A 69,642-nucleotide genomic window follows, 5' to 3' on the forward strand; every position below is an offset into this window, starting at 1 on the left:
GGCCAGATGCCAGAGAAAAAGCTTCAAGGCAAATACCGGAATCATCCCTGAGGACCATGGTGAGTACAGATAGCTCTGGCCAATGGGAATCCGACACGTAATAGATGATGAATGACAATGACGTATTTACAACTCATTAATGGAATGGGTTGGCCGTTAATCCCTACCGTTGAGATTCATTGCAGAACACTCCATTTCATGATCACCGTTGGTCGGCTGGAAAGGAATGTAGCATTAAAGGATCTCAACAACCCCAAAGCTCATGCGTCCCCAATACAATCACTGCCGTCGTTACTATCAAATTTTGAGATAAATTTATTAAAGAGTAAATTACATTTACACTCCCTATAAAAATTATATTTACACCCTCTGAAATTTATTTTATATCTAACACCATTAATTTTAAATGTACAAGACATATTTGCCTTTAATAAATTTTAATGTAAGTTTTAAAAATAATAATAATATATATAAAAAATAGTCAAATTTTAGGGTGTATCCATTTTCTTTTTCAAGGTAACTTTTTAGGAAACTGTTAGAAAAACAAAATTTTGTTTTATTTTTCTTATTTTTTTAAGGCTTGAAATAAAGAAGGTTAATATTGAGAGGTTCAAAAATATAGCACACATTGGCTCATCACTTAACCAAGACATAGAGATGTTATACAATTCAAAATATATCAGAAAAAAATCAGATTTTCATTTTTGTAATTTCAATTTAAATGCACAGGATACTCTTTTGGGGAAATTTCAATACAATTCCAAAATATATTGTAAAATTCACACACACTTCAAAAATATTTCAAATTGGCAAAGACCCCCCAAAATGTCTCTTAAAATAACAATCGCCCCCTTTTCCATTAAAACAACATACTAAAATAGAGGAAAAGACAAATATATCCTTAGTATTATTTGTACTATAAATTAAAATTACAATTTTATCCTATTCAATATATTATAACTTATAAATACACATATACCCTTTGTTTTCTCTTCTTTGCCGAACATCATTTGCATCGACGCCAGTCTTGTAATATTTTTCAATAACCTTTGTCCGACAATTTGGCAAAATATACATTGTTCCCAAGTTTCGACCTCTTTCAGTTCCTCGTTCTCTTTGCCCCTACATATCATTATGTTGGGTAAGCTAAAGTGGCAGCCAAAGTGTTTTGCTCTTCTTCGATAAAATTGGTAATGTTGTCGACAGCTCATTCATATAGTTTTTTTTTTTTTTTTTAAACCAATAAAACTCAGTCTCAATAATATCCTATTTGAGATGACCAATATGTTTTTTTGTTTTGGCCAAAAAAAAAAGAGATGAACGATAGGAACTGAAAACCTAGATGGAACATATGGAAAATCATTCTATACCTCTTCCTCTGTTGAGTGTAAGTCGGCATTTGTAATGAAACACGTTGAAGCAATCCAACTCAGCTTGGTGAAAGAAGCTGGAATGATTCAACCATTGGCTTGTGAGTTGTGACCTGTGAGACACAATGGCGAATTTGAGGACAAGACAAGGGTGAAGAAGACTGGCAAATAAACTTTGTGGTGGAAGATGAAGATGGTGAATTAGAAAAGAAAACCGACCTCATGGATGCTTCAAGTACCCATGCTTGAAGGTCCAATTATGTTATTCTTTCCAATTCATAGACTTGCAAAAGGAATTTGGCAATAAAGTTGTAGAATAATTTACCAAAATTAGATTATGAGATCCCAATGTAGGAGTGATAGACAATAGGGTCTAATAGTCATGGAGGCAAAGACTGAGACTCCAGTGATGTTGGTGCAGTTCGGTTGGTTTTATTCTGTTTTATCTAGTAAGATTTTCTAGCTTCTCAACTCTTATTTATTATTCTCTTTGTGCTTATGAGTCTCGGATTTGGGGCCATTCTATGAATAATTCGTTTAAAATGAAAAAAGATGCCCTTAATTGAGATTTATTGAATTAACGTTGATTGGTCAATTAAAATACAACTCTACTTTATCACATTACATGCATTAAAATGATGTCTATTGTATTTAGTATGAACATTGCTTCAATTTGACCATTAAAATATATGTGGGATCCATTACAGCATGGATCTACTCATCCCCATTGATGTTTTGCCACTCGACATCTTAAAAACTCCATGAACCCTACACCTTAAAATGAAATATCTTAAATTATATGTGAGTTTATTAACTTGATTATGGAGGGACCACACACTCTATATTATAACAATATAACATAAACAAAGATTTTTATTGAAATTTTGAGCATTTGATTAATATAAAATGAAACATACATTATTCTTTATTTTTCATTCCAAAATAATGCTTAATGCACATGCAATCCCTATCTTAATCAAGATAAATTAAAATATGATAACTTACCAATTACATGTGATTTTCTTTCTTTTGTTTTTTGCAAAAATTACATATGAACATAGTAATTTATACAAATGGACAACAATGTAATCTTTTTGTGATATCACTTATTGGATTGATATATGGAAATAATCACTTTGCTAGATAATAATACAAAAAATGAGTCACATTGTCCACTAAAGGATCACATTTTCCAGCGATCAAATGACTCTACAATTTTATGATTTTTCATGCTTTCAACCATGAGAAGTGAGTGGAGATTCATAGTAAAGATAAATAATATATAATTATTTTATAGAAAAATGTTGAAATGAAACTATGCATTTGAGAAGAGACGTTTATTGGGAAAAGCGATTCATTTATTGCATTAAATAGTCATGTGGGTGGTTGTTTTTGTTTCATTTGTCAAATGAGCTGTACTGCTCTTACACATTACGATCATGCATTAAATTTTACGATTTTTTTTTTTATCTTCAAATTTTTCCACCATCACTCTTTATTTACCTTGTATTTATCAAATTCACACAGTGGCTTCATATCTAATTTATTATAAAAAGTAGTTGTCTTACAATAATGATTATAACAATTATTTTTTTAATATCTTAAATAATTTGCAATAACCATTAAATCATCCGGAGAGTTTACATCTTCTCCCTACACTTTTAAGATTAATTAATTTTAAAGCTTTTTCAAATAATTCAATAAACAAGCATGAGTCGTTTGAGTTTGAAGCTGGAGGCCACCAATGACATGCCTCGTTATAACACCTATTCCATGATTGCTCAATCAATATAAAAGAATTTGTTATAAATATATAATGTACTTTCACGTTTGAAGCTTATTCATTTATCGTTTTAAGTATTTGGTATGCATGTAAGATCAAATATTATTGTTTGTTTTAATTTATGTTAAAAAAATTTAAATTATCACTAATTATAAATTGTTAATTTGAATTTTTTAATTTTATTTTATTTATATAGATAATAACAGAAGCTTCATCCATTAAAGATTGAAAAGATATCTCGTAAACAATACTTGTGTTTTTTTAAGTTGATGATTTTGTGATCAATAATTAAGGCCATAGAGAGGTATTATTTATAATAAAATAATTGTTTATATAAACCAAAGTTTATCACTAAAACAGTTTCACTACTAAAATTTTCAAGTGATATATCCACAAAAACATTGTAGCAATAATACTTTTAACTCTGATACCACTTATAAATCTTTACATTTAATTATCACATTTATTGTAAGTTTATTACTACATATTGTGCATGAAACTCGATGTTTCTTATTTATTTATTTATTTATTATTATTATTTTATTTTTTTGTAAAATGCTTCTTAGTTGAAGTAGAAGTTAATGTGTTAAGGCTTTGTAACAAATTATAATCAAATAATTTAATGTAGTAGAAGGGAGTGTTTTAACAATATATACGAGCATATTAATTTCCTATATATGTTTCATATTAATTAAGCATATTAAGTAGTCACATGGTGATAGAATAATTGTTTTAAAATGAAGAATTTTAGTAATATATTTTAAAAAATTAAGTTAACAACAATCATATTTTTAAGGTAAAATAAAAAATAAAAAAATCACAAATAGTAGTTTACTATAAACTTGAAATAATATAATTTAATTATAAAGCAAGCACCTACAAATGAATTACCATATAAAAAAATATTGCATTATCAATGTAAACATCTATTTATCTGTTGACATAATCCATCAAATTGTTCATTTGTAAATTGAATAGAAATGACATTGTTTTCCTTGTATAACAATAATTCAATGTGTTTATATAGGGGAAAGAAAAGTTCCAAATGTTGATTGATAAAACCATTAGGAGTGTAAGTGATGGCCACGAGATAGATTGGCTCCACACCTAAACTATATGTGGAAAACAAGTTTTTTTTTTCTTCTTTGCCAACGATAGATAAAACATACAAACAAATCGTTTTTTCAGTTGTCCATAATTATTTATTGCACAGGTGCCAAAGATACAGATAAGTATTGTTTCAGTTCAACAAAATGAGTAATTACCTATCAGTTATATAGGTAATAGATAGATGGATATTTCCTTAGTCATGTAGTAATAGAGTTAGCTATTTCATAGGAAGTCATCAAAAGATACGTTATCAACAGATCCAAAGCTTGTTATTGGTTCAAGCCTGGGGTAGTCTAGCATTGATTCACTAGAAAAAGCTAGTGGGAATTCATCGAACAAGGTATTGTCGCCAAGGAGTGACATGCCTAGATCATCCATTGCGGCAACATTTACCGGGAGGAAACTAGATTTGTTTACCTCGATGTCAACAACAGAGCGATCATTACAGGTGTTGATACTGATGAAGCCATTCCTTGTGTGGTCACAAAAAATATCTTGATCCATATATTTACGAGCTCGAATGACCTAAAAAAATCAATAAATTAGTAATCCAAATGAAACTTATAAAGATTATTGAACATAGAGGAATGAGGGAAGCAAAATCATGTAGCATATATTACGTATTTTAGGTTTTGTTCATCTTTGTATAGCATAATGAAGTCTCCAGACTGCAAGCCATGAGCCCTCACAAATTCTCCTAAAAAAAAAAAAAGAAGACCATTTTAAAGGAGAGAGAAGCCAACTATCATGTTCATAATAATAATAAAAAAATGATATGATGTGCTCACCAGTGTTTTCAAGTACGTACATTCGGCTATTATTGTTGGGCCAAAACCTATAAATATTAAATAAAAGATATAACACTTAAGCTTAAACTCGTCTTATAAAGAGTGAAAATTTTGTAGACATCGCCACATTAGTCATTGGTCATTGACATAAAATAATCCCAAGACCACAATATTGCTACCCATAAGTCATACCCTCAAGTCAATGATTTACTTGGTAGTTCTCATATATGTATGTTGTGTACATATTGAGACTCTAGAAATATCTAATATTATTTAATGGAAAAAAAACTTCCAATTTAAAAATTCAAACCTGTATTTGAAGCTCCACACTCGTTGACCATCGATATCATCCATGTCAATGTAAAACCCTTCCTTGGCATCAAGGGTGGGGAGATAAGCTTCAGCTGCTCTCTATAGTTCAATGCCACCATGTAACACCAAGTGAGTTCTAGTAACAAATGAGGAACAAGTCACGGAACACATTTGACCTTGACTTAATTGCCTGAAGTGCATCAAGCGACTCATGATTGGTAGGCCTCAAATAAATAATCGAGGATTCAGGGACATGGTATTGGATTTGTTTTATTAATCTACCATCATCACATACTTGATGTTTGCTTGTACATTTTGATTCGAAGAATATCATTGGTAAATTAAAAGAATTCGAGTTACATACCTTTGGGAGTACCATTCTCCCAAGGGAGCTCACGTCACTGTGTTTCAAGTTCCTTCGGAGGAGGAACCTCAACCTCGTTGTATCAATTTCCTATAATAAAAGTTCCACCACAAAACAATCAAAGTAAGAACATCATGATGCTAAATTGTAACCAAGGAATCTTAAAACTCATTAATATAATCACTAATATGCTAAAATAGCAAAAATTGATTGACCATCACCCCCTCAACAAAAGAACAATAAAAAAAAAAACAAACAAACATCCATCAGGAAGACAAAAAAAGAACCAGTTAATTGGGACAATGCTGCTTTTTGTATAGCTCGAGCCTTACATCTAGCATAGCATCAAATAGAATTGATTGGAAAGCTAGGATCCATGTAACCGATCCCATTTAGTCGGAAAAAAGGCTCATTGTTATTGTTGTTGGATAGATTAAATTGTATATCTAGTATGGCCTCGAAATAGAGTTGATATAAAAACAATGATCCATGTAGCTAACCCCATTTAGTTCCTTTGGACATTACCTGATTTAGTTATACATAGGTCCCATCATGATCCTACCTAAATTGGGAACTTCCTAAAGTGGATATACACTCTTTTCTTATTATAAAATATCACCAACCATGTAAGAAATGTTTAATAGAAACTGAAAAGATCAATGTATTAAGTATTCTGATTTGTTTAAGAACATATGAAATCTAGAACTATAAACAAGTGCAAAAAATTCATAAGAAACAAGAGAAGCTGCATCAGATCATTGCTTCACCAAACAGATAGGGTAGCTGAGGTTTTTTCGTGTCACAGGTTTCGAATGTTATCCGAAGCACAATTTACCATGTCAGATCCAAAGCACAATTTACCTAAAAATAGAAAGAAAAAAACAAAGTATTTGAGAAAGAAAGAAACCCTACTATTGAAATCAACACATTCGCCTAAATAAAGAAAGCAAGAAACCATCTTGTGATTTCAGATCCAATAAAAGAAAACCAAGAAAACCGATCAAGATTTAGGGATTGGCCTTTGAAGATTGGAATCGAGAAAAAAACAGATTGAAGAAAATAAGAGAAAATTGCAGAGTATTTACACGTGCAGGAAGGGCGAAACAGTCCTGAGACTGAGAGGGAGCAGGCAGCGTTAGCACGTGCGAGTTCGAGGTTGGCAGAGAAGCAAAAGGCAAGGGATGGAGAAGGTTAACTCGTCTCTGCCTCGCCATCCTTTTCTTGCGATTGGCTCCGAAGCTGGTGAAAGCAACGAGGTCGACTTCGAGCTCATGACTCGCTTCGATCCGATCCGACTCATCGTCGTTTCTGTCTCCTCGCATTGTGACAACCGTTGGTTTTCCGGGAACGACTGACATTAACGCACGTACACTAGCTCGCCTCAGTTTCCTGAAAACGCTTTGTTCCGTCACAGGCCACTGAGAGAGATGTTAGGGCTAGAGTTTTAGTATCGTTTTTATAAATGCAATTTTTGATATATAATTTGATTCTTTTTTTTCTTTCTGGCGATCCATCGATGGATGAAAGCCACTCGGCATTATGGAAATGGCGGTGCTAAAGAGAAAGAGTTTCGGATTCAGTGGAAGTTTTCTATTTTTAGAACGGATTTGGCTATTGCAGGTGTTAAGTCGAGTGACATTTGTGCATTTTGCATTCTGCATTCATTTTTTTTTTCTTTTTCAACTGCTAGTTTTGAAAAATTTATCGCTATATAGTTTTTTTTTTTTGTGGTTAATTTTGTTTATTTTGACGGGTTTTTTTTTTTTTTTGTTATAGTGGAAGGGAAGAGAGTATCGCCAAAGGATGGGCGACGGATGGAACGAGACGTTTCTGAAATGTTCTGGGTGTGGTGCTCCAAGTGTCCAAAAAGCTCTGTTTTCTGCAACGTCAATTAATGGTGTTTTACGGTTTCGGAGCCCGTCTTTCTCGTGAGTGCTCCCCATACACTTTCTCTTTCTCTCTTGGGAAAATGTATGACTTTGGAGGAGAGTGAGAAAGAGATAAGGTAGAACTTTGGAGGAGATTCAGACTCGTATCAGAGCTCTGGTTTTATATTTTGAAACTCCTAACAGAACGCGTCGTTGGTCCGGCATAAAAAAGGTTCTAATTAAGATTAAGCAAAAGAGATGGATTATGGACAACAGAATAATGATTAAACAGGTTCATATGATCATATGATCCCATTAAATCCAACGGTCGATCATCTCTTCGGGGAACCTGAACTTGAATTGGCTACCAGGAATTTCTGGAAACAGTGGATCCATCACCTGCCAGTGATTAAAATTTTCGATTTCCAGGGTATCCGCCTTTCTATTTTCTGGGTCTGGTTTCTGCAGTTTTCTTCTGATTAAACAGTTGTTCTATTTTGCTTATTCGTGTATTCTTATCTTCCCAGGGCCAAATGCTGTTTAGCGGGAAAAGAAGCAAAACATCAATTTTGAATTTGTCCAGGGAAGACGCTAGCATGGACGGATGGAAAAGGTACATTTTACTCTGTTTCATCTATGATTTGAGGCTTTAAGCTTCTCTTACTCAATGGAACAAGTATGGAAGTAGCTCTTCCTATAGCATTTGCGTTTGAAAAATAAGCCAGCAACGGGGTTGGGGATTGCCTTACACGCACAGTCACATACCCTGAAACTATTAAGTACTAAACCTGGAAGTAAACAGCAAAATTGGCAATTCATCACCTCAACATACATTCTCTGCAGAGGATGAGTTCACATATTAACAAATGGAAGACATAATGGAAGGTTCTTCGCTTCAAGAATAAAACCATTCAGTTTCCTGGGAGGTGTTTTTATAAAAATCTCTGATGCTAGACTTTTGCACTAAAGTATTATCTTAATTAAAAAGAATGACGTATTCGGATACGCTCTTAATTGGTTTGTTGTTACTTAAGATGTATTCCTCTGCTGACCTGGATACTGAAGAACTCAGATTTTCCATTCACATTCCAAGAGATTTTGTGGTGTTGTCGTCTACTTTCTTGCTTCCAGTGGTACTGGCACTTTATATATATATTTATATTGTTGTTTGTTGTTGTTGACAAATATCAATTCTTGAACACCACATGGATACTGGGGTTTGTATTCATATATTCCTTATGGAGTTGAGTTCTTACTCTGACATCTCTCTTCTTTCTTCCAAACTGGAACAATTATTCAGTTGAAAAGAGATGGAAATATCTTACATATCCATGGAATGCTACATATGCTGCACACAGGGTCCACTAGTTTCAGAGAAAAGGACGCTAACTTGATGCAAATTCTGCTTCACAGCCATTCCTGCAGGGCTGGTGATGCAGAGGGCGAAGTAGATGAGAAAGGACTTGCATCCTCTATTACCTTTTTTCAATAGGATTCTTTGGCAGTCCAATGATGGGGCTATGAACTTTAGTTTTATGTATTTCTTTTCTTATTCTAAAGTCTAATTTTGAGTCCTTCAACTACAGAGTAATTGTGTCTATCAAAATTATTTATTTATTATTATTATTATTATATATTTTTTTAAATTTGCTGGTCATTGTTCCTCACTTGTTTCTGCTAATTAGTCATCAGTGATTGAGAACTGTGTAGACTCATATAAGTCATAGCTTAGTTGAGTGGACTCCCTAGTACTCCTTGGTGGATTTGAGGTTTCAGTGAGGTGGATAGTGGATTCCTTACTTTCCCTCATTCTATATACTATTTCTTAGATTTCCTTTTGGGTTCTTAAAAATCGTACTTTTATTTTCCAGTCTTGTACTTAGAAATACCCTGTTATTTTTGCAGATTCTTTTCTATCATGTTTGCTTTATAACACTTTCTGTAATTGCTCTCATTGATTGAAATTTGCTGTTGATGTTTCCAGCATATTCTACTGATTTCTGATTTAAAATTTCAGTTTGATTCGCCATCTTAATAGTTCCTTTACTCTTTTCCTGCTTTCTCTGTGTTTTAGGCCATAGTCTATTGCACTTCGTCATCTGTCTCAGATTTCTGAAAAATTTTGATAGCTGACAAATCTGGTCCTCAGCGTCACTAAACCTGAATTTGAGATCAATTAGATCAGCTCAATTTATTCATCCAAATTTGTTTTACCCCCACTCTCTCCGACCTGTTGTTTTCAGCTTCTTATTTCTAACCTCTGAATTTTACTTTCCTTGTTTGTTTCTTACTAAAATGTAAATTCGCTTATCTGTTCCCCTTTACTATTTATTTGCCCATATTGGGGATCCTCTTTCTTGATCTTTTTTCTTCAGTCCTATACTAAAAGCTAGAGAGTTCTCAACCATTTTCTCCTTACCCAATCCTTCCTCATCAGCTGCCATATCCCTGCCAACCCTAGCTTTACCCTTTGTTGGAGTGGTTCAGAGGACATTGACCACCTTTTCTTCTTTTGTCCCTTCTCCCGTTCCTTTTGGGATAGAGCCCTTGCATCCATTTGGCCCCGCTCAAGACGCTCACACAGGTTTGTTCGTGATGGTCTTGGTCTTGGATCTCAAGGAACTTTTTGCCGGTCACTCCATATGTGATTGCCTTGGCAAGCTAATCTTCAGTGCCGCCATCCATCACATTTGGTGGGAGCGCAACCTTAGAAGATGGACTCCCAAATATTGTTCCTTAGACTTGATTTGGAAAGCCATCTACATTTATGCATCTTCTAGATTGCTATTCCTCCCCCATTCCCCTATGGTTGACACCCCCAAAAATAGGTTAATTTTTAGTTTATGGGGCCTCAGCTGCTGTCTCATCTCCCCCTCTTGAGCTCCTTGCTCCTCCCCCCTCCCTTTTTTTAGTCCCTTTGTAATCTTCTCCTGTTGTGTTGCTTGTTGCTTTTAATATATTATTTATTAATCCAAAAAAAAGAAGCTAGAGAGTTCAGTTTTGCACCATGTGAAGTAGTGTCAGTGCCTATCTTCGGCATTTTCCTAACAAAGTGGTTGCTGCAGACTGAAAGCTGCATCTTCATGCTGGCTTTGTAAGTTTTATCCTTCCACCAAATAAATTCCAATTAAATGAGGAAATAATTACAATCTAGAGGGGATTGCCTGGCCACTGGTTTCCAAAGTTTGATCTTTGCCATTGTTGAGGACTTTATTCAGTGTTTATTGAGTCTTCATTTCCCTGCTGAAGTTTAGTCATTTTTTATCTTATGCCTTACTAAGATTTGTTATTCATTGAGAAGGGAGCAAAAGATAAAAAGGAAAAAGAATTGCAATTTAGTGCACTGATAATGCACATGGATTCCTATCTTTGGGGGGGGGGGGGCGTTTGAGTGTTTGCCGATGAATCTGACCATAGTTTTATTTTGAGAGTGCATTTCAAGGGGATTATTGTTTAATTTGGTAGTTGGTATGTTATGGTGACCCATTTAGTTGGGATAAGGCTTCTTGTTGTTGTTAGTTGGTTTGTTATGCCACTATTTAATATTGGATAAAACCTAAACTGATTGTTGATATGTGAAGTGTGTCCTTGCAGCTAGAATCTTGTGATGCTTGATGGTTCACTTCTCATGATTGCCAGTCAAATCTCTAAGGGGACTGTTGAAGCAAACAGAAAGTCTTTAGTTATCCTTCTTAAATTGTTCAAGGTAAACCTTTAGATTCTCTCTCTTTTCACTGTTTTGGATGCCCAAATATATTTTTATTCATATCTGCATCTTCTGTTCCCCCATTTCCCCTTTTCTTGTAGCGATGGCATCTCTTATTATGTTGGGACTAAATTTGATGTTCCCAACTTTTTTATTTGCTTTCTAATCTCACAGAGATTCTGGTTTCAGTTCCTGTGATCGGTGTTTAGTTAGTGCCGTGCCATTCACAATTTCTATCAAGAGACCAGTTGTATTTATTTGCTGAAGATACTTCGGCTCCAGGTGGAATACTAAGGTCAACTAGGAAAACACCTGTTATAAAGACATTCGGTTATTTTGATAATAAGCTTAGGTTAACAGGACAATTTTGCTTGCAAAATCTCGTTTTTGGGGTCATTGGACCAATTATGTTGGGGGTGGGATTTAACTGACCTTGTTTCCTAGGTTTGGATCGTTGAAACATTTAAGTCATTGTTCTCGCTGATCTTTGCTATAGACATGAGATCCAGTTAGTGCCACTGGTGGGTGCTGATCCTTGAACATGTGAGAAATTGAGTTCTTGGTGGCCTTAGAGGCTTAACCCATCTGTACAAACTAGAATTTCATTATTAATGCTATCCTTATTTTTGTTATTTGGTGTCTGCTCCATAAAGTCCCATTGGTGAATATGCTAAAGCTAATAAACTTTTAGCTAAAGAAGATTGGAAACTGTCAATTTCACTTTTTCAGTTAGTTTATCTAAAGCATTTACATAGAACAATCACAACTCAACCCCACTCAAGATCTCTTTCCCAAATCTGTCAAGGTTGATTTTCATTAAGATGTGCTTTTAGTTGCTTAATGGGGATCCAGTCTACCAGCTGGACCACCATTACTACAAAACTCCCGGCTGTTTGATTTTTTACTATCTAAACTGAGCCTTAGAGGATTCAAGATTCTTGTGGGCCACTGCTTATGGAACGTTTTGCTTTATGTTCTCTGCATTTTGGCTCGATAAGGCTCCAATGCCTGGAAAGAGGTAACGGCATTTGCAGGGTGAAAGAGTTTAATGAAAGGCTGGTTATGATGCTGAACCATTATTGTTCCTCTTTTCTCTCTTGTGCATGGGTCATCTTAGCCATGGTTGACAGTGAAACAGATTTGAACTCCAGGACTTGAAGCCATTATTAGATCATTTCTGTTCATGTTAGTTGTTAGAAGTTAAATATTCATTAATGATACTTGCACTTGCTGCTTGTGCTTGATTTATTCTTTTCTTGCATAGGTTGATTCTGTGTTTCACGATTTCACCGCCTTCTTCTACACAGGACCTTAAGCTTGGATGAATCCAACATTCAAGATGGAGTTTAAAATGCTTGTCAGGGAAGGGTCAGCGCCAACTCAAATGAGGTTGTTTCCTCCCCCCTCCTATTAGACACAACAGGGGCAAAATGAATAATCTACAGGGTTGGGTTTCCTTCAACTGAGGCAGGTTGGTCAAATTTTTGGTGTTTGCAGACATTCAACTATTTAATGCCCGGGAAAGTTTCTTTTCACTGGGGGAGAAATAAAACTGTCCTTGTTAGCATCCAAATTTTTTTTTGGGTAGAATTGTCAACATCCAAAGTAAAGGATGCCAAACGATTCAGTTTGGAATATGGGTTTGGTCCTTATTTGCTCTTCTGTATTCAGTTTTTACTCCTCTCATATTATTCTGTGGGACTTCTACACCCCCTCCCCAATTTTTTTTTCTTTTTTCTGTGGAATAACAATGAAAACATATAGTTCTAAAGAAAATTACAATCCTACATATACTTATTTGATTTTATATACCAAAAGGCCAACTGATTATTTCGTATTGGGGATGTGCTTCTAGCACAGTGGTTGCAATTTCTAATATAGAGATAGCAAGTCTGAGGAGGTTTCGGGTTGAAGCCTCCATCTGTTCACATCTTCTCCCCACTCTTGAGGAGAGTTATTGGTTAAAGATAGAGGTGGAAGACAAAAGAGACCAAGTGAAAACTGAGCAAATCTTAAAATAACTGGATTTTGTTAGTATTGGCAGCTCGATCTTTTTACTACATTTGGACTAGAAATGAATTTTTCATGAGAAGTAAGAAACCAAGCCAAGGTAAGACTCTCAGTCTGATCCTTTTTTGGATTAAAGAACTTGTATTCCCCCTCCTAAAAGCAATATAGCATGAAAGAATGAAAATCAGCAGAAAATGAAAGGTGATGCTTGTGTATTTTCTTCATGTAAGTGGAAATTTATTCTGAATTATACTTTTAGTTGTTTCTGGATATTGGTTACTGCAGCAGCTGGCAAATGCTTGTACCAGACAAGAAGCAATGGATGGAGCGGTTCGTGTCTGGAGGCAGTTTTAGAAGGGATTATAAAGGTGTGGATGGAAGATGCTGACAAAGAGTTGCCAGTTTTAAGAAGTGTGGACGAACAGCAATGAATTGTTGGACCTTGTTCCTAAGCCTAGAGGACGAATTTGGCCTTTGAATCTTGCCCTATTTTTGTGTTTTATAGCTAGGAATATGGGAGGGATTAAATTTGGTAACTTTTCTGAAGGTTTTGTACTAATCGGTTGTTTTTGGACACTCCAGGGGGAATTACTCTCTGGCCTACTCTGGCAATGTTGTTCTATTCTGTGTTTTTGAGTATTTCTAAGCATGTAATCCAGGGTCCTGTGCCATCTTGAACAGTTCGTGTTCTTGTTTTGTTTGTTATTATATTTTTCTTCTCATAAAAAAAAAAAAAAAAAAAAAAAAGGAAAAAAGAACGGAGAAAGTTTAGATTCTTCTCTGTTTTTCATTCCTGGCTTGCAATCATGATCAAGGTTTATTAACTAATGAGTGGCATGGTTTGAGTCGGTTTAGGTGGAAGGCATGTATTTGACAATAATTAGCAAAGGCTTATGATGAAACAAGCGGAGTTAGGATTGTCTCCCCGGAAGCACTTTGTGCTATTCGATGGCTGTTGACCCCAAATTATAGGGGTCCATAGGGTTAGGGTAATGAAGTTTTTAATATTTTACTATTTTTATGCGAGTTTACATAATTTGTGGTTGTAAGGTGTAAGAGGAACATATAAAATAATCAAAAGGAAGAATACAGGAACAAAGACAATTGCAATGAGTTGTTTTTCTCTAGAATTTAATTCAAATTTATCCGCTTTTGTTCCATCATAAAATCTATTAAAAAAAGGAAATATTAAAGATTCCAATCCAATGATGGTTGTGGTGATGTTTATAAATGCCGTTACTGTCGTACAAAAGGCCTCTTTTTGGCGTAACAATCTGAACTTCGTCGCACGCCTCGGTCTGCCGGTTCTACCCTTCTGCTCCGGGGGAAAAAACAGAACCCCCTCAAACGAAAATGAAAATGGCGCCTTCCGCATCGTTTCGGCCATGATGCTGAAGTTCTCATGGCAATCTACGGCAGAAATAACCGATTCTTTCCTCGTTTGCAATCTCTCTTCCTAAATTTGAAGGTATCGACCGGCACTGGCAGCTGCTTTTATTGAGGCATTTCTTCAAACATTTTTGTGAACATTCGTTTGCTCTTTAGCTTAGTGCTATTTTATCTGATATTTATGCTTCTCAGAGGAAGAATTGTACTTTGGCGGAGGAAGGGAAGGGGAAATCTCAGTCTGATAGTGATGGACGGTTAGCAGCTGTTGCTCGAGCCAATGAAAGTAACTCCTGGAGCCATAATTTGATTTTCTCTGTTAAAATTCCTGATTGACGAGTGAGCAGTGTAGCTTCTGGAATACTGTTCCTAACGGATATTAGGGTTGAAGATAAGTTATTTGCTCGTTTTATTTTCCGTCGCCTTTATTATTGTACTTATAATTATATAGGTCTCTTTGATACTTCAACATGGAGAGCTTTCGATTCCAGGAGTCTGGGGATATCCAGACCCATGATTCCATCATCGACGTGGACGGTTTTGAGAGTTCTTCAACGCAAAGGTAGTTTTTGTCTATCTTTTACTGTATTTGTCGCATTTTGCTAGTTGTGATTTTTCCTTGTTCTTCGTTTTGAATATGCTTAGCTCATGCCTTTCTTTGATGAGTGGTAGGTCCATCTGTTCTGTTGTCTGACTGAACAGAGAGAGAGCTAAACAATATTTATCCTGATTCATTCCACTAGATATCCTTTTCCATGTCTTTCAGGCATTTGGCACATCCATATTGGTGCTATTTTATGCTTGGATTTTGCTATATGTTGTGTGGGATTAGAATTGAAATGGTAACTGTAAAATGTATGGAAGTGCTCTTGTTGCTTATCGAGAGAAGATAATTATTTTAGATTTACAGGTCTGCTATGATACGCTAGTATGATCAGTGATCACAAAGTTTGTTCATAGTTATTCTACACCTAGAAATTGCAGGGCACTATTCACTTGAATTCAGGATGTCGCTCCTATGATAGATTGAAATCAGTGATGAAAATGAATCAGTTTTCGTCATATACCTATATTTTACTGGAAGTAACAGTTCTTGTCAGTGAATGGCAACCCTCCTATTTCTTGGAGCCTTTGAAACCAAACAAACTTGAGAAAATCAATCTAGGTATTTCCATTTATAAAAGAGTGACCTTTGTGTATCCCTTAGTTATTCCATTTTCTGTCTCTAATTCCAGAATTTGTCTTTATCCTTTTGAAGACTTGAATAGTTGGACCATGTACCTAGGAAGAGATAAAATTTCCTCTAGAGATCTTATGTTCTTTTCCTTCTTAGGACTAAGCATGTATTGAGTTCAGAAAGAATACCTAGTAGGCTAGTAATTATGGTGCCCACTTGATTGCCTGTAAACTTTGTCTACAAAATTTATGTCATTAGAAGCTTGCGATGAGTGTCAAACATTGTGGGGAAACTTGGTTTAGCTCATGGATGATAGATCTGCAGTTACTGTTGAACAGGGGTTGTGTTACTGGTTCAACTGCTCTTCAAATAATTAAAATGGCTGTGGAATTTTCATACATAAAACATGATACCTAGCATGTGTATTAGGCTGCTGTCTCAAACTTTGAAAAATTGGAGCACCTTATTCTGTACATGATGTAGAAGTGCCAGTAATGTCAGCCTATAAAACAAAGGGTAGCAGTCCAAAATATGCTGACCAAAAAAAAAAAACCTCCAAATAAAGTAGGAAAACCCAGGTTTGGGATCGGTTGGGGTGGCTCCGTGGTTGATAGGGTAGATCTATGCTTCAAAAGCATAACTCCTGGAGAGGGGTTGTCAAGTTATCAAGCTTCAATAGTTAGAGCAGAAAACAACTTGCAGGAATAGAAGCAGGTCACTCGAATAGTGCAGCAGTCCTCATGATGGATGAAAGCAACATCAACTTTTGATGGTCCTTTGACAGTGGGTGCAATAGCTTCAGTAAAACAGCAGAAGTAGAATTTGAATGCAAATGGAAAGGGATAAGAGAAACAGAAGAAGAAGGGGGTGGGGGCCTATTTTAGCCCTGATCTCTCACCCCAGCTATCTCAGCTATGGAACATAGATTACTCCATAAGCAATGCCAACATCGCTTGTGATTTCATTTTTCCTAAAAGTCTCCGTTAGTATTGCAATGAAAGGGCCTGTTATAGCTTTGCCAAAGCATTACAAGAAACAGAATTTTATAAAACTAAACATGAAATATTAAGAAGAAATAGCCACCCAATGAAAGTAACAGCAACAAGAAGCCTTGTCCAACTAAGTGGGTCACCCTTGTCCCAACCTAATGAAAATAACAACTTCAAGAAAATATAAACCTAATAGCAGTTGAAAACTTGAAATTAGTGTTTATAGATCAGCCAAAAGAAGAATTAGCAACTAACATTTATTAAAATAGAAATTGAACTCAGCTTCTAAACTGCCCAAGAATAACCTCCCCATGTAGTCTGATCTTGTCTCCAGAAATGAATATTTTCATTTAAGTCAAATATGGGGCTCTGATGCTGGTCATATTGTCAGTAACCTGAACAGCGTTTTGGCCTCCTTTGGTCCCTTCCAGAAGACAAGCTGAGCTGATTGGCTGGGTTGAGCTGGCCTGATCCAGTGCTAGTTCATTTGGTCCCAGGCCATGGTCATCTTCTGTCAAGTGTTTGATTCTACATCAAAACACTGACACACCTACAGTTGACTGGACCATAGTGACCAAAAAACAGAATACTTGGATCGGATCTGGGAGGCCTAATAACTCAAGAGCAAGCCGCTGGGTTCATCTAGAGAGTTCAGAACTACGGTGCTGCAGTTATATTTAGTTTTCCAAGTTCCAGTCATAAAAGTCCACAGAAAAGTATAAGAAATACTAGATAGCCAAGTATGACCTCTGCAGTAGTATTGGTACCTCACGCAAATCACTCAATTGCAGAGAAACAAACATAGTAAGTAAAAAAACAGAATATAAATAAGACTAAGAAGGGATAGAAGGATAGAAAAGAGGATTGGGGACAGTAGGCTATGTTAGGTACCTCACGCAAATCACTCAACTGCAGAGAAACAAACATAGTAAGTAAAAAAACAGAATATAAATAAAACTAAGAAGGGATAGAAGGATAGAAAAGAGGATTGGGGACAGTAGGCTATGTTAGCCTTAAGCATCTTTCGACAGCTATCTTACCTGTTGTGACAATCTGACCTCAAGCAAGCAACATGCAACTTCATTGACTTAAAAACTTGGAGGCCTCCAAGGGTGTTATGTTATGTGGAGTTGAGAGTTGAGCCCCGTATAGAAAGTATTTGCTATCAACTAGCTTACAACAAAATGGAACCATGTCCAAATTTAAACTCTCATTGTACAGAAGGAAACAAAAATAATAACAACTGAAATTAGAAACTCTCATTTTACCACCAAAGAGTTGGCCTGTTGGTAATGACTAACGCCTCTTAGTGAAGAGGCGAGGGTTTGATTCCCGCTAGTGGTATATGTAATAGCCCCATCCCCATTATATATAAAGTCGTCAGTTCCCCGAAAAAAGGAAAAGGAAATTAGAAGGTATCTAAGAGTCTATTACAGTGAAATAAGTATACTTTCTAGAACTGAAACTAAAAACTAAATTATTGCAGCATTAGGATAGGTTCTTTCTCAATTTGGTGGGCCCTTGAGATATTCTAAAAAACATCCCTACAGAGGCAGATATAGGCTGTGATACTGCTCAGTTTTGGTCTCCCCCTCCCCTTCCCTCAAATATAGTTTGATCTGCATTAGGACATGTATTCTGTTCACGAAGTTTTAGAAGTTGAATGGACATAACTAAGCATATGAGACTTCTTTTTCAATGCCATATTTTACCAGCGATTATTGAATCAGATTCGTTTTGTTGTTGGTAAAATGATAAGATGGATGATTACTTTTGTGTTGGATATTAGTTTAATGTCTGGGATTGTTAAAACTGTTATCATGCAATAAAATTATTACAGGTGAAACTATTTTCGAGATTTCACTGGATACAGATTCAGGCATGGCTTGTGCTTCTGTTTCAGAGCTATGCATTAGTGTGTTACTAATTCATGACATGCAGGTTTTGAAGCCTATCTGGTGGGTGGATGTGTGAGGGACTTGATCCTAAAAAGAACACCGAAAGATTTTGATGTGATTACCACGGCTGAACTTAAACAGGTATGATGTACTGTAATGTTTCTGCTGAGTGAATTTTTGTGTGGTTCAAGTACTTACATACTGTTATGTTGTTTTGTTTCAGATAAAAAAGCATTTTAAGCGTGCCTGGATTGTTGGAAGGAGATTTCCTATTTGCTTGGTGAATATTCAGGGTTCTGTAATTGAGGTTTGTGTTCCTGACTTTTGGTCTGGTGGTTTGTCTGGGGCAAGGTTACACTAGTGTGACCATGAGCCTCTTAAAAATACTGTTCAAACCTGACTTGGCCTCAGTCCCTCACCAGTAATGTAGAGCCAAATTTGGTTATGCCCTCAGTAGAACCCACAACATAAATTTGACAGCCAGGTGTTAGACCAAACTGGCTAGGAGAGTTATTGCCAACTGTGGTCTAGTGTAGGTTCTACCAAGGAGAATTGGCTCAATTATGAGATAAGGAAACAACTCTTGTAAGTTTGATGGGATTTTGATGGATGTAAGAAAAGATATGCATGAGGAACAAAAATAGAAGGCGGGGATAATCAGTTCTTTCAGCCAGGCTCCATCAGCCTTGCATTGTCACCTAGGTTCGAAATGTCGCTGACATTTCGGGTGTCGGTGGCAGTTGACACTACCGACACCCCAAAATGTTGGTGACATTTGTAAGGGTTTCAGTCAACTTTTTTTATTTAATTAAATTATTTAATTAATTAATTTATAATATTTATAAATAGCAATTATATTAGAAGGGATATAGATATTACCTTATGATTTGATTTTAAATTGTAAATTCATAGATTTAATCAAGCTTATTTCAATTACATCTTTGTTTCCAATTATAATTTCAGTCAAGCTTACATAATTTCAATAACATCTTTGTTTCTAATTATAATTTCAATCAAGCTTTCATAGTTTCAATTACATCTTTGTTTCCATTTATAATTTCAATCAAGCTTACATAATTTTACATGATTATATCTTTGCATAATTTTACATGATTATATCTTTGGTTCCAATTATAATTTCAATCAACCTTACATAATTTCAATTACATATTTGTTTCCAATTATAATTTCAGTCAGCGTTACTTTTACAATTTGGTTTCTCAATCTTATCGGTTTCTAATTATGCATTTCAAATTTTCAATCAACCTTACCTTCCTTCATGTGTTTTGGACAATCAACCTTACCTTTCGCCCTAATTTCGTATAAATGACAAAAAATTGTTTGAAAAAAAAAAAAAAAAAGAAAAATTGCCTAGACTGTTATCGATATATACTGCAGATTTCTTTGCGTTACATTGCCAACATTTGGCAAATGTCGTGTCGGGGTCTTGTGTCGTGTTGGGTCCCATTGACACGGCGATTTATTGCTGAAAATCAGTGACATATGGTACCATGATCATCATTCAAGCTTTGAGAATGAAAATAAGGGTGCTCAAAGGCAATTTCATTCAGCTCCTTGATCATTGGGAGGATTTAGTGGTTTACAGCTTTTACAAATATATAGGAGCTTTATGGTTGACATCAAGTTACGTTAGAATACAAATTACTAATCTAAGACTCGGAATTAACTTGGCTGAGAAACTAGAACCTAAATCTTGCAAATGAAAATAGTTACTAACTTTTAGTAACTAGGAAAAATATAAAATAGAAACTGATATTCTGCAGCTGGTTTTCCTCTTCATGTGGGCCCAATCTGAGATTATTACAAGTCAATGCTCAAGTCTGGAATCCTTGCTGAGATTCATCCAGATTATTAAGTCCAAAATCATTACTTAGACTATAATGACCCATCAATTTGGGGTCAACTGGTCAAGAGACTGATAGGAACCCTCCTATCTAGACTAATATGGAATCACCTGAACATGAACTACAGCGAAGAAATTAGAAGATATACCTGGTTTTGATGGTGCCAGACAGGCAGACACCCCGTACAGCATTCACATGATCCTGTCCTCAGCCAATGGCTGCCCAAACCTTACATCGAATTACCCCTCACCCATTCTCACATATTTCCCTCTATTTATAATCCCCCTTTGTTAGTTATGGTAACTCTCCCCTCACTCTCTTTCTCACCCAGGGCCCTATCAGAGACCCCAGCAACTCCCAGCCCTATTGGTTGAGTCTATTGCCCAGTAGGTTTATTCACCAATTGAAAAAGTGAACCGGCCCCTTTTCTTGTGAGTCCCCCTTTTCAAGGGGCCCATGGTTCTTCACAGAAGTACAAAAAGTACCTCACCATAAAGTCCATAACACAGCAGAGGTCAATGCCATTTACCCCAAACAAAACCATTAGGGGTGTCTATAGGCCTGGTGTATCTCATACATTTCCATTCCTATTTGATTTTTTTGTTTTGTTTTGTTTTTTATTTGTTCATTTACTAATAAGCTCACTTGGGATTGTTTCCATTATTGCTTTCAATCCTAATCTTATTTCACTAGCTTTTCAGACAATATGATCTTCCTTGTTCCAGGTATCTAGTTTTGAAACAGTGGCTAAGCGTGCAAAAGAGGAGGAAATGGTTTTTCTCCCTCAAGCGTTTATGAATTGTGGTGCAAAAGATTATGTTCGTTGGAGAGACTGCCTGCATCGGGACTTCACCATTAATAGGTATCTTATATTGTTCTGTTGGTTCTTCTTGATTACTCGTATAGTTTTAGGTATTTATGCAGGGTCTGATTGTTTCAAGAAACTGTGCGACATCATGTAATAGTTTTCTATTTTTCTGATGATAGAGCCGTTAGGATATGTCTTGTTGTCAACTCTGGAATTTATGACATTTAAAGTGGTGCCAAACTTAACTTAGATTCTTTCTATGATTTGATGGAAACAGTTTATTCTTTGACCCATTTGTAAATATAATCTATGATTATGCTGATGGATTGAAGGATATAAAAACTGGCAAGGTAATTTTTTCCCCACTTTCAGTAAATAAAGTTATAATTTCACTTTTTAAGGTGCTTATGGTATAGGTTATGAATGTATCCTCAGGTCCGAACTGTTATCCCAGCTCAGCTGTCATTTGAGGAGGATTGCGGTTGGTTTTTCCATCTTCTGTTTTTTTTTTTGGCATCAGGATGCTTGTTGCTAATAAAAAATAGTATTGAACAAATAAATAAAGAACTAATATAGATGACATGAGCTGCAGCTAGGATTTTGCGGGGAATAAGAATTGCAGCACGACTTGGTTTGTCATTTTCTGATGAGACTGCGGTGGCAATACAGAATCTTTGTTCATCCATTTTAATTTTGGACAAGGTGCACTCTCTTAAACTCTTTTAAGGCTTGTTTGGGCATTTTTAGATAAAATTTAACTCTAGTGTTATGCCTACTACTCTTGTGGCTGTGGAACCCTACTTTGTCTTTCTGCCTTGTCTTTACCATTTAAGGCACTCATTATGGCTGCATTTGTTTGCAAAGGTGGGGTGGAAAAAAAAACATGTGAGCCCTATATGTAATGGGGTGAGGGAGAAGGAAAGGAAAGGAAGGGATTTTGTGAAAAAATATTAAATGTGGGTCCCACTTTGTTGTTTTTCACACTTTTTCACAAAATTTCACATATTTTTAGGGTTTTAAAAAGACATGGGGTGGAAAAGTTAGCATGCCACCTCACCAGACAAGCTTCCTTAATTTAAGGAAGCTTGTCTGCCAGCTTTCCCACCCCATGAACCAAACAAACCACACTTTTGGGATTTCATGAAAAAGTTTGTTTTTTTTCAAACTTTTCCCCACCCCACCTTTATTCCAGCAAACGGACGGTGCCTATAGGAATGAGAATAGTGGTTGAGGATTATTTTAAGTTGAATTGTGCAGCATTATAGCGAAAGAAGTTGTTAAGGTGTTTGTTGTATAAACTTCTACTCAATTGAATGATAGTAGGCTTATTGTCTAGGAAACGGGAAAGGTCTTTGCTTGTGGAACTTGGTTGTACATTGCAATTATGGGTGAATGAAGACCTCTTTCATGCTGTTGCCTGTAAAAGCAAACCCTGATTTGGTCCAATTTGATTTCGAGCTGATTTTGCTTGATTTGGATGTTATTTTTATCACTAATTATAATTTATAATTAAGAATTAATGAAATGTTTTCCTTGTTCCTTCAGCAAAGATTAATGATGGAATTGAACTTTATGATGTCATATGGAGCTGCTGAGTCTTCTTTCTTTTTGCTTTGGAGATTCAAACTTCTTGATATTCTGCTTCCTGTTCATGTAAGTCGCTTTTCAGTTAGTACTGTACAATTATCATTTTTTATCATGGGAATAAGCTTACAAGTTCTTATGGCTGTATGTTGGTCCAGGCGGCATATCTAGCTAAACAAGCTGATAATCAATCAGCTCAAAACTCCATCATGCTTATGGTATGTATAGAACTATAGATATACTAGATAGCATTGTTAAACTCTATCCTCCATGTGAAGGAAAAGAAGGGAGGGGGGGAGGGGGTTGGAGGAGTTGCTTGTCTGTGACTGAGCATAGGATATAATATAAATGCTTTATAGTCCCTCATATAACTTATGATCACAAAACAACTTTGGCTTCTTTGGGTGTCTTTCCTGTGACATGATTCTGTTTTCCCAAGTTTGAGCTTTTCAATTGATCTAGTTGTTACTTAAGTTGTTAAGCAGGTTCCTTAGTCATCCTCTTTGAGTATATTTATGCTGTTTTGCAGAAGTTGCTTTTCAACGTGGATAAATTACTGGCCTGTGATCATCCTTCTGATTGCAGCCTTTGGTAATGCCATTGATTCTCTCGCTGTTCCTTTCATGTTTTTCTATGTTCCCTTACTTCTAGGTGAATGTTATCAACATTAGTCTTTTTGATCTCCCCTCCAGAGTAATGAGACATGTTTCATCAGTACTGTCGTATTACAGCTTGAGCACTCTTAATTTTCTTGGTGTTCAAGCGGCCAATCAGCTCTGTAATGCATCCAGATTCCAGATAGAAAAGTTCTTTTTATCTATCAAAAGGAGGAAGAGGTCTCTGGTGCTGTTACACTTTTGTCGTCCAAAAGTTTAATGTGCTTTCTAATTTGTCCTAAACAAGGTACGATATTTCTCATTGTGAATTTCAGAGAATATATGAGAGAAGAAGAGGATAGCCACGACTGAGATGGAGAGCTTCACTGAATTGTGAAGCCTCTAACCCACAGAATCTTTATTTATGATCACTGTTTACAAGTTTACAAGTAGAGATCAAATAGGAAAGTAAAAAAAATGTGGATAATCAATTAAAAAGGCTACCTAATTCTCGATGGGTATTTATGTGACAGTTTGGCCCCTTTAACACTTCTCAAACTGGAGCATACATGTTGTCCATGCCTTGCTGGTTACAAATATAATCAACCCTTGTCCCTCCCAAAGCTTTAGTAAATAAATCTGCTAGTTGTTCCCCAATACTAACATGACTGGGAGATATTGCACTTTGTTGTAGTTTCTCATGAACAAAATGACGGTCTACCTCGATATGCTTGGAACGTTATTGGAAGACCGGGTTGAATGCTATGTGAACAGAACCTGTTTATCACACCACCACGTCATATAGGCAAATCATCAGCAAACCCAAGTTCCTGGAGTAACTATCTTACCCACATCAACTCACAAGTGACAAGTGCCATGGTTCAATATTTTAATTCTGCACTTGACCTTGCCACCACTATTTGTTTTTTTACTTTTTCATGGCACAATATTTCTTCTAACAAAGGTGCAATAACCCGTAACAGGAGACGCCAGCCACTCAGCATAAAAAGAAACCCTCAACTTGTCTATCACCATGATCAGTGTAGAGAGGTCCATGACAAGGAGCCTTTTTAAGATATCTTTAAGATCCAAATAACAACATCCTGATGAGATGTTCCTGGAGTAGATAGAAGTTGATTTACTATACTGAGTGGAAAGGCAATGTTAGGTCAAGTCACTGTCAGATAATTTAACTTACTCACAAGTCTTCTATATTTCTCAAGATTGTCAAGGATGGTCCTATCATCTGGAATTAACTTCAAATTTCTCTCCATGAGAGTATGTAAGGGTTTTGAGATTAGAATACTAGTTTCAGACAATGATGCCTTTCTTTGATTGAGCAACTGCTACTCCTAGGAAATTATTAAATTTACCTAGGTGCTTTATCTGAAATTTTTTTTATAAATGTTTTTAGGTTGTCAATTCCTAAGTGATCATCACTGTAGTAGCAATATCATCAACATAAACTACAAGAAATAGTTTGCCTGTGTCAGAGTGTGGGAAAAATACAAAATGATCACTCATACACCATGTCGACCCAAACACTAACATAAATGTAGTGAACCATCCAAACCATGCCCTAGGTGATTGTTTCCAGGCCATATAATGATCTCTTGAGTCTTGAGTCGACAAACAATACCTTTCTCCCCCTAAGCAACAAACCCAAGAGGTTGCTCTATGTATACTTCCTCATGAAGGTCCTAATGAAGGAAGTCATTCTTCTTGTCCAACTGATACAAAGACCAATGATTGGTTGCAGCAAGGGAAATCAATTTTCTAATAGAAGTACGGTTGGCTACAGGCAAGAATGTATCCAAGTAATCAACTCCATAGACCTGAGCATAACCTTTGGCAACAAGTTTGGCTTTTCATTGAGCCGGTCCTTTGGATTAACCTTAGTTGCGGCCCAATGGCGCCATAGCGTCTTCCCTGGGGAAATAAATCTTTGGTCGATTTTCTTCAGCCATTACTTGTGTCCCCAGTCCCCCCGTCGTGTGCGGTTCTAGGAATGTCATGCTGTGTCATGACTTGGAAATCAACGGAATTGACATTTCTATTTAAAAATATTACAATGTAATTTGTGTACGGAGAGGAAATTTCTAATGAATATAAATGGGGATAGGTTGGTAATTGCAATCCTGTCCCAGTATACAAAAAACTGGAGGTAAGATCTGGTGGCATCCACTAGTATTATAACGTGCTCTAGTTTACATTCTGTTTGTCCAAGGGTTAAAAAGCAATAAATGAAGAATCAAAATTGTCGGTCTGTGTTAGTCTTTGTGGGCCCTTTGGTACGATGACAGTGATCTGTTACAAGAGAACATTATTATTATTATTATTCCCTATACATTTGTGTTAGTTGACCTTTTATTATCATTGATATGTATAGCATGATCGAGGTCCAATTGTTTATATCATTAATGGTCTATTGATCATCAATATTTAGTGTGGATACTTTTTTATATTAATAGATGGAGCATCCTTATTGTTGGTTGTGTGTTCCTTTCCCATTCACTATCTTATTCCTTGAGGTATGGCTGTACGTTGATTGTTTTATGTCAATGGAACAGGATTGGGTTGTTGGCGTTTCATATGGCACTAGTAGAGAAGCCTCAAGATGCTCTTGTAGTTTGGGCTTTTTGCTCTGCTTTGTACCATGGGAACTGGAAACAAGCAGTAAAGTGTGCAAGAAAAGATGCTTTAGAGCATGTTCAGTTTACACCTGAGATTTTACGGGCTTGTATTACTAAATCAGATCGAACGCTTGCAAATGAAGTCAGTCATTTAGCATCACTAGTTCAATCTTCTGTAGATGCCTTGACTGATCCAGAGTGTCTACTCAAATCAATGGCCAGATACCCCCTATTCCCATCTTCTGATTTGGTAAGTGCAAGTGCTTCAATTGGTTAGTCATTTTTGTATGCAGTCTAACTTTCCTATACTTTGTAAGTTTGAGTAACCCTGTCTTAATTTTATAGTTTTGAGTGCATGACTAATGAAAATCTCAACTGCCTGACTGATGGGCGATAAATGTTTTTGTCCTGCATTCTGTTTGAATCAGAGTGTTTGAACCTCGTTTCATTATGCGTAGAGCTGAAATCCGTTGGTTTAGTAGTAACTAAATTGAAAACTTAACAAAGCCTACCTGCAGGAATGCAAAAGTGCAAGTTGACCTAGTCAAACACAAGAACCATGCTTGGGTGCTGAATGTAACCAAAATGCAGTTGAACTTATATACACTTATGAGTAAACCAACTCTGGAAGGTTTAGACTTGGGTTCAACTTCACATTTTGGGTAGAATAGACCAAATGAAGAGGTACCTGGGAAGCAAAGCGGGTAGAGAGTGTAGCAATAATTCTTGTATTTTGCGCCTACATTCTTGTGTCAGAATAACTTTTTGGTGGTTGGTATGTGTATATTCTGTATGTATGAATATGAACATGCAAAGTCACCTACAGAATACCCACAATCTCTCTCTTGCTTGCTTGTCGCTCTCACATGTGCACACACACTGCATTGTAGGAGCATCCTGGGAGATCTATTTACAAGTGGGATACATGCAGGTTCAAGATCCCAGCAGTGGTTTTGGGTTTATGCAAACCTGGAAGCATGACACTAGTAGCATGTGTAGGAAGCATGCAATTTCTCTCCCACTGTTCTCAGCAAGTCTGGTGTTAAAGGCATTGTGTGTGTGTGTGTGTTTTTGAAAATTTAAAGTAGAGTAGGTTTAGGTGAGTGGAGTACTTTGTTCGTAGTTGCAGGGATTTAACAAGAGGTATATATGAACGAGAGTATCTGGAGTTGTCTTCTTATTGTTTTTCATCTCTTCTTTATTGGTGGCAAGAAAATTTCTCCTTTGTAGCCCCAAGGTCAATGCATTGAAACAGCCTCCTAGCAAAAATTGTTGGGGGCAAGACTGTGGTGGAAAACTCCCCCCGTCCCCCCCGCGACTCTGCTTGTGCGGAAGCCTTTGGCACTGGGATCGCCCTTTTTTCCCCATTTCTCCTTTGAACTTCAATGCTTTTGCCTTTCATTATTAGCTACTGTTCTTTTTCTCTTCTATGTCAGGTCTGATCTTGTTTACTTTGTTACTCTTCTTTTTTCCCCGAGAATTCTTCAACTGTTTGTGGATTTAATGTTTGCTACGGATTCTTTATGATAAACCAACTCTTTTACTAGAATGGTTCTTCTTTCTCCTTTTTTTTTTTTTTTTTTTTTTTTTTGGGGGGGTGTTGCAGGTGGGCGGCGTGGACCATACTGCTCATGCCAAGCATTGACATATTGACGTGAATCCCAATTTTAGGGTTATGAGGTTAGGTTTTAACAAAACCTAAGATGGGATGATTTATTTCGTAGTAGGGTATCAATATGTGGGATGGATGATATTGTTAAAATAAAGATGGAGATCCAATTGTATTGTAGAAGTTATGTGTAGGGTATGGGTTTAACAAAACTAGGTGGGATGGAAGGGGATTAAGTTTAAGGCTTAACAAAAGAAATATGGGTTGACCTTGAAAAGAAAACAAGAACTTTTCTATCTCTTCCTTACTCTTCCTTACTCTTCTTTCTTTTTCTGTTTTCTGCTTTGCTGTTCTGCAGCAAGGAAGAAGATACAGAGAGAGAGAGAGAGAGAGGGCCGAGAGGGTTGGGGAGGGGAGGGGGTTATCGTAGGAGGGGGGGGGCTAGGGGTGGTCTTAGGGGTAGGGGAAGTGTCTGGGGTGTCGTGGGAGTTGGGAAAGGTTGCTGTGAGCTCATGGCAGCCAGGGGGAGGGGGAATTAGGGTTGTGCAGGGACAGGGGAGGGGCTGGGGATGTTGTGCAGAACAGGGGAGGATGGGGGAGGGGCTTGTGGGGGCTAAGGAAGGTGAGGAAGGGGCTGGGGGGAGGCTGTGAGTGAAGGGGAAGGGGTGGGGGGTAGGCTTGCGATGGTAGGGGAGAAGGGAGAAGGGGCTGGGGCTACTTTACTTGGGAATCTGTTGAACACTTGCTGGAATTTTCTGAAGAAGAGTGCTACACAGAATTGCTGATCTTTGAAGAAGACAGCTTGACTGTAAATCTGTCGTGGCCCCATCAAACAGGAACCATGGTCCTCAACCCAATAATTCTTATTCAAATAATAAGATGTCAGACTTACAATGAATGACTAAGCTATTTATAGCTTACAAGTGGAGGGAAAAGAGTTGGACTCTAATTAGAAACCTAACTTGACTTGACTAGGGAACTAATTCAACTATGTTTTCCTTTATAAGTTAGGATACCCTTTTACAACTAATTAACAACCAACTAATACCCTTTTATAAGTTAGGATACCCTTGTACTTGTTCCCTTTCTTTAATATATTTCTTTATTCATCCAAAAAAAAAAAAAAAAACCAGCTAAATTAAAAGAATGCTTTTTGAAATAAAAGACTAACTTACCTATAAGAGTCCAACTTTAAAGAAAGACTCCCAAGAATAGAAATCAACTCAATTCAAATCAAGACCTCTATAGAAAACTCTGAAATAACGGTGTAAAATGGCATGATACAGAAAATTGGTACCTAAAACTGAAACCATACCATACGGATCCACATTTGCATACCGGGGTATAGGTTCGGTACAAAAATGGTGTTAAATGGTAGGTACAGTTTCGGTATGCAAACAATACAGGTTGGTATGGTTTCTGTATGTAAATGGTACAATAATGGAATTTAAATGTTACAGTATGGTTTTGTTACAAAAATTGTTATTCGATATGGTTCGGTAATTGTGTTGGTATGACACCTAAAATGATATCATACTGTACCGAAACAGACACTACTTTTGAAAACTGCACTATACCATTTTTAATACATGGTTGGGTACAGTATAGTCGGTTTTGGTATCAAATTGACACCCTTGCTCTGAAGCTGTTATCTGGAGGCTGGAGCTGTGCATGATGGAAAGGTGATGCAGGTCTGTAGTTAAAATGAATTGACCAGCGTGGCCATCCAGATGAAGATGAACTGGGTTCTGGAATAGCTCTTATTCTGTTCAATAGAATGTTGAACATTTATCTGTTTATTTTTAATATTTTCATAGTCCTGTATATTGGGAGTTATCAGATATAGATAGATGACCCAGGAAATTAGATTTTCTTGGTTTCCTCATTTGAGTTTGTTTATGTTAAATATGTTTCCTCTGTTAATTGGGTTTTCTTCTTTTATATGGTTTACAATAGAATTCCTGAGTAGAGATTGAAAGTAAGCCTTTTGGATTGTGTGTGTCTGTGTGGCTTGGCAGCTTGGCTATCATCCCGTTTCTTCCCAACCTTTCTCTTTAAGAGAACATTTGGGGGCTGCTCATACTAGCTGTAGTCCAGGGCCAAATTAGATACTCCAAGAGGTACCATCCCAGGCCCAAGCGCAAGCCCTTCCAACCAGGCATTAGTTATTTCAGTATGATTACTTCATTTCATTTTATTTGCAGGAGAAGCTTCTGTCTTCAGATGTATTTCAATTTTGAATTCTAGTGGTGGTGTGGACAGTTATAACCACCCCACAGTAAGTATTTAGACATCTATTTTTGTTAAAGGGGCTACTGCAGTTTGCTGCCTCTTTCAGGGGAGGTGAATGATGGAACAGAGTATAAAAAGAACTACAAATCTGGATCTTTTTCTCCTCCCTCCTCCTATTTGATTTCTCTCTCTCTCTCTCTTCAATTCTCTAAATCTAATTCTGCAACTCTCCCTCGTATTATAATCTTTTTGGTCGGCTTCTCTAGGTTACCGTTGCTGGGTGGTTCTTGCAGCAGCCCAGATAATCTGTTTGAACTCCATGGTTAATCCCAGCAAACCTGAGATTTTGGGTACTAAATAACCACCAAAGGGAGACCAGAACCCCGAACCCAGAACCGTATCCCAAATGAACCCCTATACTGTGAGTTATATCATCAGTTTCAGATCTGGACTTTTCTCTTGCCACTGGACCTGAAGTCAGATCCATCCAAATTCCATTCTTTTTGTCTTGCGTAGTTAGGAGTGTTACAAATTGTGATTCAAGCCCTAAAATCCGATTGGATCAAAGATGAGAAAGTTATCTCAACTGTAAGGAGAGTTGATTGATGCAGATCCTAGTATCTACAAGATTGGAATTACCTTGGTAGTTAATGATTTCACTTTCACATTAGTAGGGACAGTAGGACCATTTAATTTTAGTTTTAATTTAACTAAATGGGCCCACCATTTGGGGGGGGGGGGTCCTGTTTAGATAAGTATCCTTCTTGTATTGGTTAAAGAGGTTCCCCTGGCAGTGAGAACTCTATTTTGATTAATTTTTTTGCAAGGTTGTTGGAAGAAGCAAAGGGAACTCCAGTTAGCGGCAGTTGGTTAACTTGTTTCCCATTTGATTTAGAAGTTGGTAGGCTGTAGAGTCCCATTAGGACTTCAAAGTCCTCTTGGAAGATCATATAGCATTGCTGCCTTTTTGGATCCACTTGAGGTGCTCTGCTTTTGGTCCTGCGTGGGGGGTGCCCAAGGGTTCAAGATTGCTACTTGTAGCCTGTAGGTGGTGAATCCCTAGACAATATAAGCTGCAAGTAAGCCGTTCTTTTTACAAAGGGTGGAATCGCTCTACACATTCCCATCCCTTCCCTATCGTACCTTCATCTTCCCCCTTCACTTAACCTCCATTAAAGCTGAATTTGCAATTTCACCGAATTCCCCCATCTATGTACTAGATTTGGATTCCCTTCATCAAACACAGCCCTACACCTTCCTCTCCATTCCCTTGAAGTTTCAGGCCCTAATTCAATCTCTAACCCCATCAACCTTCCTTCCCTAGAAACTCTCAGCGACCCTTTCTTTTTAGGACTGTCTTGTTTCAGTCCAAAGTTACAGCAGAACTTGCATCCCTTTTGCTTGTTCCAGCCTTATATTCCTGAGTTTATTTAATCACCGCAGCATCCCTGAACTTCCATGGCTGGTCCCACCTTTGTTGACCATATGGAGGTCAGAGTTATAGTGCTTTGGCCCTTGATCGAATTCCCATTTTGTAGGCTACATAATCCATTTTCCCACTGGTTTCTGGTTTCATATATGGTTAGCAATTGTGAGGCGAAGACAAACTCCTTTAATTTCCCTTCAATGCCCCTCACACTGTCTTTCTTTTCCCCTTATATCCTGCTTTTTGAATTTCTTCCAAGTGTACCTTTTTTACACGTAAGCCAATGTTTTTCAAGGGAGTTGATCATGCAATAAACAAAATTGATCTTACTGACAAGTCAGTGTATTAATCTTATGAATTCAAGAGAAAGAAAACGATAGCCTGGATGGGAATCCGGCTGGCCCGAGTAAGGTGCCAATTTCGTAGCCAAATAAATTTGGGATTGTTTTGATAATTGATAAGGTGAATGCCCAGCCCATCCAATGTTAGGAATAATGAGTATGGGGACGTAAAAAGTTAATATTTTTTCATTCTACGAACCTAGTTAATAAATACAATTCCCACTTGTATTTCTTTTCGTATTGGTTTATTCAATTGCCCTTTCAGATACTAGTTTTTTAAAGCTTGCCACTCACCTTTGAGAACTTCTGATACATCACAGATTTGCCACTCCTTGTGCGTTGGGGATTTGGCATTTGGGAAGGGTCCATGGCAAATCCAACGTGGTATCTCAGCCCTGGAAACGCATTAGGAAGGGGTTTTTTTGTTTTCCTAATTGCCTGAAAAACAGAGGTTCTCCCATCAGTCATCAATCACCCACACACACACCTGCATTTTATGATGATCCTTTTTTCTTTTCTTTTTTTTTTTTGGGTCAAATCATTTGGAGGGTATTCTCCATTTCCTCTTAAAATATGCACTTTTAGTTACATATTGATCATTTGGTTTTCCGACAGGTATTTATTTCCAAGAGGATGGGAGAGTTTGTTGCAGGAATTTTTGATGTCTTAGTGGATGATGTTGAATCTTATAAAAATGAACGGAAGAGCTTTGAGATCCACTATGAGTTGCTCAGCGGAGGAGATGGGGATGAGATCAGATTTGTTCTAGGGAAAGTCATCATGGAAACAATGAGCTGTGGGATCACTCAGAAACATCAGCCAAGGGCCACTATTGATGACCAGCAAGAGTTAATCGAAGAAAAACAGCTTTCAACTCTAGAAGAGCGGTTGCCTGTGGCAAAGGAGAAAGAGCAACACTTTTTCTTGTGGTTGGTGAGAAGGAAGAACGCTGTCAAGGGGTAGCCAAAGAGAAACAAAGTTACCGTCAAGAAATATCAAAGAAAAAGTGCATAATGAAGGCTATCGAGGAGGAGAAATGCTCTCAGGGTGCAGTCAAAGAGAATGCCAAGAAACACCGTCAGGAGGTTGTATTGGAGAAAAATAAACGTATCCGCATAGAGGCTAACAAGGAGGAATATAAATGTACTGTAGAGGTAGTCAAGGAGAATCAGAAACACCATCAGGGGGCTGCCAAGAAAAAAAATTTCTTCAAGAGGGAACTAGGAAGGGAGAACGAGAGATGGTCAACGCAAAGGTTGATCACCATCTGGAAGCGGCCAAGGATAAGAAGGAAAACAAGCTCCCACTCTTATCTTATCTTGAAAAACCGGAAGTAATCAAAGACAAATCTCATTCTACATTGTGTAATCTGGATCAAAAGGAGGTGCCCAAGAAAGAGGGTAAACAGAGCCCGCCTCTTTCTAGTCTGTTCACGTATCAACAGCAGGAGAAACATTGTCAACCTCTTTCTGGTTTGTTCAGGTGAGCAGTGATCCTGTATTTGTTATAGTGTAAATTATTTAGTGACTTTTAATGAAAGCATTTAAATTTTGCGTCTCATGGATGCATGAGCAAATTTTCTGGCTTTGAAAAACAGGAAGTAGTCGAAGAAAAACCTCCTTCCACCGTATATTCTGGGTCGACAGTAAGGAGATGAACAAGCCAGAGGGAAAGAGTGCCTTCTTTTGTTGGTCTTTTCAGGTGAGCAATGATCTTGTATGGTGTCCTCTTTAACATGTAATGCAGGCATTTAGATTTTTAATTTTTTTAAATTTTTTTTGACTGGTAGCTTTAAATTTGGGGGGGGGGGGGACTATTATTACATTTACCATCAGGGAGAATGGAATCGTTGACCTCTTTCACTAAAAGGTGTTGCTTCGTTAACTGATCAACCCTTTGATGGTAGGCATTTAAAAATTTCAAATTATAGTATCCCCAGGTTGAATTGCGCACCTCAAATGTAATGTTGTAACTTTGGGTTACCGTCCTTTCGTGTCTTTGCCTGTTAAAGTTGATCCAAGTAGAGAAAATATACGCCATGCACGACCAGCTCCTTGTAATCATGTGCAACAATGTTTTGGAAAGTGAGTATTGATTTAAGTAATGAATTCCTGGCCTTCGACGGACGTTTTAGCGTCTCAGGGCATTTCTGCTTATATTGTTCAATCGTAGTTTTGTTAATCTTTTTGAAAATTTTGAAATCTATATGTTCCAAGAAACTGGTGTGACAAAATGTGTTTTCTTTTCCCTTTTACTTTGGCCGGGGTTTGTTATTGTGGAACGATTCTGAGGAACTAAATTCAATGTTTACTGAGTGGTCAACATGTCACGGGATCGGCTGCGTGGAATCTTAGGTTTATGGTCCTTTTAATACCTCTCTTTAATGCCTTCCAGGGGCATTAAAAGGTCTTCTTGAGTCAAGTGACATTGTGTTGTATCCACTTATAACTATTTGAATTGAACATTATTGGTTGAATTTTAAGTTTATCATTTATGGAATTACTGTAAAAATAAGCTCTAATATGATCATTCTTAATCTTATCCTTTTTGATTTATCACTCATCCATCTTGATATTCTCACTTCTAAAAAAATCAATGGCTTTTCTTGCGCTTTTCTTTCTTGCATGAATTAATAAAGCCAATATGAAAAAATATTAAATTTGATAGTAAAGAAAATCCAACAACTAATCATTCCTTAATAGATAAATAATTTTAGTTAATTTTATGGGGAATTAGTGTATTTTCTCTTTATTCGTTCCAAGAAAGAATCTAAAAATATAAAAATTGATAATCTCTTCCCTTCCCTTCCTCAAAACATGTGTTATGAAATCTTACCTCAAACTCTTCGTACCATGTGCGAACTGGATATTGGAAGTAAAATGGTTTTACATCTTCTATAATTTTTATTTAATATAATTTTTTGTAATTTGTATCTAGAATTGTAATACATGGCAATTAATTATCTAACAGTCACTGGTGAATAATCTAACGGTTAAAATCCCAGATCTCATGGGAGGTCTGAATTACCACGTATCACAATCTTAAATACAAATTACAAGAAATTGCAGCGAGTGAGAATTGGAAAGATATGAATTCAAGTAAAACCATAAGTCTAATAATGAGAGACAATGACATATTTATAGACAAAATGTTACATATAACAGATGTCTACTTTTTTTTTTTTTTGGGGGGGGTGGGGGGAGTAAACTAACAGATGTCACAATACATGATATCTATTCACTAACACGTGGTTTAGTTTGATATGCAGAATCTATTTAGGAGCAAATTTGACCAAAAAAAAAAAAACTAGGAGGTAAGCTTTACTTTTAAGTTGTAGTTTTGTGTAGAAATTTTCCTCAAATGCTTTATGTCAATTTATAATGATCAGTATACAACAATTACAGAAGTAGCGTCACCAAAGTTATACTAGAACAAATCACTAGGAGATATAAACAGGTTGACATATCACTAAGATGTTTTCCCCAATATCTGCTTGAAGGATTTACAAGGATATCATGTTATAGAGTTATTGTATACACAATTGCTTTAAAGGGTTTCAAATTAGACATCGATCTACATTAACATATTACATAAAAGCATACATCAACATTGTTTTCATTAAACAAAGATTGCAAACTTCACAGGCATTGTGAAACTTCCATGGCAAACTCATTGAGAAGTAAGATGCAAGGAATTTGAATGTGTACTCCGATAAACATGAGCTCTGAACCCATAAGAGAATTGTAGAAAAGCACTAGGGCTGATATTATCCAATCTGAGATGGAAACTACGACGACATGAAATCTATTACTTCTAAATTTTCACACTTACTGATGTGCTGTAATAGGGAATTTGCTTTTCTTTGGGCTCTGCTTGTTCCACTCCTTGTTACTTCTGACAAGTGTTCAAACACACCAAATTGAAGAGCAGTCAAAATGAAAGATGAATCATTCAACGTCAACTCAAGAAGAACTGATATAGCACACTCCTTGTTCTTGGGGGTTCCATCTTTAATGAGTCCAACAAGAGTTTCAACGAAAGGAAGTTGTCTAACAACAATCTGCCCTTCCGGATGTGATGCAATGAGTAACAAGATTGAGAGGGCCTCATCAATCATTCCCAACTTGTTATCAGTGAGTAATAGAAGCAATGGTTTAACAATATCTGCCTTAATCGCTCTACCCTTGTTTGCCTGGTTAAGACATAAGTTGAAGAGTGCAGTAGCAGCATCTCTCTTACCTCTAATTGTGCCATTATGCAAGAGATCTACCAAAGGTGGAATACCATCTGCATTTCCTATCGCCGCTTTGTTTTCATCAAGTATCGATAAACTAAACAATGCTGCTGCAGAGTTTTCTTTTGCTTCAATACTTCCACTTTGCAACACTTCAATTATAGCTGAGATGGCTCCTTCTCTTGTTATCAATCTCTTATTTGCCACATCAATTGATAGGTTTAGCAGACTAGTTACAGTGTGCTCTTGGATTTTTGAATCAGGATAAGATAAAAGCTTCACTAGTGCTGGAATTCCTCCAATACTTGCAATCATGACTCTGTTGTCGGGGTTCTCCTTCGATAGCATACGTATCTTGCCCACAGCTCTTCTTTGCACATCTAGTTGGCTTGAGGACAGATCGTGAACCAAAGAAGAGATTTCCTCTTTAAGTCCAAGAGAGCTATCTGAGCCAACAGCTGCATCTTTTTTAGGTAGCTCAACACTGTTCTTTTCACACCATTGTCGGATAAGATTGCGAAGAGCATAGTTTGGTGCAAGAACCAAATGAATCAGTATCTGTCCAGTTTTTGGGCAAGTTCGGTGGTTGGAGTCTAACCATTTCTGTATGCTTTCCCTTTCATAGCTCTGTATAAGATGGAAAGAGAAGCAAGTAGTCAGTAATTTACATTAGTTGGACTACAATAAACATGATGTTTGACATCAATAAAACTTGCCTAGTTTGACTTCACAAGAACACTATCAGTGTCCAATGAAGACCAAGAAATGCATGATAAATTAAAAAATATGACAGTGCTGGTAATCAATGAATTGATGAAATTCATCTAGTGTTCAATCCTAAGGAAATATACTGGATTTTCACTCTAAAAACCTCGAAAAGCAACTATAGGCTCTGATAGTTTATCTGGAGCAAAAGTGTTTACCTGTCCAGTTGAGACGATAACAGGATCTGTCATGAGCTCAAGTGAAATGGGACAAAGGAATTCATGAGGGATTATCAAAGATGGGGACTTCTCAAGTACTTTACGCACACATGATTCGTTAATCATGTTATTCTCTTCAATCCCAGCAACTTGTTTGAATTTGTGTAGAATAGCTTGGATATGTTGACTACCTTCTGGATTTTGTCCAGCCCTATCTTTAACTAGTTTCCTTATGGCTATGGTTTCAGCCTTCAAATCCATAGCAGAATGTAAATCCAACTTCTGTGCTAGCCTTTCCACTATGGCACTGTCTGCATTCCGGTCGTCTTTCATAGAGGACACAACTATCATATCCATTGCTACCTCCAGATCTTGAGTCTCATTCCGCTTCTTCGCTCTTCTAAGTTGTGAGCGCATCAACTCAACCTAAATCCAGAAAGAAAAATAAAAGTAAAAATAGAGGGGAATAAATGTTTGTGTTGTGCAAGTATCAATCAATTTAAATAAAGCTGTAAAACTATATCAGCCAGATGTGTGCTCATATGCTGGATCCACTAGATTGAACGAAAAATTCCTACCATCATGAATGTTATTGAAATCTTATTAAGAATTAGAAAGAATATTCTTGAAAAGCCATAAATATGGAAAATGGAGGCTTTGATTACCTCCCGAAGGATTTTTCTTCGTTCTGAATTGAGGATTAGGACATTGGGAAACTCCAATCCTCACCTCACCACACTGATTTATCAATTTTGTGATTTTGTATCAACAAACTATAAGATAGACAGAGAATAAAAATTTTCACCGAATTAAAATCTAATATCCACAATTTGTCTCCAAGACAAAAATTGAGAAGAATCCCAGATAAATCATGATGAAATGTGCACAGAAAAACTATAAAAACAGAACAGAGGAAGGAAGAGGAATTACTTGTTCTCTCACTTCATCTGATACCCCTAGGTCATCATAAGGAAGATCTTCCAAAGCTTTATTTATTTTATCATAAGTGGCACGGAATCTTCCCATGACTGACTCACTTTCAAATGCCTAGAACGGAGAGATTGATAACAGAACCACCATCAATAAACAGAAATCAGAAACTACACCTGGGAATACTCATAAAAACTGGAAAGAAAAAAGCTGACCAAGAAAATTTTGCTTCCGTCGTGACAAAATTTCAACAATTTTTTGGCGAAAAGGAGTGCTTTCTTCAATTCCAAAAGACATTCAATGGTAGAAGCTGTAACGGGCTCATCGACTTCGTAAATCTCTTCTAACAGAGGCACCAGTAACCTCATACGCCTCACAAGATTCAAGCATTCCCTCTTGTGTGTTATTCGGAAATCCGTGAACAGGCTAACGCATTCAATTATATCCATCAGTTCCTGAAGTATGTCGCTTTCTTCTGCTTCATTCGACAAATTCGAGACACTCCCGTTCTCAATGATTTCTCCACCATTACTACTACTACCACCATCTCCTCCTTCCCCCATCACCTTCTGCTCCTCCATTTCCAATCCTCTTCTGTTTCGTAAGTTTTTTTTTTCTTTCTCCTGTTTAGGTCTTCATAGGTGCCAAGAGCAGAAAACCATAGATGAGAAATCCTTATTTGAAAATCCGTTATAGAACAACGGTCAGTACGCGCTTAGACAGATGCATTACCGATGCAATGCAACGCTTGTTCACGAACTTATCTCTTCGTGTGTCTGATATTTTATCGGACGGTGGAAAACGATTAGTGGGTGGATTTATATCTGTAAATAACCTATTTTTATCTGTCTAAGGATATTAATAATAACTGAAAAATTGAAGGACCGAGTTTTCCTTCACTAAACGGTTTGGGTATCTCTCAATTTTTGGATGTTGTTGACTCCTACATTGGTGCCGAGGGTATTTTCGACTTAGTCTTAATTTGGATTTCCTATGTAAGAAAATACACAAATATGAAGATGAAAATTGTATCCTTATAAATTTGACTCGTGACTTTCACGTGTCATATTAGACGGTGAGTTTAGAATCTAGGACCCCTACCCGTGAAGAGGGGACCCCATTTTGAGTAGAGGACATAATTTTGAAATTTAAGTGGGACCTAATCATAAATTCGTCTAACTTGCTTGCTTGTACAGCACTCGGTGAGGCAACTCCATGGGACTGGACAAATTTAATGTATAATGTACCAAACTAGTTGTATCTTGTGTTTTGTATCAACAACAAAAAAAATAATAATAAGTGGGACCTGAGTTTGGATTATCTTTTTATTAGGGGAGAGTAATGTGCTCACATAATGCTTCTAAATTATACAATAGGGATAAGACTCACCTTTGAATTGTAATAAAATAGATCAGAGATGAGACTTTTAGCGAGTTCGGATTGTCTTCCTCCAATGAGAGCACTCTCTACTCCTTGACGACGGTTGACTAAGAATTACAAGCCCACAAGATTAAGGTGATGGAGTTATTTTTTTTAAATATTTTAGGGTAATATCACTTATTTCCCCGCTTAGCTAGACAAATAGCACTTACACCCAAGGTTGCGGACAGTATCGTCGTGTGATTTGATACATTCACATGTGTATGCATTCTCTTTTTTTACCAAGTGACTAGCAAATATGGACCAAACAAACCTGCTCACCCCTCTTAGTGGTAACTTTCCTAGCCCCCCGTTAAATTTAACTTTTACCGTTAAATATTTTTCTAAAACCTCAAAATACCCTTGGCTAAAAATATATTTTTATTTTAAATCTTAAATTACCGTAATTACCTTCAATTAAAATAATTGTTAAGAACCAAAATACCATAGTTAAAACCCATATTATCTTTAATTATTAAATGCCCTAACTTACCAAAAAATTTATCAAACAATTAAAAAAACCCAAAATAGTACTACATGTTTTCAATTTTACTTGAAATAGTATTACGTGTTTTTTAATTGTTTGATAAACTTAAAAAAAAAGGAAAGTATGTTTGGCTTTTGTAATTAAAGATAATTTAGGTTTTAAGTTTTAACTATGGTGTTTTTGTTTTTAATAATTATAATTTAATTGAGAGTAATTTAATAATTTAATTGTTTGGGTAATTATGGTAATTTAGGGTTTAAAATAAAAAAATATTTTTAGGCAATGGTAGTTTAGGGTTTTAGAAAAATATTTAACAGTAAAAGTCAAATTTAATTGAGAAAATTGACGGATGGAGGTGTTTGACATAGTTGCTAGGTAAGAGGGTAGGTAAATGATATTTATCCAATGTTTTATTATTTTTTACTTGTGGATCCCACATAATTTGTGATTGTAATGACGTTTGTGCTCCCAGTCAAGAGAGATGATCCACACTCACCTTTAGTAGGTCCCACATGAATTTTGTTTCTGTGTGGTTGAAAAGAGTTAGAGGAACACATGGTTCTCTCTTAGACACTCCACACTCACTTTTAGTAGGTCTCACATGCAATCTTTTAGTAGGTCCCACATGAATTTTGCTTCTATTGTGTGGTTGAAAAGAGTTAGAGGAACACATTGTTCTCTCTTAGACACGGTAGTGATCCAAATTCTTAATCCCTTTTATAATGTTAGAATTCATGTTAATGGATTATTAGTGAAATGATTGAGAGCCTCACTTCTCAATGGAGAGACCGAGGGTTTAACCTTTTTTCATATATAAAAAACGCCTTTACACTAAAAAAATGGTTACGACTCAATGATTCAAATCCTTTCAAATATTAGATGCCTGTTCCTTTCACATGAGTGGCCCTATTCATATCCCCATGCATGTCAACCAAGGTATGATCATTTAATGCCCACCAAATTGATAATTCACTCTCTGCCAAGAACATTTATCACTAGAGAAATCAATAACTTCAGGTGTGACCCACTTTTCTAGCGGTTCATCTTACTTTTAATTTGTTTGAATGTACGTTAATTTTGTTTTGGTAGAAATTTATTATGTATTAATTAAGATGTGAAATGGTAAATCTAGAACTTAATTTCAAAGTATACCTAGCCTTGTCTCCGGATCGTCTCCTCTACTGGTGTTGGATGTGTTCGTTTGATCATTAGTTCACCACAAATTACAGAAGGACCCACAAGATGGAGTTCAGATAGTTTTCCTAGTGTTTCTCAGACGGTTGTTGACCACAAATTATAGAGGCCCACAGAATTGAGGTGACGTAATTTATTTTTTTATTTGTAGATCCCACATAATTGTAGTTGCCGTTAGGGGAGATGATCTACACTTGGATTAAGATGATGGAATTTATCTTTTAAATATTTTATTATTTTTACTTGTAGACCCCACATAATTTGTAGTTTGGATAATCTTCTTAGTGTTTCTCAGACAGTTGTTGACAACAAATTATAGAGGCCCACATAATTAATGTGACGTAATTTATTTTTTTATTTGTAGATCCCATATAATTGTAATTACCGTTAGGGGAGATGATCCACACTAAGATTAAGATGATGGAATTTATCTTTTAAATATTTTATTATTTTTAATTGTAGACCCTACATAATTTGCAGTTTGGATAATTTTCTTCGTGTTTCTCAGACGGTTGTTGATCGCAAATTACAGGGCCCACATAATTTGTAGTTTGGATAATCTTCTTAGTGTTTCTTAGACTATTGTTGACCACAAATTATAGAGGCCCCAGAATTAAGGGGACGTAATTTATTTTTTTTATTTGTAGATCCCACATAATTGTAATTGCCGTCAGGGGAGATGATCCACACTAGGATTAAGATGGTGGAATTTATCTTTTAAATATTTTATTATTTTTACTTGTAGACCCCACATAATTTGTAGTTTGGATAATCTTCTTAGTGTTTCTCAGACGGTTGTTGATCACAAATTACATGGCCCACATAATTTGTAGTTTGGATAATATTCTTAGTGTTTATTAGAGGTTGTTGACCACAAATTATAGAGGCCTACAGAATTAAAGTGAAGTAATTTATTTTTTTATTTGTAGATCCCACATAATTGTAATTGCCGTTAGGAGAGATGATCCACACTAGGATTAAGATGATGGAATTTATTTATAGGGCCTGTTTGGTTACATGAATCAAGAGATTTCAAATCTCTGAATTCATGAATCTGAGAATTATACCTGTTTGGTTGTAAAAATCTCTAGATTCATGAAATCTAGAGATTCACATTTATACACTAAAAATGTGAATTTGTAGATTTATGGGTAAGTGGTGAAATACAGAGATTTCAAAAAATCTATACATTTGCACATTCACAAAAATCACGTCCATCAAATAATTTTTTAGGATAAATCCACAAATTTCATTCCACAACCAAACATTTAATTTTATAAATTATGACTCCATAGATTTCAAATCTATAAATTTCAAATTTCTAGATATTTAAAAAGACTCATGTAACCAAACAGGCTCTAAATAATTTATTATTTTTACTTGTAAACCCCACATAATTTGTAGTTTGGATAATCTTCTTAGTGTTTCTTAGACGGTTGTTGATCACAAATTACAGGGCCCACATAATTAATGTAACGTAATTTATTTTGTTATTTGTAGATCCTACATAATTGTAGTTGTAATTTGTAAAGCCGTTCGGAGAGACGATCCACACTCTGCAAGATTAGAATGATGGAATTTATATTTTAAATATTTTATTATTTTTACTTGTAGATCTCACATAATTTGTGATTGTAACCCGACGGCGAGAAAGAAACATGAAGTTTCATCCCTTCCATTCCATCTTCATGGTTTTAACAAGAGACACCCTGTCGGCGTGTCCAACGGCTCGTTCAAAAAAGTCCGTTTTCCGGAGCTGGCACTCTCTGCCACTGCCACCATGCACTAATGGTCGCTTGGCAGATTCTGAAATGACGGTTGGACCCTTACACAATGTAAAACTTACTTTAAGAGAATTTCGCGAAAAAGATAGTTTGTTAATAATTAACTTAATTTCTGATAGAATACTAATTAATGATTAATGACGGGATTATAATCTTCTCGTGCTTGACTTTTTAGCTTAAACCAACAATTGTATTTCCTTTTTTGGTGCTGAAAGTCTAATTCGTAGGTTCAATGAATGTTCTAGTTTCCCCTAAAAAAGAAGGTACGTTTTGATTTTTTAAATCAAGTAGACCCAAGGATAGTTTCGACAGTTCAGGCAAGATAAAATTGAACGTTATGGGTATGTTGGTCTTTTTGCTTGTTTGGTAAGTAGGAAAAATAAATGGATTAAACGCCGCTCCTTGATCCCCCACTCGAAAAAAGCATAAAGAAACAGCGAAAGTGACGCGTAGCCCTAGCGTACAGAGAGACAGAGAGAGAGAGAAGAGCTCAAAATTTGAAACCACATGGGCAGATAACCGTTGAGGCCAAACAGACCAACGTGACTTTTCATCTGTAGATCAAGGGCAAACATTAACTAGCCGTTAGCATTTAAAAAAAGAAGAAAAAAAGTAGTGTCTGAGGACAATATATCCGGCATTTTCGTATCTCTTCGATATGCATATCGTTTTTCTCTTTGTTTTCAATTCTTGAGCGAAACAAGACCGCAAGATCAGACAAAGAAGAGAGAAGGCTTCAATGATATATGGCATCGTTGCTTATATCAATGGAGTCAACTGCGTAGTCTCTCTCTTCTTCGCGTTCGGAGGTGGGAATTCCAGTCGACGATCATCGACCTTGGAATTTCAGCTTGTTTGATCGAAATCCCACAGTGTCTAACTATAAGGGTAGCAGTTGGTCAGGTCAGTCCATGGCAGATCACTGTTTCTTCTTTCGTTATCTTTCACTGGATCTGTGATCTGGATTTTGGTTGTTGACTTTTGTTCTTGACTGTCTTTCATGCTTATGGGTTCAGAACGCCTAGGGTTTTACGATCTTTCTGGTTTTTATGAAATGTGTATGTGAACTGAATGGGGATCTTTCTGCTCCTGATTTTTCTGTAGATATTCATCATGCCTGGTTCAGACGAGAACAATCCCGTCGTGGCTAGGCCAGCCCATTTCCAAGGTAAGCGTTGGTTGAACATCACCGTCGTGAAATCATAAACTTAACTTTGTAAAACCTTGACTTATGAATTGGGGCATTTTTTTTTTAATTAAATTCAATAGGTGGTCTTCGGATGGGGGCTGGGAAGTTCGTCTCAGAGGTTGGACAGAGCCGAAGAGCTTTAACCAACATCAACCAGAATTTAGTGGGAGCTCCGCCATACCCATCTGCAATTAACAAAAGAGGCTTTTCTGAGTAATTCCTCCATCTCAAATCTGACATTTCGCTTACCATTCTTCAATCTCAGACTATTTTTCTTGGTTTTAGTTATTTACTAATATGCCTATATCATTCAGCAAACAGACTATCTGTGATAAGAACCCACCTTTTCCAGTGCATCGTCCAATCACAAGGTTAGAAGATCTCAAATTGAAAACTATACATTTCCAATTAACTTCATTATCAGGATTGCATAAATACGTTTCCTGGCTTTGTGTTTAGGAAGTTTGCAGCAGAAATTGCAAATAAGCAGCAGCAGAAGCAGCCTTGTCATGAGGTGCCTCCTTTGTAACAAAAAAAAAAAAAAGAAGAAGAAAAAGTATTATAAGTTTTCCCTTTTAATTAAGTGATGAGTTAACCTTTTTTGTTGGAATGTTTATTTTGACAGGAAGCTAAACCAGCCTTATCTCTCACAAATTCAACTACATTGGAAGATTGTATTGATGTAGATGATGACTTGCCTGTTCCCATGTTCGTTAAGCACACTGAAGCAATGTTGGACGAGATCGATCAAATGGTACAATGGGCTTTTCTTTAGGTTCTACTCGTCTTTCTTTTAAATAAATTCTTCAATGAGTTTTGACATTCATAAAATGAAAAATCACTTTTGTGATGATTTTCTGCAGGAGGAAGTTGAAATGGAAGATATAGCAGTGGAGCCTATTAAAGATATCGACAGCTGTGACTCTAAGAATCCACTTGCAGTTACCGATTATATTGAGGACATTTATGCCCATTACAGGAAAGCTGAGGTGAACCTGTCCTTGATAAACCCCCACCAGACTTTTTTTAGGCATCCTCTTAGGAATAACTGTAAATAATACTGCTGGGTATGAAGGAATGAGTTCGTTTCAGTTAAATTGTGTTGATCTTAATCTTGCAACGATGAGAAGGAAGGGAGTCTATGGATTTCTATCGGATGGTCTAGTAATGCGAAGCGTAACCAAATTATTCTTACTAACTAATTAATCGTTATTTTTGTGCAGGGTTCTAGCTGTGTATCTCCAAACTACATGGCGCAGCAGTTTGACATTAATGAGAAGATGAGGGCTATACTGATTGATTGGTTAATAGAGGTATTAATTGGCTTGATTCCTAGAAATTGTTGGCCAGCTTGTGGGATTATAAAACCTGTGTTTCTAGATTGTTCAAGCAGCCTTTTAGCTACTAAATATGGCTTTTTCTTGCTTGTAAAACCCACGATTGCTAATTTTCTACTCAAATTAGCAGGTACATTACAAGTTTGAGCTTATGGATGAGACGTTGTTCCTCACTGTAAATCTCATAGACAGGTTCTTATCACAGCAAACAGTGGTGAGGAAGAAGCTTCAGTTAGTTGGGGTGACAGCCATGCTCTTAGCTTGCAAGTATGAAGAGGTTTCTGTTCCTGTTGTTGAAGATTTAATTTTAATATCAGACAAGGCCTACACAAGAAAAGAAGTTCTTGATATGGTAGTGCTTTTTTCTGTGCTTCTTTCTTTATCAACTGCATGGATATTTTTTATTTCCTCAACCAAGACCCTTTATCCCTGGTGGCAGGAGAAACTGATGGTCAACACGCTACAGTTCAACATGTCAGTTCCAACCCCATATGGATTCATGAGGAGATTCCTTAAAGCAGCTCAGACTGACAGGAAGGTTAGTTGTAATGGCTTTCCTTGTGATCAACTATGTTGCTTAAATTTCCGGATAAAAATACTGAATAAAGGTACCTCATATGATTTATGGGTCAGCTTGAGCTTCTCTCCTTCTACATCGTCGAGCTTTGCTTGGTGGAGAGCGAAATGCTCAGGTTCCCTCCATCTTTGTTGGCTGCAGCTGCAGTCTACACCGCCCATTGTACTCTCAGTAGGTCTAGACAATGGACAAAGACCAATGAGTGGCATACGAAGTACACAGAAGACCACCTCCTGTAAGTGTCCCCCTTTTTATTTGTGAAGAAACTTCTCTTAAGATATATATATATTAAGAAGAGCCCATAAGTTCTGCTAATTCTGTGCTGCAGGGAATGCTCAAATTTAATGATGGGTTTTCATCAGAAAGCTGGAACTGGGAAGCTGACAGGGGTATTTAGGAAATATAGTACATCTAGGTTTGGTTATGCAGCAAGGGCTGAACCAGCGGTATTTCTTTTAGACACAAAATAAGCAATTTGCTTATTTTCAAATTTCAGTTTCAGTTATCAAAATAATGTACAACTCCTTGTGTATCTGATCTCAACTAATCAATTTGGTGTTTTAAGTATTGAAATTTGCCATTACATCACACCCAGCTATATGCACTGCCCCCTTAGCTCTTATTTCAAAATTTCCTCTCAGTTATCTGAGTAATTACAAAACTTCATGTCTGTGATCTTTACAAATCAATTTGGTGCTTGAGAATTGAAAGTGGCCTTTGCATTCTACCTGAAGAAGCCATAATGCTCAATCATCCAGCTTTCTCCTCTCTAGAAGGGAAATTACACTTCATGTGGATGAAAAAATGATTTAAGATCATAAACTTTTAAATATTTAGAGGTGCATCAATTTAATTGAGCCATGGTGCTCATATTTGGCTGCTAAGTACATACCTCTCCAATGGCAAAAATGGATTGACCAACACCTCTGAAATATCCTTTTATCTAGAACGGTATTATTTGGTACAGAGGGACTTTCAGGCAGAACTTGGGCATCACTTTCGTTGGGCAATGGTAATTTGATTCGCTTCTGGGATGATGTTTGCCCATGAATACTTTGATTCACTTTGACAGGGAAGAAAGAAATGAATTAAGTTCGCACCTACCGGGATGAAAGTCAGGAGGTAAGTCTCATAGGTGGCTGTATCAAACTGAAATAAGATCTCAGATTGACATCCATACACTCATTTACTGTAATTAATAAACAGAGTCAATGGTGACTCTGCTGTCGGAAGAGCCACTTGTTTTTTGCTTGCTTTTGGGGGGGGGGGGGTGTTCAGCTCACCAGTGCAGACTAAAAGTGTTCTCCAAACCATGTTGGATAGTCACCCATCACATGGTTCTCAAACCCAACCCGTGGTGGATCCAGGGGACATAGTCAAAGTGCCTGATCCTTTGTCCCATACTTTGAGAAGAAATGAATTAAGTTCGCACCTACCGGGATGAAAGTCAGGAGGTAAGTCTCATAGGTGGCTGAATCAAACTGAAATAAGATCTCAGATTGACATCCATACACTCATTTACCGTAATTAATAAATAGAGTCAATGGTGACTCTGCTGTCGGAAGAGCCACTTGTTTTTTGCTTGCTTTTGGGGGGGGAGGTGTTCAGCTCACCAGTGCAGACTAAAAGTGTTCTCCAAACCATGTTGGATAGTCACCCATCACATGGTTCCAAACCCAACCCGTGGTGGATCCAGGGGACATAGTCAAAGTGCCTGATCCTTTGTCCCATACTTTGAGAAGGGAAAAACTTCTTGATAAAGAAAAGTTCAATAAAATAAAATCCTTGAGGTTAAGATACAAACCTGTCATTTGACCTTTGACCTGAAAGGTCCTATGTGTTCCAGTGTTGTACCACTATTTTGTACTAATGTCATTTTCATCCATGTTGGTAGAACTAAAAGAATTCAAATTAATTTGGCTATGCATGTAGTTCGTATCCAAGAAGTTAGTTTGTCGGTCATGAAATGAAGTGAAATAAATAGAGGGGCCAAGGACCATGGCAATTTCCAGCAATTCTTCTGAATGATCCAGGGCAATTTGCATCTTTTTGTTGACTGTATTGCATTCTGAAAAGTATCCAAGAAGTTAGTATGTTGGCCATGAAATGAAGTGAAATAAATAAAGGGGCAAAAGACCATGGCAATTTCCAGCACTTCTTCTGAATGATCCAGGCCAATTTGCACATCTTCTTGTTGACTGTGTTGCACTTTCTTCGGAAGAGTACCTGATCCTCATTACTTACCAGCACTGTCTAGAGCAAACTGAAATTGTCATTTTGAAGGGAAAATGTGATACTGACCTTGTTATATCATATTTAGCAAAAGCAGTATTGTTTGGTATAAAATTACAATTAATTTTTATAAACCAGTTTGAAATTCTACCGGGCTTGGGTTCCATCACACTAACTGTCCTCTTACTTGGTAGAAGTTTATGTTGTTGCGTTAATGGCATTGACATAAGAATTGATAAAGTTTGAATTCAGATAGCCAGCTTTTGCAATGCCCTACTCTTTAGCTTGAATAGTTAAAGATCAGTAAATTTCTTTATCAGAGCTCAAACTTCATCTATCATTCATCATCATCTTCATCAGAGAGACCTAGAATGGGATTGTTGTGATTAAATATACTAGCTTTTTTTGTATAAAATTTGTTAATTTTTATCAGTCATACATATTTAGAAGTTGCCAAAATGATTGATTTTGTTGTTTCTTGTGTGCCTGCAATAAGTAAGGTGATTGGTCATGATCAATGAAATAATGTGTTCTCAAACTGGAATTCACTAGTCTACAATGATCAAGCCACCAAAAGAAAATGTAGTGTCATCCTTGTGTGCCCCGAAGTGTGATGGCACAAGTAGTCTTCATTGGGTTGACTTAATTCATTAACTTCTCTCTTGTAGGTTGATCCACTCTCCCTCACCTCTGTAATCAAAATTATCGATCCCAAAGATCCATTCATGCTTAAAAAGTAAGCTTATGATAGCACAAACAGTTTCTCTTCAGCTAACTTACTTCATTAACTTTTCTTGCAGGATGGTCCACTCTGTCTCACCTCTATAAGTTTAGTATTACTGTGTCCAAAAATTCATATATACTTAACAAGTTTCCAAGTACATTCTTTATTTATTTTATAGATTACACTGATTTATACCTTTAAGCTACCATTCCTTGACAGTTTGAGCTTTTGGTGAATGACATTTAACATGGTATCAAAATAGGGAGGTCAAGTTCAACTCCTGAAGAATAAAATGAAACTTTCTGTGTTTATTATGTCATGTGAAGGCAGCTGTATATGCCATCTGTAAAGGCTACATGTGCAGGACTGTCAGTGTCTATCCTTAAGCTGCTCTTCCCTAACAATTCGAGCTTTAAATTATAAGCCTGAGACATGTCAATTACAAGTCCAACCATTATTTGCGAAGTAACAAATAAATGCTCTGAAAAATTCAGTACTATGAAATAGAGCACAATAGTGGTTGGAGTACATACCAAAGGCTTGTATGATATACATTGAAATGCATTTAAAAAAGAAAAGAAAAGAAAAAGACTGTATTTGGTTGAATCAAATAGATTATTTCTTTGCTATCCAATAGTTGGACTGACTACATTTCACCTCATGGCACAATGAGAATGACTTGGTAAGGAGCCCCTCTAAAATGTTCATATAAAGTAGTTGACTTGTACTTTTGCTCCAATAATTGCTCTGAATTCTGTTGTTAGTCACTATGGTAAACCCATGCATCTGCTACCAGTACCTAAATAGTGAGACAGGAGAGTATATGAAAGAAGCAAAATGAGAGCAGCCTTTCTTCGTCTGTCCTGAACAAGTTGCAAGAGATCCAGGAGGAGCCTTTTTGAAATAAGAAAGAGAGAGACACCTAGCTTTTTTTTGTGTGTGTGTGTCCTGAACCAGTTACAAGAGATCCAGACTCGGAGCCTTTTAAAAATAAGAAAGAGAGAGACACCCAGCTAGATTAAGAAAATAGAACCAGTTACAATAGATCCAGGACTTGGAGCCTTGTGGAAGTAAGATAGAGGACACCTAGCTAGATTAAGAAAATAAAACTCTAACAAGAGGGAAGTAATAATATAGAAAATCTGCCATGGTTCACATGTTAAGAGTGGTCCCACTGAAGTGAATCTATCAACAGTGGAGTTACTCCTTTCCCATTGCACCATTAGGTTGAAAATTTGATGCTGCACTGAAGTTTCCATTTAGGTTTCTAACTTTGAATCCAAGTTGCTGATGTGACGTAAAATTGATTTCTTTCATCGTTGAGTTTTAACTACTATGATTCATGAAACTAAGCATTAAAATTTATTCACAATTTATAGTTGTATACATATTCTTGGATATTCAGAAAGTTTCCTTTTCAGAGTTAAAATATATTATGCAAGCATTTTCTTTAACACATTCGATTCAATATACGAGATAAAATTTGTTTAATTTGCAACTGTAATGGAAAATGTTTAACTGAGCTTTATTGATAACCAAAGAGGCATTTATACAAGAAGAAGACTGTAAATATTACTTCCAAAGAATCCTTAACAACAGAGTAGCTTGTGAAACCATGTAACAGAATGACAGCTTTGTAACAGTAACTATTGAGTATTTCACTAATTCTGCATTGAATTTACTATGTTCATCATGTCCTTTGTCCTCAAAAGCTATGATTGTGTTCTTCATTCAATATTCAAAAGGAGAAACAGCCAAAGAGTGGTAGAGAGCTGGTGGATTGTGACAACATTTGCCCACAAATATGAGCTCCATTTATCTGCCATTTTGGCAGTTAGGTTAAGCTTATCTGAATGGATTAATTCAAGAAACCTGTGCCCAAATAGAATATGTCCTACTGTAACTGCATATAGCTGCTCTCAGTGCAGGCAGTTCCAGTGAGAACTTTGCATTATCACCGAATGTATTGCTCAAAATTTAAAATGGCATACCCAGAGCATGAGATTCCTCCTGCTACAGGTCCTGCAAGGGTTATAATGTACACAGCCTTAACCCTGCTATTGCCCAAACTCGAACCCATGACCATTGAGCAACCTTACCATTTCGTGAAGGTCCACCATCGAAATATAAGGTGTGGAAAAGCTTAACAGCCTCATCATTGCTGAAGAAATCAAGTAGAACATCACTTCCAACAACAACAACAACAACAACAACATCCTTTGAGATTCCATAAATGTTCAGTGAAGGTTGCATGGAGACCTGTGGTTGAATTGATAGGATACCTATCAGAGCATTGTTCATTTCTTCATTTTCAAATAGACAATACCAATTTCACATAACCTTCAAGACCCGAAGAATAGAGGTCTTTCACTGACTCCTAACATGACTCTCTACTACTCGAATACTTGAAACGCTTCCTCATAAACAATTCGATTGTGTTTTATCAGGCTAATAACAACTTAAACCCATGGAATCAATGACCCTCTCATAAACAACCCAAATCATATGGTCGATTTGGGTTTCTTCAGCCTCATATAGGCCATGGATATGGTTTGGCCACATGTATCTTGGCAAATAAGGTCCAGGTCTCTTTGCATTTGTCAGTAAGGTCACAAGGCTTTCAAAGCAGGTTATGTAGTTCATATGAATACTAGTCTACCCTTTGTCCATATTCTTCACATTCCCTTTAAACCACTTGAAGAACCCAGTGACATAATAGACCCACCACTTGGTCCTGCTGCTCTTACTGTTCCAAATGACAATGCAACAGAGATTCAAACCATCATCAATCTTAATATTGTCCACTTCCATGAGTCCATCAAAGTATAATTCCTGAACCAATCACCCAACTCACAGATCCCGAGGAATAAGGAATAATGGTGTGGGGATTACATGAAAGTGAACCTGGTCCTGATTATGGTTAGATTCTTGCCGAGATCTCACCAGAGACGACAAAAAGATATACAGATTCATTCAGACAGCATCTCACCGTTCTTTTTTGTTGGAGTTTGTTTGTTTCTTTATCAAGTTAGTTCGCATTTGCAGAATTTTAAGACGAGCAGGTCATTTGATCCTTTGAATGCTGTGCCAAACATCATCAGTGACCCCACGATGTGGTCTTCCTTCCTACTTGCACTTGTGCAAAGATCTCAAGAGTGAACCAGACCAGATAGGACCGGACCAGCAACTGGTATGATTATGTTTTTGACCTTGTTTCACTTTTGGCAATTAACGTATAGAATCCCTTGGATTCCGTTATAGTTGAACTGAAGGTGTGAGGGTAATTTAGTCAATTTAAGTAGGAGTAAGGACGCCTATATATAGCTGGCATCCACGTAGCAGCAGTAGAACGGCGAGAGTTCTGTGAACTGAAGTGATTATAGTGATCACGTTTCCTATCAACTTGGTCATCGGTTCACCGTCCTTCACAACATCTGGACGAGAAGTAACGGTACTTAAACTTCACAGATAATAGTAAAGGCTGGCCTCGCGCTCGAAATCAAACCCTAATTCTTGGGATGGCTCAGTTGAGCGACGAGAGGTCTTCTGTATGTGAAATGCTTACTACCTTAACTCTTGTCGAAAACGAAGAAGAGAAGAGAGAGGAGAGAAGAACGAAAGTTAAAGTTTCGAAACTCATGGATTATCGACTGGAGAGGGTCTTTCCGGTTTATGCTATGGGTTACGCAGAGGTAGACGTCGATAATGCGGTTTCTATCAATGACTCTGCCTCTTCTCCCGTTGATCCAATTTGGGATGCTGTCAGAGCAGAAGCAAGGTCGGAGGTATTGGCCTTCTTTTCTTTAGTTTTTTCCCCGCTGAAGAAGAAAGTTACTCAGAAGTATCTGAATGTTCTTATTGAAGGTGCTTTGAGAAATGGGTTTATGTCTTTCTGCTAATTCACAGGCTTCCTCTTGCATTTGTTTATGGTATTTATTTTTATCCTATAAATAATTTTTGAGAGGTACGATTTTTCAATTATGAGAGACGAGTTTATCGTTCTGTAATTCACGGGTTTCCGTCTGCATGTTTGTTTGTTTGTTTGTTTCTGATGATTCTTTACTCTATTTCTTTTTTGTTTGTTGTTAAGGGGGGGGGGGGAGGGAAATTTGATGTTCATGATTTCCAAATCGGTTGGATTCTTTCGACATCCTTTGTAAAGTGGATGATCTTTGATTGTGCCACTGCTGTCTCAGTCCGGCTGTTGCTCGTAAAAATTTAAATTCGATGGTACTAACACACTGCCATAGCAAGAATCAGATTCATAAGTGATTACGTGATACTAAGAAGAGCGCTCATTTGACTTATCTTCTGATAATGGTTCCTGACTGTGGATTTCCTTGGGATTTGAGTGAATATCTGATCCCGTTTTCATGATGGAAGCATCAATGTATCTGACTGGTATGGATATGACTAATATAGAAAGGATATACCCAGTGGATGAGGCTCCTTCCATTGGGGGGTCTGGGGAAGGTCAAACGTTTCAGCCTTACCCCTGCTTCACAGAAATGGTGTTTCCTTTCTCAACCCCAAGACCGCTAGGTGTCAATGGAGCAACCTAACCCTTCCATGGAGGCATACTTTTTATTGTGGTGATTGCTATGATCCTCCAAAATAGTGAATTATTGGGGGAATGTTTTGGAAGTTATTTTATTCTTACTTTTGCAAGATGGATGTGAGGATCACATTTACTTACAGTTTCTTAATCTTGATGTGTTTAGTTTTCTTTGCTATGACTGAACCCACTTTGAGGATTTCCATTTCATCCATTTTATGACTTTTTGGGAGTCAGAACATTCAGAAGATGCTTTTTTTTTGGGGTGGGGGGGGGGGGGGGGGATGTGTCTTAAATTAAATAATTTACTTAATAGTTATTGTCCTTTTGCTAAATTTTACTGCTTCAGTCCTGTTAGCAATGCTTGATTAGGTTATTATAAGACAAATATTTATACCATATTTTCTTCAGGCAGATAGGGAACCAATTTTGAGTAGCTTCTTGTACGCCAGTATTTTGTGTCATGACTGTTTGGAGAAAGCACTGGGATTTGTCCTCGCCAATAGGCTTCAAAACCCCACACTCTTAGCTACACAACTGATGGACATATTTGATGCTGTAATAGTGCAGGATAGAGGTATTCAACGCTCAATTCGCCTGGATGTGCAGGTGATTTTATTGCCATTTTCCAGGCTTCTGAATTTCACGAAGTGCTTTCCAAAGAATCCTTGTTTGATATTCTTGGTGGATTGTCAAAGCATGATTTTTGAAGTTTGTGTACTCTTCTGCAACAGGCATTTAAAGATAGGGATCCTTCTTGTCTGTCATATTGCTGGGCATTGTTGTATCTTAAGGTATTTGCTATTTCTTCAATCATAATATAGCATATGATTTCAACACACTGCATGATTTAGAGTATCCATTAAAGCTTCTAAAGAGAGCATTTGATATGCATTTATTTGGTCCATTTCCATGATACTAGAAGACAAATAGTTGGAAAAAAATCTTACCTCTTTTATAGTAATGTGGCATATGTTATTAAACTTACATTGACTATTATTTTCTTTTGCCATTCTTTGAGTGCGCTCCTGTTGCCTTATTCTTAGTGAGAGTAATATAGTTGGAACTTTGGATCACATTATTTATATTGTAACAATTTAAAACTGCATTTAAAGTAGGGGTGTGTAGGTCAACATAAATGGTCATAGTGGAGTAGCAAAGAGATACTATTTATACTTTTCCTTCCTTGTCAACTGGAGAGAGAGAGAGAGAGGGAAAAAAAAAAAAAAAAAAAAGAAAGAAGAAGAAGAAATAAAGAAAGAAGACAAATAAGAAGAGCAGGCAAGACAAAAAAAATACAATCAATTTGTGAGTAAAGTGAGAGGAAATGTTCCAATGATGTGGGTGTGATTGTGAAAGTAAATGCAGGGAATTGCCTGAATCTCAAATCATGCTTGGAATGTTTTATGATTTTCCAATGTCAGAATATTTCTAAATTTTTATAGGGTTATCACTCCTTGCAATCATACCGTGTAGCACATGCTTTGTGGAATCAAGGTCGCCAAATTTTGGCATTGGCATTGCAAAGCCGCATAAGCGAGGTAATGGTTCATCTATATGGTACTCGAGTGAGTTTGCTGGTTTATCTGTTTTTGTTAACATGCTTCTTCACATTTTTCATGTTCAGGTTTTTGGAGTTGATATACACCCAGGTATGCTATTCTTGCCTTTTGTTGTTCTGATACATAATTTATTCCAAAGAAAGTGGCAAAGCTGATTAACAGAGAGTTATTTGAGCACACCTTGTGTATTGGCCTTGGTTCTATTGTGCATTATGTCTTCCAAAATTTAGGGGCTAGCAGCTTGAGAGTGTATTGGGATTTAGAATTGTGCACTTTGATACCCCACTTCATTTGTGGATTGAAATTTTCATCTTTGCCTTTAACATTTTTTCTCCCCTAATTTATACTTTATAGTGTCATTTTCACCACATGAATAACATATTGGTACAGCTGCAAAAATTGGAGAGGGTATATTACTTGATCATGGCACGGGTGTAGTAATTGGTGAGACTGCTGTTATAGGAAACAGAGTTTCATTAATGCAGGCAAGTTGAACCTCATTCCTCCTTTATATAATGCATGTTATTATTGTGATTGGCATATGTTAATTTCAAAGCATGGCCTTTTTCAATATATAGTATTATCTAATTGTTAACTTTTCCAAGTTCTCCTGGTATTTGAAGAAGCATATAAACTAGAAAGTGGCATACAATGATACAAAATCACGATATATTTTTGTATTTTCATTCCTAATTGTCTTTGTTCTTCCTTCTCATCCCTCCACCAGGGTGTAGAGTGGAAATTTGCATCATGAGGGATTGATAAGGGGTGTTGGCTATGTGACAAGGATAACTATTTCTTAATTTGTTGAAAATGTTATGTTTGCCACTCCATACCTATGGTGGAAACTGACACGAATCCGTGTTATTAGCCTACATAATCTTTATCATAAGTGCTATGTCAGGCACCGAGATCCATGTTTATGTCCTAGATACCTCGGTTCTGAGTTTTTCATGTAGGTTGATTCCGCATCCACCCCCTACCCCCCCCCCCCAAAAAAAAAAAAGTAGAAGACAAAGCAGGTGAATATGAATCCAGATTTGCAGTCCAAAAAATGAGTAGTGGAATATGTTGTACCACCTCTTGACATTCAAGTATACAACTATTACATAATACATAAATTGTTGTCAATATTGAATTTACTTCATCTTACTCTTTTCCGAAATCATTGATTGGGTTACATAAGTCCTGCAAAATGGGCCAATATTCATTTTAAGGCTACTACCTAATAATGCTTTCTTTCTAGTTAATAAATTAAGTGTGAATTGGATGACTCCGGTTTAAAAGACCATTTTGGACTTATTCTTCACCACCTTAGTTGAAGATAATGATTATGCTTATACGTGAGGATGTGATGAAAAAAACTGTCGTGTCCAGTTAGTTGATATTCTTCTTTCTCGTGGGGTCAATATGATGGAACCTTGACCATGTGACACAAAGACAAAAGATGACACTTGTTGAAAAGTCCTCTTCAACTTATCCTTCGGCACCACTATTGAAGATAACGGATAATGCTTCTTCAAGAGGATATGATGGGAGATTGTCACGTCCAATTGGTGGGACTATATTTGTGTGTGTGTGTGTGTATATATATATATATATATATATATATATATATATAGACTTCAACTTATCATTCAGCACCACTATTGAAGATAACGGATAATGCTTGTTCAAGAGGATATGATGGGAGATTGTCACGTCCAATTGGTTGGGATTATATATATTTAATTGCTGTGTGGGTCAACATGATGGAGCCGTGACATGGAAACAAAAGATGAAAAGGTTGTCGTTGCTTAACAAGTAAAAAATAGTTATTTGTCTTGCAGTATATAAAGGTGTACCCAGTGAATGAGGCTCCGGCCCCTCTGGCGTCTGGGGAGGTTCATAATATAAGGAACTTACCCTTGTTTTTGTGGAGAGGCTGTCTCCAGACTCAAACCCATAACCACTTGGCTATAGTGCAATCTTACCTTTATACTAAGGTCCTTATTTCATTATATAAAGTAAAATATAGAACTACTTCTTGTACTTCTAATTTGATCCTATGGGAGAAAAAATTAACCTGTGCAAGTTGTTTGACTTTTTTTTTCTATATGCTATCGATGATTTTGTCTGAGGCAAACCCACCTTGTTTCTCAATAAATCATTCACGAAACACATGAAAACTGAAGCTAGTCATTTATTCTTCACTACTTTCTGTAGACAAATGTTCCGATAAATCTTCCTTTCACCTGTCAACTCATTTCAGTTCATACTTGTGCTGCTGTGCTTAACTTTTAATGCAAGCTGTATAGTGTAAATTTTCAAATTAATGTATCATGTGGCTTTGCTAGAGTACCTTTACAATGAAAAATGTTGCAAATTCAGCATTTATTGCATTACGGTTTACTTATGGGCAGTTAAATCGCTCACAGGGTGTAACTTTAGGAGGCACAGGGAAGGAAACTGGTGATCGTCATCCGCAAATAGGCCCTGGAGCACTTATTGGAGCAAGTGCAACGATACTTGGGAATATTAAAATAAGTGAAGGTGCCATGATTGCTGCTGGTTCTCTTGTACTAAAAGATATACCTCCACACAGGTATTAAAGAAATTACACTGCAGTGCAGAAGAATATATTTATTTAGAAATGTGGAAAAGTAACCTATCAACCAAGCGGTAGTACAAGATATGTGAACTCCCTTTCTTTTCTTTCAAAAGCATGGTGGCAGGAAATCCAGCAAAGGTGATTGGATGTGTAGGAGAACAAGATCCATCTCTGACAATGAAGCATGGTATGTATTTAGTATGTGAATAAACATTATAAAGGTTTCATAGATTTGAGAAAAGCACTTTGATCAGGGTATACATTGCTACGTCACTGAGGAATTTACAGCTCGACTCATGAAGCCTTAAACCAACTATGTGGTGGCTAGATGTATGCTGTCAAGTCATCAATACCTAAAGCCGATAACTTTTATCAGCACCAATTCAGGATATTTAACCTTTTACACCTCCAAGTTGCTCTATGCCGTTCCTATTTGTACCATCTTAGTCAGCAATCAGTATTAACTGGGTTTTATAATGCTGCAGCCTGTTTACAGTTAGGAAATCGTGGCTACAGATCTTGGAAAATTTAGGCTAGTATATAAAGTTAACTTAGCCTCAGATATGTCTCGGCTGATGGTGGGTTTACCTATCTTTGTGTTTGCACCCTAATTTTAAGCACAGGTAGGATGTGGTGGAGATAGCTATGTTTGGAAACCTGGCCTAAGCTTTTTAATTTTACTTCTGTCACATTTGGAAACTTCAAAAAATAGTTTTTTTTTGGTCAGATTATCTGCTTCTATCTGATATATATTAATGGTCGTTACCAAACATGCAGATGCTACCAAAGATTTTTTCCAGAATGTAGCTGTTAATTCTAAAGATGGAAGATCCAGTGGTATGTTTCCTCAATTCCATCTATAGCTTCATCTTAGAGTTCTTCTACTACCTGCAAAAGCAGGTGATGTGAAGGAGTTTCAACAGAGTCAAGACATAATACATATTTTATTTTATTTGTCTATTAATGGCTTTCATATGTTGTACTCATCTTTTACACATTTTTTCTGGCTGAAATCATTAGGAGCAGAGTATGTTAATGCTACATTGCTTGCTGAAAACTTGGTTTTGCTTTGGTTTTCCCTGTGGTCAGCATCATGCTAACAAAAAGGAAAATCTTATTTGTAACCAAAGTGGTGAAATAAGAAGTTGTAACCCCTTTTTATGATAACACACTCTTTTCCAATGAGGAAACGTCCTCTAATTTCACTTAAGTATTGCATGAAATTATATAGTAAGTTCTTACCCAAAAAAAGAAAAAGAAATTATATAGTAAGTAATTTTGAATTTTGGGGTAACTCTACATTAGATAACATTTTGGGGAATAAGACAATGGGCAATTAAAGAAGGTTACGAGTTCTTCATTCTCTAGTTTGATGACACTGAATTGCAATTAAAGAAGGTTACGAGTCCATTCACCACTTTGGTGATGCTGAGTTAGGTCCCTGTGAAATGTATGTTGCACCCTTGTGAAAATGTGCCTGAGACATGATAAAACAGGTTTACGTCAGAAAAGATTAATAGGAAAGTGTTTCACTGCCAGTGAAGAAAAGTTTCATCTGCGGACAACGTTTCGGCCACATGACGGGCCTAATTTGGTCATCCTGACTCCTGATTTGGGTCTTTTAAATTGATGGCATGCCAAGTAGTGGCTCATTCTTCACTTTATACTTTAGTGGTCCAATTTAAGGGAAAAGAGAAAGGGGGGGGGGGTTCTGATCATTCTTCAAAACATTATTTTGATAAGTGAAGCAATTTTATTGGGATAAAGCTTGATATGGGTAGATGGGACATCCACAACATGTCAACCCAGTTTGGGTGCCAACTGAGCTGCTGTATGGCAGATATAGCCGGCTCTATATTGAATTGAAGGACATATATTAATTAACAGCTTTAGCCATGAATTACTCATCTAGTTGCATGGGAAAGTCTTCAGATGTTCATGAGAATTATTTGTCTCCCCTGAAATGGCACCTCTATGTGGAAGTTGTATGATCCAGCCGGTCAAACCCAATGTCTCCTGCCAGCTTTTGCTGTTTATGAGACCCAGACCTTTTGGGTCAGTGTATGGGTTTGGTGGCAATATTGTTTGTAAAGATGTTTTACAGAAATCTTGTTTCTGAATAAATTTTGCTTCAATGTTTGTTAGACGTCCTGCACATTTGATCCTCCTGAGTCCTGGTACCCTTTCTTGTATCAATTTTATTAATCCAGATAAGTGTGCATCATTTGCAGGATTGTCTGAAGAACCTGTGAACTCACAAAAGCAGAGCGACTGAATACCTTGAAGAGGCATAGATCAGTATTCAGTTGTCACTATACTGAATGCATGACTTCGGTGACTTGGTGTCAATATCAATATCCCTGCTCATGGAAAAGAAGAAAGAAACAGACATAGGAGTAGCTCATTTATACATCAATGATCTCTGCCTGGCCTTGGGAAGGAAGTGGAACCAGAAACCAAAATGAAGACAGCAACATGATCCCTGACCCAGTTAATTCTGGGCTTAGGAGGCTGTTGACTTGGCTTTGTTGATGGGAAATGGAACTCTTTGGTTTAGGCTGTAAACAGCCAAATCCTTCAGCGTATTTAACCCATTATTACAGGGTTTTCCAGTGGTGGTGCATTTAGTTAGCATGACATCCATTATCTATGTAGCCCCTTTTTCCCATTCATAATGTGACTACTCTTAAAATTTTTCGTTTGTAAGATTCCCATTTGTATAGCAACATTATCGCATTGGTGGAATTAGTCAGTTTTTTTGTGCATTGGCTGGAAAGAAGCTGTGGGCCTCGCAGGAAATGGTATTAATTATCACTTTCTTAGGTTTTCAATAGGATTGAGGAGAGGGTTTCACGTAGGGATGTCAAATGCACTAACTGAGCTGACTAAAATGTTTGGTCAATTTTGTCTTTAGGCCTCATACGTGGCACACTTGCAGAGGCTCAATAGAGACCAACAACTTACGCTGGGTGGAACCCTTCTGGTTACCAACCGAAAGGCTCGGTTGGGCCCAATCAGGTGTTACCCCAGTATTCCTGCTACATCTGTCATGGCGAATGATATAAAATTCTGGATAAAGAAACGGAGTCAGGATTCTCTATCCTTACCGTAGAGGTTTGTGCTTCGTTAGGATGGTTAGGAACCTGTTTCTCAATGGAGAGGTCTTGGGTTCAACTTCTTACCGGCGGCATATGTAATATCCCTACCCCTATATATAAAGAAAGCGCCTTTGTACAAAAAAAAAAAAAAGGTTTGTGCTTCGTTAACGTATTTCGACTATACGTTGGGAGGGATTCATTCTTGATTTTAAATAAGAAAAATCAGAGGTGGATCCTCTAATAAGCTCTCTGATTGAGAAGTATGCTAAGATGGATGAGTGGCAAAACTAGGATGGATAAGATAAGAAACGATTATATTAGAGTTGGTCTGGGAGTTGCTCCCATAAGTGATAAGCTTAGAAAAAGTCCTTTGAGGTGGTACGGCCACATTCAACGGAGACCTATAAATGCTCATGTTCAGAGAAGTGATATAATCTATATTGAAGAAATTAGAAGAGCTAGGGGTAAACCTAAGATAACCTTAGGAGAAGTGGTGAGAAATGATATGTATAACTTAGGCCTTGTATCTAACATGGCCTCAAACAGAACTGATTGGAGGGCAAGAATCCATGTAGCCGACCCCATTTAGTTGGGACAAGGGTTACTATTGTTGTCGTTGTTGTTGAATGGTGCAGGTTTCCCTAATTGGGTAGGCCTGCCGATATGGATCTGGCATTATTACGATTTAGTTTACTGTTGTCCATTGTACTTTGATTTTATTACTATTTAATCCCTTGTACTTTTTAAAATTGTTAATCTAACCTTTAACTTTGTCTATAATTATTAATGGTCTCTACCATTAAGATGATGTGGCATTTATATATTTTTTCAAAATTGCAAAAATAACCCTGCAGTTATCTATTTATTTATTTACTCTTTTGTTAGGTTATAATACTATCCTTAATTAACTATGGGAAAAAAATAACCTTAAATTTACTTTTCTTTTCTACAAAGAAACCATCCAATAAATGAAAGATGTGATTTTTCTTCTCTAAAAATAAATCATAGAATAAAGGAAATATATGATTAAATAAAATTTAAAATATAAATTAAAATATTAGAAGATATCAAATTTAATTCTAAGTTATAAAGTAAAAATCACCTAATATATGCTGACCATTATGCATGTTACCAAAATTTCTATTAATTAGCATTTTATATGTTAATTTGTTAGTAAAACTTCAAGTATTGTGATTGTGAACAATTTAAGTGGAACCTGAAAGTTTTAACAACCATAAGTGTGTGGTTCTACCAAATCCAAAATTGATTATAAAATATGAAATTTGAAGGATATAATTGACATTCAATATAGTTTCTATAAATGAGGGTAATGTCATCTTTTTTACTTCTTAATTTTAATGAAAAGACAAAATAGACATTACATATTTGATGTTAATAATTACTTAACAATGTTAGAACTGAGGGGACAATAGTAATTTCATAAAGAAGGAGGTTTGATTAATAATAAAACTAAACTATAAGGGGACAATAGTAATTATCCCTTTAGTTTATGCTCAAATAGAATTTGGATTCAAATTTTTGGCTACACCAGAGTCAAGGTTATAATATTTTTGACTCTAGATCAGGATTAAGTTTAAGTATTGTCTTCAAATTTTAAACTGATCTTGGATATAAATTTAACCTTAATTATGGATTATCATGTTTTTTTGGCCAAATAAAAATTATTTTATATTATATAGTTTTTATTTAATTATAGAAATATGAGGTTTATTCTGGTCAGCTTATGCATATTTCGATTACATATTCCGAAATACTTTATATGATTAATGTATACGGGCTTTATTACATAATTGGGATTGGAATTACACTTAAGAGCTAAAAGCTGGGTCCTCGATAGTAAAACAAGGTTATTGTGGGCCAACCAAAATGGGCAAGGGTTTAGTTTGACCCGTTAGGTTTCTAGAAAGTCGACCCGATATGCAACTCCGTTACGACCCCACCGATCAAGCTTTTGTCGTTTTAGTGCGAAATCTATAACGTCAGGAACGTCAGACTGAGCTGGCGAGAGTGACTGGCTGGGATCAGGATACGTATTACTATTTTCAGCTCATCAAAATCTGACAGTGTGAAATGTGTAACCCTACTAAGTACTGGATATAAAATATCCACGTGTCAACACTCAAAACGTTGAGATTTTGTATCCATTAATTTTTTTTTCTTTAATTTTAAATCCAATTTTCCCTAATGACTCCGTTTGCGAAACCTAAATATGTCGGAACAGAGACCAAAGGTTGTTAGTTGTTACTGAGGAACAGGAAAAAAGACGTTAAGGTTTGGTTTTCTTTCTGTTATTGGCTTAGGATCTATTAATCTACTTAGTTATTAATCTTTGTCTGTGCTAATGATCTTCTTGTTACAAATATTTGGTTATTTTCATTTCGTGCAGGATTTGCAGATTAAGATGGTCCCATGAACATCACAGTCAGGTAAGATGCTTTTTGTTTATGGCGGCAGAAGCCACGGAATTCTGAGGTGGATTTTTTTGTCCTAATCTGATGGGGACATTGTAGTTGCAATCCGTATCCACATCAAAATTACTTGTTTCTTTGGATAAAAGTCGAATTTCTTTGGATATAGTTTGTCAGTGATGCTAGATATTTTCTCCGGTGTTTTTCGTGGATTAAAATGTGGTGTAGGATGAAGTGCAAGTTGATCGATTGAGATTAATTTTTGTTTGGCGTGTTTGGATTCTTGTGTTGGTAGTCGTATCTAGGAACTTCCAGGTCTCGATCTTATTTGTAATTTGTTTTCAATTTTGTTTTTTCCTGTGTAAAAGCGATTTTGTTGTTCTTCACCGGCGGTCATCTATAAATTTAAAAGCAATTCGAATTATGTTACCGCAAGAATTTTCGAATTTTGGGTGTTCGCAATTTGATATAGAAGACAACCAACCTCTCTCTGTTTCACGGTAGTATCGATCGGGTCTTCCTTTTTTGTATTCGATTTACCGGTTTCAGTTCTGTTTACAATGTGAGTATATGTGAAGAATTAGTCCATTCAGAATCAGATGATGTAAATTTCTGTTCTGCTAGAAACATTGGTTGATCGGAAAATGATCTTCTTGGATGTAATTGATAATTGTCAGGTTGATTGAAGTTTAGTTGAGAAAGGACCCTTATATTGGGAGAGATGGAAGAGAAGAAGCAGAAGTTTCTCACTGTAGCGCCCTTTCAGTGTGCCTGGCAAAAGGAATTGAGATTCAGGGAGGCTGGTCGTGGCTGTGTGGCTTTTGAAGCTTTTGCCCACAATGATGTCACAGTTGTTTTCCGGGAGCATGTGGGTAGCCAGCACTATCATTACAGGAGGGATAATAGTCCAAACTACACTGTTGTACTAGGCAGTCATAGGAATCGCCGGTTAAGAATTGAGGTAGATGGAAAAACAGTGGTTGATGTTGCTGGTATTGGGCTTTGCTGTTCATCAGCTTTCCAGAGCTATTGGATCAGTATTTATGATGGTTTAATAACTATTGGCAAAGGCCAATACCCATTTCAGAACCTTGTCTTTCAGTGGCTTGATTCAAACCCCAAGTGTAGTATCCAATATGTTGGGCTTAGCAGCTGGGACACAATTGTGGGTTATAGGAATGTCAGTGTATTGCCCTTAACGCAGAACCATATATTCCTGTGGAAACATGGCATTTATGATGAACTTGGAGGGGAAAATGATGAAGAGGAGGACCTGGAAGATGGATGTAATAGCCGGGATGAGTGGGGACTTAAAAATTTCCTAGAGAGTTGGGAATTATCTGATATGGTCTTTCTTATTGGAAAGGAGGAAAAGCCAGTTCCTGCACATAAGGTTATCTTGAGTGCATCTGGTAATTTCAATTCCAATTCATCTGTTGATGATGATGCTATCATCCACCTCCAAGGTGTAGCTTATTCAGTTTTCCATGCTCTTCTTCAGTACATCTACACCGGCCAGACCCAGGTGTGTAACTGTCTCCTTTACCTATGTATTTATGAAATTTCAATTGAATCCCCCATCCTTCAGCCAAAAAAAAGAAAAACAAAAGAAAATGCTGCCTTGACTGCTTCAAACGGTGCCATGATAAAACTAAGTCGGATTTAAGTGTATCACTTCTATCATTAATCTTTTGTCTAACTCATCTCTACGGGCTGTACCTTATGCTCATTGATAATGAAATAAATAAGAGAAGCAAGAGATCTTAATTTCATTATTTGCATTTCTTAGGTCATGGTCAAATAATAATCCAACTGGACAACTACGCTCTCTTATTACGATGGGTTTCAGTTCTCCCACTAACTGAAAAGAATGCAAATTATCAAAATGTTGTTAACAATGATAGTTAGGTTAATTTTGACAGTGGAGATAAATTTAGATGGGAACATTGAGTGGTCAACCCAGTTCCATGTGCATGCCTAGACTATAAATTTTGCATCAAATATGGGAAAGTGATAATAGTGCAGTCCATTCCAGTGAAGAGACCTGTAAGATTAGAAAATTGATTCAGAAGATTCCTGCATTGCACATAAAAGTCATGCATGATGGCTGCTCATATGCATGATAAAAGAAAATGGGAATTTGTGATTTTGCTTCTACTGATATTTGCATTCACCATATGTCTTAGGTTTCGGAGTCACAACTTGGTCCCTTGCGAGATCTGAGCTTGCAATTTAAAGTCTTGCCATTGGTCAAGCAATGTGAAGATATTATTGAACGCTTTAAGCTAAACAAGAAATTATTTGACTCGGGCAAGAAGGTAGAGATTTCACATCCAAGTACTCGGCCTCAGCATTCTACAGTGTTCCTTTCTGAGCTTCCCATTAATGTCAATAAGCTCAAGAACCTGCTTTCATCAGGAGAGTACAGTGATGTGGACATTTATATTGATGGGTATGGTCTTGTTGCCCATTCTCATAGAGTCATCCTTAGTTTGTGGAGCACCCCATTTGCTAAGGTATGGCAATTTATGCATCTTGTATTTTCCTATTATTCTATTTCCTTTCAAAATGTTCTTACAAACTTTTACTTGGAAAATGCACTAGGCATCTTAGAGAAACTGAGCCATAGCAACCAACATGACGTATATGGGATTCATGTTAGTGGATCCCTTTGGTTGAGGAAGTCAAACTAGAAAATGTTGATAAGTATTTTTCTTGCTAAAAGAAGGAAAGACAGGAGGAAAAGCTTATATTCATGAGTTTGTATGTAGAACCTTAAAAGGCAAGGTGGCCAAAAGATGCAAAAGAATGAGGAGAAGTTGATAATTATGGCTTATGAGTAAATTCCTTGAAAAATGCACCTTTGATGAGATTACATAGACCACTTCTGAGTTGATATTCAAGGGTGTAAATCTATACAACCTTAAAAAGCAGAATAACCAAAACATGCAAAGGAATAATGAACCGTTGAAAAAAACTTATCTATTTTGAGATTAATAGAATACAACCATTCATCTATTGCTTAGTTTTTCGTCAGTTCAAAATTTGAATTGGTCTTCTTCCAATAAACTTATTGGTGACTCCTGTCAGGACAATCTTAAACTACTTTTATAATTACTTGCTGGTCCTATCCATTAGTTTATCACATTCCATATGCTTTAAAACTTTTTTGTTTTTTGTTTTTTGGGGGTTAAATAAATCTTCAGACGAAATATGAACTTAATAATGCATTTATGCTGAGTAGAACTATCCATCTAGCTGGTTACCTATGGATGCGTTCAACACTGGACCACCTTTCAAATTTTTTTAGTACTCAGATTGTTTTATGTATTCTAAACCTCGACTCTGCCTCTCTTTTTTTTTTTCTTTCTCTTTCTCTCTCTCTCTCTCTCTCTCACTCTCTTTTTTGAGAAGGGGGGGGGGGTTCGGAAGCAAGGAGTTAGGCAAGGTTCCTTACAATGTCAATGTTTTTAAATGAGACTATGATACTTGCAGATGTTCACGAATGGGATGCGTGAGAGCAGTGCTTCAGAGATCTGCTTAAAAGATGTGTTGCCAAAAGCTTTCACTGTCATGCTCGAATTCATGTACAGTGGGGAACTCGATGTCAAAGATGCCATGGAATTGGAAGGTCTCTTAAACCTACTTCTTTTGGCAGATCAATTTGGAGTTGTAGCTCTTCGTCAGGAGTGCTGCAAAACTCTTTTAGAGTCTCTCTCTGAGGTAGTTTGCTGTTCTTCGTATCAAAATTCCATGCTGCATTTATTCTTGGATTGAATTTTTCCTTTTGTAGTACTTGCAATCACTTCAGAACATACAGATACCTTTAAACAAATTAAAAAGAAAATGACAAGTGACTTGCAGTTTTGAGTATAGAGGATCCCTTGCTTACTTCAGAGTTCCGAGAAAAAGAAGAGATCCCTTTCATCGTGAAGAACTATAAGATATTGACACTTTTCATGTACATATATCTGCAGGGTTGGAGTTCTACTGGAAGAAGCTCATACAACAACAGTTTTTTGTATTATGCACAAGTTTAATCGACAAGGCCGCAGATGGTTTTAACAAATAGTTGGAAAGGTGTCTCTGAAACTGACTATTTGAAATTTGTTTCAGGACTCAGTGTGTTCCATTCTTCAAGCCATATCATCAGTTCCATCATTTAAACTTATTGAAGAAACGTGCGAGAGGAAATTCTCAATGCACTTTGATTACTGTACAACTGCCAGCATTGACTTCGTGTCATTAGATGAGGCAACTTTTAGGAACATTCTTCAGGTTGGTTTTCCTTTTTGAGAACCAGTATTCACCATAATGATGTTTGACTAAATTACATATTAGTACAGGGGCACATCACATCTAAGTTAGCCTTATAGGTCACGTCCTGGCTTATTTGGTCACATCCATTAGCATGACATAATGAATTTCTGTTGCAAAAAGTAGAGGAGTGATATAGAAGAACGAGTCAGTTAGTGTAGGATATATGGAAGTGTCGTTCTATTCAAGGGTCGGGTCCAAGGTCTGAAAACTCATCTGAATTAGCCATCTGGACAGTCGAGATTTTGTAGATCTCACTGAAGTCTCAACAAGATGGTGCTTTCTTTATTTTGGTTTGATGTTGCAGTGGACAAATGGGCATGGTTGGTTCTGAAACTTAAGAAAAGTTGTTTTAATATTAACAAACATAGTTAAGCTTTCAAATTGAGAAATAAAATATGCACAGAGACAAAATTAAATTTGAATTTGCACACTTGCTTGGCAATAAAGGTTGGACTTTATTGTAAACATGCATGGTTTGGACCTGTGAATGATATGAGACATAATTGACAAGAAAAATTATGCACTTATTGACAAGTAAAACATAAATTGAAGAATTGGAAGTTCCTATGACAAACTACAAGGTACAAAGTCATCTTTAGCAATAACTAAATCAATATTACTTATGGTATACTTTCATAGTAATAGACACCATTTTACCAAAGCACTGAATACCAAGTGTAGCAATTACCAAAAAAAAAAAAGAATACCAAGTGTAGCGAACAATATTGCATAAATCAGAGTGTTAGAAACACTAGTCTTCCATGACCTAAGTTGCTCAAGTCCCTACTCCCAAAAAGTGATTGCCTGCTGATATAAACAATGACGTGGTAGATCGAGTCCCTTGTGGAGAAGACTTGCATTGTTCTCTGTGTGCACGATGTATGAATGCAAGTAATTACTTGAGAAGAAAATAAGATATTCTGCTGCAGCTGCATTGTAAATGGTCTCATTTGCATACAATGGGGTAACCTACTGTAGATCACCCTTTTTTCTAGACTAAACTACCAACTCCACAGCCCAAAATGTTGAAACTTTAAAACTTAGATTTCGAGTTTTGGCCTTCTTATAGTGATAATGCCTTTGACTCACTCAATTTCTTGAGATTTTATGAGATTGTGAAGGACCTTGAGATCTGGTTCAAAATCTCCGGTGAGATAAATGAGATTTGACATTTTTATATTTCATATTAGATCCTTGTCTCAACTCATTTAAGAAATTTGAGATCTCAACAGGATTTTGAACTTTGGTCTGAAATTGGAGCCGTGTTCTCCGCTTCTACTTACAAGTTACAATACTGTTTTAGATATCCTGCATAATTAAGAGATGAGACCTGTGTTAGTCTGTCAACTCAAGTAGATATTTTACTATCGAAATGACCAGTTGTTTCTGTTCCCTATGTTTAGGGATTCTGTATTTGTTGTGGGCCACCTTTGTTGTATTTTTTCATTCTTTCAGTGCATGATTATTCATAAGGATGTACATCATAGACAAATGTCCTATTCTAATATTTGTACTGAAGAGTGAAGAATTTTACAGGAATCTGATCGTAAACTGTGGTTCTTGTTAATGTATAATCGAGATACTGCATTTTGGTGTGCAGCATCCTGATTTGACTGTGACATCTGAAGAAAGAGTCCTGGATGCTATCTTGTTGTGGTGCTTGCAAGCCCAAGAAACATGCGGATGGGAAGTGGTGGATGAACTCTTGAAAGCTTCTACGCTGGAACTCTCTTTCAAAGAGAGGCTTCAGTCAATTAATGGCTTGTTGCCCTATGTACGTTTCCCATTAATGCCACTGTCATTACTTCAGAAGGTAACTCTATGTAATACTTACAAAAATGATCATGCCCTAGTGACCACATTGCATATGGTCTGATATATTCATTTGAGTTTTCTGACTGAAGGTTATTATAACCTTGTTGCAGCTGGAGAAGAGCAATCTTTGCGGTCAGCTTCCTGTATTTGAACAGCTTGTGAGTATATTGCATCTCAGTAAGCATTTCTCCCAGCCCCTGGGTGTTCTCTCCTGCTTGATTTTGATATTTTCTCGTCACTACAGCTCATGGAGGCAATTAACTACTCAAAATGTGGAATTGAGAGATCAGCAGATGATCAGAAGTAAGCTTCTTCTTCTTCTTCATTTTTTTTCCCCACCTCTTCTTTTCTTTCTTGGGGTAGGTTCTGAAGTAAATAATGAATTGGC

At 36.7% G+C, this 69,642-nt stretch overlaps 6 protein-coding genes and 1 long non-coding RNA gene across 13 annotated transcripts in view; 5 read left to right on the forward strand and 2 right to left on the reverse strand.

Moving 5' to 3' along the window:
• Positions 1-4,485: 4,485 nt before the first annotated feature.
• LOC149017377 (B3 domain-containing transcription factor FUS3-like) lies at positions 4,486-7,049 on the reverse strand. The gene is made up of 6 exons (XM_089151720.1): positions 6,819-7,049; positions 5,728-5,817; positions 5,362-5,462; positions 5,052-5,098; positions 4,884-4,960; positions 4,486-4,788 (listed from the first exon to the last, which is right to left on the reverse strand). The coding sequence occupies exons 1-6, from the start codon at positions 7,047-7,049 to the stop codon at positions 4,486-4,488; spliced, it is 849 nt and encodes a 282-aa protein (XP_089007846.1).
• LOC149017378 (uncharacterized) lies at positions 6,482-13,962 on the forward strand. Of its 3 annotated transcripts, none has more exons than XR_016172802.1 (5): positions 6,482-7,347; positions 7,504-8,025; positions 8,123-8,208; positions 11,190-11,301; positions 12,609-13,962. It is a non-coding gene; the product is annotated as an uncharacterized LOC149017378 (long non-coding RNA). The 3 variants fall into 3 exon arrangements; XR_016172803.1 differs by lacking the exon at positions 11,190-11,301 and having other exon boundaries at positions 12,609-12,772; positions 13,597-13,961; XR_016172801.1 differs by lacking the exon at positions 11,190-11,301.
• A 623-nt stretch (positions 13,963-14,585) lies between these two features.
• On the forward strand, positions 14,586-34,169 carry LOC149017379 (uncharacterized). Its single transcript, XM_089151721.1, has 15 exons — positions 14,586-14,779; positions 14,893-14,983; positions 15,149-15,259; positions 18,805-18,902; positions 18,985-19,068; positions 21,352-21,488; positions 21,712-21,784; positions 21,870-21,915; positions 22,027-22,136; positions 22,980-23,087; positions 23,177-23,236; positions 23,548-23,609; positions 26,185-26,497; positions 32,471-33,337; positions 33,453-34,169. The coding sequence occupies exons 1-14, from the start codon at positions 14,714-14,716 to the stop codon at positions 32,816-32,818; spliced, it is 1,707 nt and encodes a 568-aa protein (XP_089007847.1). The 5' UTR covers positions 14,586-14,713; the 3' UTR covers positions 32,819-33,337; positions 33,453-34,169.
• Positions 34,170-35,523: 1,354 nt separating this feature from the next.
• Positions 35,524-38,634, reverse strand: LOC149017380 (U-box domain-containing protein 15-like). Its single transcript, XM_089154164.1, has 4 exons — positions 38,158-38,634; positions 37,943-38,059; positions 37,013-37,438; positions 35,524-36,716 (listed from the first exon to the last, which is right to left on the reverse strand). The coding sequence occupies exons 1-4, from the start codon at positions 38,521-38,523 to the stop codon at positions 35,643-35,645; spliced, it is 1,983 nt and encodes a 660-aa protein (XP_089010290.1). The 5' UTR covers positions 38,524-38,634; the 3' UTR covers positions 35,524-35,642.
• A 5,011-nt stretch (positions 38,635-43,645) lies between these two features.
• LOC149017381 (G2/mitotic-specific cyclin-2-like) lies at positions 43,646-47,154 on the forward strand. Of its 3 annotated transcripts, XM_089151723.1 has the most exons (12): positions 43,646-43,729; positions 43,931-43,994; positions 44,096-44,228; positions 44,330-44,386; positions 44,475-44,529; positions 44,641-44,769; positions 44,879-45,004; positions 45,239-45,328; positions 45,483-45,704; positions 45,792-45,890; positions 45,986-46,164; positions 46,258-47,140. In XM_089151723.1, the coding sequence occupies exons 2-12, from the start codon at positions 43,940-43,942 to the stop codon at positions 46,397-46,399; spliced, it is 1,287 nt and encodes a 428-aa protein (XP_089007849.1). In that variant the 5' UTR covers positions 43,646-43,729; positions 43,931-43,939; the 3' UTR covers positions 46,400-47,140. The 3 variants fall into 3 exon arrangements, with proteins under 3 accessions (XP_089007849.1, XP_089007848.1, XP_089007850.1); XM_089151722.1 differs by having other exon boundaries at positions 45,483-45,890; positions 46,258-47,154; XM_089151724.1 differs by lacking the exon at positions 46,258-47,140 and having other exon boundaries at positions 45,986-46,168.
• Positions 47,155-52,228: 5,074 nt separating this feature from the next.
• Positions 52,229-59,981, forward strand: LOC149017382 (putative serine acetyltransferase 2). Of its 2 annotated transcripts, none has more exons than XM_089151726.1 (10): positions 52,229-52,670; positions 53,852-54,049; positions 54,175-54,234; positions 54,886-54,981; positions 55,068-55,092; positions 55,393-55,487; positions 57,420-57,586; positions 57,706-57,779; positions 58,370-58,429; positions 59,824-59,981. In XM_089151726.1, exons 1-10 carry the CDS (start codon positions 52,404-52,406, stop codon positions 59,865-59,867), a joined length of 1,086 nt encoding a protein of 361 aa, XP_089007852.1. In that variant the 5' UTR covers positions 52,229-52,403; the 3' UTR covers positions 59,868-59,981. The 2 variants fall into 2 exon arrangements, with proteins under 2 accessions (XP_089007852.1, XP_089007853.1); XM_089151727.1 differs by having other exon boundaries at positions 52,580-52,670; positions 53,856-54,049.
• A 2,913-nt stretch (positions 59,982-62,894) lies between these two features.
• The window catches only part of LOC149017383 (BTB/POZ domain-containing protein), a 10,294-nt gene continuing 3,546 nt past the window's right edge, over positions 62,895-69,642 (forward strand). Inside the window, exons 1-9 of one of the 2 annotated variants that reach the window (XM_089151728.1) lie at positions 62,895-62,982; positions 63,098-63,137; positions 63,797-64,644; positions 65,306-65,635; positions 66,615-66,842; positions 67,236-67,397; positions 69,040-69,252; positions 69,365-69,412; positions 69,499-69,557. In XM_089151728.1, coding sequence (XP_089007854.1) covers positions 63,841-64,644; positions 65,306-65,635; positions 66,615-66,842; positions 67,236-67,397; positions 69,040-69,252; positions 69,365-69,412; positions 69,499-69,557 — 1,844 coding nt within the window. In that variant the 5' untranslated portion in view covers positions 62,895-62,982; positions 63,098-63,137; positions 63,797-63,840. Of the gene's footprint in view, positions 62,983-63,097; positions 63,138-63,159; positions 63,682-63,796; positions 64,645-65,305; positions 65,636-66,614; positions 66,843-67,235; positions 67,398-69,039; positions 69,253-69,364; positions 69,413-69,498; positions 69,558-69,642 lie in introns of those variants that run through there. The other variant, XM_089151729.1, reaches the window with a different exon arrangement.

Source organism: Hakea prostrata, chromosome 4 (assembly GCF_041222555.1).
Source record: "Hakea prostrata isolate BN-2017 chromosome 4, UWA_Hpros_2, whole genome shotgun sequence".
NCBI lineage: Eukaryota > Viridiplantae > Streptophyta > Magnoliopsida > Proteales > Proteaceae > Hakea > Hakea prostrata.

What these genes read in the sequence shown, in the direction of transcription:
- LOC149017377 (XM_089151720.1), bottom strand. Translation starts at nt 7,049, where the DNA reads ATGCGAGGAGACAGAAACGACGATGAGTCGGATCGGATCGAAGCGAGT. An exon ending in GGAGAATGGTACTCCCAAAG is followed by an intron (nt 5,463 to 5,727) that starts GTATGTAACTCG and finishes ATTGAACTATAG; the next exon opens with AGAGCAGCTGAAGCTTATCT. An exon ending in GTGTGGAGCTTCAAATACAG is followed by an intron (nt 5,099 to 5,361) that starts GTTTGAATTTTT and finishes TAATATTTATAG; the next exon opens with GTTTTGGCCCAACAATAATA.
- LOC149017379 (XM_089151721.1), top strand. Translation starts at nt 14,714, where the DNA reads ATGGCAATCTACGGCAGAAATAACCGATTCTTTCCTCGTTTGCAATCT. An exon ending in CCACGGCTGAACTTAAACAG is followed by an intron (nt 18,903 to 18,984) that starts GTATGATGTACT and finishes GTTTTGTTTCAG; the next exon opens with ATAAAAAAGCATTTTAAGCG. An exon ending in TATTCCCATCTTCTGATTTG is followed by an intron (nt 26,498 to 32,470) that starts GTAAGTGCAAGT and finishes GTTTTCCGACAG; the next exon opens with GTATTTATTTCCAAGAGGAT.
- LOC149017380 (XM_089154164.1), bottom strand. Translation starts at nt 38,523, where the DNA reads ATGGAGGAGCAGAAGGTGATGGGGGAAGGAGGAGATGGTGGTAGTAGT. An exon ending in ACGGAAGCAAAATTTTCTTG is followed by an intron (nt 38,060 to 38,157) that starts GTCAGCTTTTTT and finishes TCTCCGTTCTAG; the next exon opens with GCATTTGAAAGTGAGTCAGT. An exon ending in TTATCGTCTCAACTGGACAG is followed by an intron (nt 36,717 to 37,012) that starts GTAAACACTTTT and finishes CATCTTATACAG; the next exon opens with AGCTATGAAAGGGAAAGCAT.
- LOC149017381 (XM_089151722.1), top strand. Translation starts at nt 43,940, where the DNA reads ATGCCTGGTTCAGACGAGAACAATCCCGTCGTGGCTAGGCCAGCCCAT. An exon ending in CCCATTACAGGAAAGCTGAG is followed by an intron (nt 45,005 to 45,238) that starts GTGAACCTGTCC and finishes ATTTTTGTGCAG; the next exon opens with GGTTCTAGCTGTGTATCTCC. An exon ending in TGATTGATTGGTTAATAGAG is followed by an intron (nt 45,329 to 45,482) that starts GTATTAATTGGC and finishes TCAAATTAGCAG; the next exon opens with GTACATTACAAGTTTGAGCT.
- LOC149017382 (XM_089151726.1), top strand. Translation starts at nt 52,404, where the DNA reads ATGGCTCAGTTGAGCGACGAGAGGTCTTCTGTATGTGAAATGCTTACT. An exon ending in AAAGATATACCTCCACACAG is followed by an intron (nt 57,587 to 57,705) that starts GTATTAAAGAAA and finishes TTCTTTCAAAAG; the next exon opens with CATGGTGGCAGGAAATCCAG. An exon ending in ATCTCTGACAATGAAGCATG is followed by an intron (nt 57,780 to 58,369) that starts GTATGTATTTAG and finishes CCAAACATGCAG; the next exon opens with ATGCTACCAAAGATTTTTTC.